Source organism: Electrona antarctica, assembly GCF_951216825.1.
Source record: "Electrona antarctica genome assembly, chromosome: 5".
NCBI classification, from domain to species: Eukaryota; Metazoa; Chordata; class Actinopteri; order Myctophiformes; family Myctophidae; genus Electrona; species Electrona antarctica.
In genome coordinates this window covers 46,056,557-46,115,841 of record NC_136810.1, presented here as the reverse complement: position 1 = coordinate 46,115,841, position 59,285 = coordinate 46,056,557, and the positions used below count along the sequence as shown (strand labels likewise).

General features: G+C 40.4%; 2 protein-coding genes across 4 annotated transcripts; both read left to right on the top strand.

Moving 5' to 3' along the window:
• Positions 1-22,833: 22,833 nt before the first annotated feature.
• On the top strand, positions 22,834-25,370 carry LOC306922690 (E3 ubiquitin-protein ligase TRIM21-like). 2 transcript variants are annotated; one of them, XM_079500468.1, is made up of 3 exons: positions 22,834-23,166; positions 23,397-24,700; positions 24,801-24,965. In XM_079500468.1, exons 2-3 carry the CDS (start codon positions 23,406-23,408, stop codon positions 24,814-24,816), a joined length of 1,311 nt encoding a protein of 436 aa, XP_079356594.1. In that variant the 5' UTR covers positions 22,834-23,166; positions 23,397-23,405; the 3' UTR covers positions 24,817-24,965. The 2 variants fall into 2 exon arrangements, with proteins under 2 accessions (XP_079356594.1, XP_079356593.1); XM_079500467.1 differs by having other exon boundaries at positions 23,397-25,370.
• A 2,140-nt stretch (positions 25,371-27,510) lies between these two features.
• aars1 (alanyl-tRNA synthetase 1) lies at positions 27,511-58,123 on the top strand. 2 transcript variants are annotated; one of them, XM_079501935.1, is made up of 20 exons: positions 27,511-27,631; positions 30,730-30,887; positions 31,881-32,069; positions 32,476-32,621; positions 33,202-33,396; positions 33,755-33,899; positions 36,191-36,336; positions 36,921-37,029; positions 37,279-37,429; positions 38,599-38,723; positions 41,119-41,263; positions 42,275-42,453; positions 43,215-43,328; positions 44,492-44,698; positions 47,571-47,755; positions 51,212-51,320; positions 52,133-52,246; positions 52,759-52,965; positions 55,180-55,293; positions 56,342-58,123. In XM_079501935.1, exons 2-20 carry the CDS (start codon positions 30,744-30,746, stop codon positions 56,519-56,521), a joined length of 2,904 nt encoding a protein of 967 aa, XP_079358061.1. In that variant the 5' UTR covers positions 27,511-27,631; positions 30,730-30,743; the 3' UTR covers positions 56,522-58,123. The 2 variants fall into 2 exon arrangements, with proteins under 2 accessions (XP_079358061.1, XP_079358062.1); XM_079501936.1 differs by having other exon boundaries at positions 27,532-27,631; positions 30,734-30,887.
• Positions 58,124-59,285: the final 1,162 nt, after the last annotated feature.

Genomic DNA, 59,285 nt, shown 5'->3' with positions numbered 1-59,285 from the left:
TTAGATCTCCATATATGGAGCTGACCTGTTCTGACATTCCATATGTTGATCTGATCTCATCAAACCCTGTACACTCAAGACACGCTCCATATATGGCCAGTGCACGCGACCTCGCCCCCAGGCGTCTTACTGGTAATAAAATTAATTATCGGCTAAAACTGATATACTGCATTTTAAGGCCAACATCAGTCGACAGTCGACACCGATGATGACAGATGAATTGCCCATCCCTAGTAGTAGGCCTACCAACAATTATTCTGGTTTGAACAAGACATAAACATGAATGAATTGTAGTCACAGTCACTGCTACTTGTCTTGGTTGAGTATGTTTACTTGAAGGGGTAACTGAGACCGATGTGGTTCTTCTTGTCGCGTATCGTTGGAGAGAACCATCAACAGAGGTGATGGATGTCAAGTGTGTCTGAATGAAGCTAATAGTCGACCGCTGTACTGCACCCTGTGATCCCTCAATATGTAATGTACAGTACCTGCTGCTGTAAACCAGTAGTGTCTCTTCTACTGTGAAGGGCCAATATGATGTACATTTTCAATCCAGCCTATGTCATTAATTAGTGCTCTTGCAACCCAAAAGCAGGGAAATAGTTGTTGCTCTCATCCCTCCGTGGCACGTGATGAGATGTGATGTACAGTAGAGATACAGTTAATAGTCTGGATGTATTTATTTATGTGAATAAATGTTTGGATCGACATTAAGAACAGCGTGTGAAAAGGAGGGGGCAGTAAGAAGGTTCCCGCCTGAGATTGTTGGTGAATCTGTCTCGCCATATAGCGCTGACTGTAAGACAACAAGAGAGTCTAATAAACAAATGATTGTTTATGCTTCCTGTATTTTTTTTTAACCACCGGCTCAGTCAACCGGCTTGTGAAACTCATCAACTGGCATCAATAAACAGCTTATGGCGTCCAAAAATGATACACTATAGTTCTATATTATTTTTTTATCCATTGATTTAAAAGGGAAAATGTTTAAGTTATTTGCATACTTTATTATTTTTTTTGAGTGGTGTAAACCACTCCTACAACTGGCTTTGTTAGTTTGTCTGTCTGTCTGTTCGGAAAAAAAATGAGCATGGTTGCTATGGTCACCCAGTTCATACGGGTGTGATTTCATTACGTCAGACAAAAGACACTCCTTTGCCTAAAAATGCCCATAGTCATCATCACAAATGTGATGAGGTCAGCACATTTGGGCAAGTGGCTATGGCCGAATTTAGCCCAAGGAGTGTTTTTCGTGCAAAACTAATGCTTGGAATGGATTCAGCATCATGAAAACCCCCTAGTTTGACATGTCACATTGTGGTAAAGACAGATTGACTTTCCCACTTATGTCTTTGTACCCCCAGTATTTTATGTTTCAGTACAATCACCTTATGCATTACAAATGGACAAACTCAGTTGAAATATATATTTATTGATTTAAAGAAAAAGCTCATTGCTCAACCAAACTTACTCCCTGTTTTTGGGTTGATCATCCAAAACAGTCACAGCTGATTCTGGGGATCCTTTTATATGCTGATGGAGGAACCTAATTGGGATTTACCACTTATGGGGGTGTGTGTGTGTGTATTTGTATACCGGTATGTAACTTTATATAATGAATGAAGAGTTGTTTGCTAAAACATATAGTTACCTTGTGGATTATGATGTCTGTAAGGTTTGGGGAAATGTTTCCTTTTGTGTTTATTTTGGCTAGAGAGGTTGGTGAAACTATAGTCTTCAACCAGAGCTCAAGACTGTTGGTTTGACCCAACAATTGAAAAGCCCAGATTGTGGGTGGGGAAGGGGTTCCAGTTTCAGGTAGTAGAGGGAGGAGAAGGGCACAATGCTGGATAGCTCTGCCCTTATAGAGAACAGTCAGTAGCTCAGAGTATAGCTAGACTGTCGTGTTGTTTAAAACACACCCTCAGTGAAAGGTTCAGCTTTAAACTTAGGCTTGATTAGAGGTCTGTAAGTTTTTTGTTTCCTTTTTCGTGAACTACCTTTTGTGTGAAACCCTATTCGGAAGAATGATTTTTGAACATTATTTTTGAACAGCTTGCAAAAGAAGAATAAAAGTACATTTTCTAAATCTCTGGAGTGTCATTTCTGTTCACCTAGCCCTCATCCAAACGGACTTATTTACAAATGGTGGCAGTGGTGGGATGAGTGGCAGTCAAGGGTGACAGAAACAGGCATGGCAACCAGATCCAAAGTACGTCAAGATGGTGGCAACCAGACCTCGTTTGCAGACGAGGTTGAAGAGGAACCCATTCTAGAGGAGGAGGGAGGAACCACCGGTGGTGGACCACCAGAGACGGTGGACAGTCTGAACAGAACCTTCCAAGCCTTCCTCCAGAATCAACCAGAGATGAACAAAGGCAGCGCCAACAGCAGACACAGGAGCTCCGGCTACGAAACCTCCAGCACCAGTTTGGCCAGCTACAGCAACAAAGTCCAGCTGGACCGACTGGAGCGAAGGTCGCTGGGAGCACAGTCAACGGAAGACACTACAGCGGCCCTCCTGTTGACCTCAGGGTACTGCAACATTCCAGAAGGGCTGGTTCTCCTGAGGTTCCTGATATCCAGAGGGCGGAGACTTCATCGGACCACGCATCTACAACACCACTGTGCTGGAAAGAATATGGTGGCCGATTTCCTGTCCCATAAAGGATGGTGAGGGACAGGTCTTAAAGGGGGGGATGTGTGGTAAAGACAGATTGACTTTCCCACTTATGTCTTTGTACCCCCAGTATTTTATGTTTCAGTACAATCACCTTATGCATTACAAATGGACAAACTCAGTTGAAATATATATTTATTGATTTAAAGAAAAAGCTCATTGCTCAACCAAACTTACTCCCTGTTTTTGGGTTGATCATCCAAAACAGTCACAGCTGATTCTGGGGATCCTTTTATATGCTGGTGGAGGAACCTAATTGGGATTTACCACTTATGGGGGTGTGTGTGTGTATTTGTATACCGGTATGTAACTTTATATAATGAATGAAGAGTTGTTTGCTAAAACATATAGTTACCTTGTGGATTATGATGTCTGTAAGGTTTGTGGAAATGTTTCCTTTTGTGTTTATTTTGGCTAGAGAGGTTGGTGAAACTATAGTCTTCAACCAGAGCTCAAGACTGTTGGTTTGACCCAACAATTGAAAAGCCCAGATTGTGGGTGGGGAAGGGGTTCCAGTTTCAGGTAGTAGAGGGAGGAGAAGGGCACAATGCTGGATAGCTCTGCCCTTATAGAGAACAGTCAGTAGCTCAGAGTATAGCTAGACTGTCGTGTTGTTTAAAACACACCCTCAGTGAAAGGTTCAGCTTTAAACTTAGGCTTGATTAGAGGTCTGTAAGTTTTTTGTTTCCTTTTTCGTGAACTACCTTTTGTGTGAAACCCTATTCGGAAGAATGATTTTTGAACATTATTTTTGAACAGCTTGCAAAAGAAGAATAAAAGTAAATTTTCTAAATCTCTGGAGTGTCATTTCAGTTACATAGGGAAGTGGGTAACATATTCTTTTGTTCTATATATCTTTTGTTCTATTGTGTGTAATTATTAGACATAATGGACATAATTTCTATAGATTTCTATACATGCTTTGTGTGCTGTTGTCTATAGTATGTACAAAAGAAATCTATTCAGACTCATGTATAAACAAGACTCTTTAGAAAAAGGGGCTTCCTTTTGTGTGTATTTGTGTGGTTGTTGTACACTGTTCACTGTGCATGTTTTTATGGTGTACACTTTCTGTTAATGTGTGACCGTGTCCTGCAGAGAGTGGGATGCTAGAACCGTCTCATGCCTTTTTGTCTCTATTGACAAAAGGCACTCATTAGGATGTCATTGAATTGTAATGTCTGTCTGGCTGAGTGAGTGAGTGAGTGATCCTTTGGAAAGAGGGGCTTTTCTTTTGTGTTATTATTGTGTACACTTTCTGTTAAAGTGTAACCATGGCATGCCTTTTTTGGCTCTATTGACAAAAGCAACTCATTTGGACTTGTGACGACTCAAAGCCCATTGAATGGTAATGTCTGTCTGGCTGAGTGAGTGAGTGTGCGTGCGTGCGTGCATTAATTGCATGGACTGTTCCCCATGGATTCAGTCTGTCTGTCTGTGTGTGAGAGATGTAAAGGAGCCATAAGCCTTTGGAAGTAGGGTCTTTCTTTTGTGTTATTAGCAATAATACCCAAGTACAGGTTTTTGTGTTCACTTTCTGTTACACTTTAACAGTCCCGTGCCTTTTTGTCTCTATTGACAAAAAAGCCACTCATTTGGACTTGTGACGACGCAAAGCCATTTAATTGTAATGGATAGGTCTGGCTGACTGAGTGTGCGTGCTTGCGTGCATGCATTAATTGTAAGGACTGATCCCACTTTACGGCTCAGTCTGTTTGTCTGTCTCTCTCATGAAACCTTTGGGTACTGTGTGTGAGAGATGTAAAGGCCAATCTATAGAAAAAGGGGGCTTTCATTGTAATTCATGAACAAAAGCCTTTTGTTATGGATTGGTGACTGCTTAGAACTAATGGACCCTAAATGTGTTAGATCTCTCTCTCTCTCTCTCTGTGAGCATGTGTTGCGTGCGTGCATGCATGTTTTAGGGTGGTTGGTTTATCCAGTAACTTTAGAAATATAATATATATAATATAATATTATATATTTATTCCATGGTTAGGCAACAGTGTTAAAACGGTGTTCACCCCATAACTCTGAGACATCCTGTGACATAACAGCTGTAACTAAAGTACTAAAAGTAAAACATTTTCGTAAAATACATGCCGGTATAGGGCATGCATGTTTAAAAGTATAATTGACATGATTATGGGCATGTCTTTTAGACCACTAGATTTAGTTAAACAGAACTGTCAAACATTCATGTTTTGACAGACTGCAAATAATTACAGTAACTGATGGTCTGCTAACATTTACACATTTTAACCAAATACATGCGTACATACATTTACACATTTTAACCAAATACATGCATACATGCGTACGTACATACATACGTGCATACGTACATACATACATGCATACATACACGTGTATGCTATTATTATGCTTTTTGCTTGATTTTATATGACTGGACATGACTATATTCTATACCAAGCACCAACATGATGTTTGTTACATTTATTCAGTACATAAGTCTAACCATTAATCACTGATACCATTTTTTATTGTGTTTTAAAGTTACTAACGTATGTAGAAGTATGAAGAAAATGTGTTAGACACACTTTTAAAAATTATACGAAAGTATCAGATCTACAATCTCCCATTGCATCACAATTCACTGCCATTGTTTTATAGAATGCAATGGCAAATTATATTGAATACACACCATACAATTGCAACACCTAGGTCATTCTGCATTATGATGTATTCTACAGCAATAAGCATGAGCAGAGACCTCTAGTTCTCTAGTTTCTCAGCGACTTGCAAGAGTCACCGAGTCAAGTTTTTAAAACTGTAGTGTTTATGATAAGTTTATGATATAAATATGCTCACGTAAACAAGTTGAATCAGCATACAACTTGAATCATTATACAACTTGTAGTAGTTATCTTGTATGCTCTAATTAGCATCTTATGATGTATAACATCAGTTATGTTTTATCTAACACATTTTGTAAGCCTATGCATACATGCAAATCTACAGTATCATACATATTTTATTCTTACATGTCCCCCGTAGTCCATACTCATACTCCATACACCATACAAACTTAGCTGTAACATTATTCCATGTCTTAATATCTGACAATGTTCATTTCAAATTAAATTAATTTGAAAAATCTATATCCATTATGACAAACCATTAGTATATATATATTTAGGCTATTGTATGATCTGTCAGTGGTCAGGGATGGATTAACCCAAGCATTATATGTGAACGGTGTGCAACAGGTCCTACAGTAATTAGGCAACTACTGCTAGAAAAGCCATATGCTAGATATGTTCTCACAATGATTAGTGTTATGATTAGGCCTAATGATCCAATCCTTGTAGGTAGATCGGTAGCGAGACAAGTTTTATGCCTCCTGGTAAAAGTTATACTCCCATTGTAAAGAAACTGTGATACGCACACATGCTATGGTAGAATATCAGCATGTGAATGCTCTTGCATAAGATGGTTAATTACTAAACTAGTGTTTTTTCTAGGACATTACAGTAGACCTAACTAATTTCACTTGTAGAAATTCATGAAGAATAAGCCTATAGCCTTTTACTAAAGAACAGGCAATATTTTGAAATAAGGCCTCATTATGTCCATGGCAAGGCATATGACTCAACAAGTTACATTTAGACAGTTTATGCTCAACATTATGATATTGTGTCATAGGCACAGTAGGCATGGTGAATATTACCGGTTGTCTGTATCGTTGAACAGAGGTATTATACCTGCAAGTATAGCATGACTACCAGTTATTCAATGCAACCTATTTTTTCCTCTAACTATAGTGTTTTTTAGATGGATGCTAGTCCACATCCATGAACCTCTGCAACAAATTAACTCACAATACCAACTACAAAACCATTAAAAACATCTATACCATACACCCTACATTACGAGAATGCAAAACATGAAACAAAAACATGCAAATACAGAACAGAATGTTCTGTTACAGCCATTGTAATATCAAAAGAAATTGATACAGATCCTATACATATCCTAGAAAAAACAAAACTGCAATCAACACAATGGACCAATACCAGATCACCGAAACATAAGTTCATCACAAATGTATAGTGACACCTATAGTATCATCAATAAGGCACTAAAATCAACACCACACAAAACAACACAACACCGCAAAATCAAACGTAACATGAAACATGCATAGTTCAACAACAACTCTTAAGCCAATGCCTCCAATACACATCCATTATCAAAAGGCATCGTTATCAAAAACGTAATATTTTGAATAGTATGATATAGGCTGCAAAGGCAGCAATATGTATGAATATATATATATGTATTATAGCATAGAGGTCCATACTACAATCATATAATACACAAAAACAACTATTGCATATTATTCAGAACCAATACACACCACTACCCAACAGCATAAACACTGTACATCACCAATCAATAATAGCTGAACATCTACACATCATTATGACTAATGAAGTGCTCAATATACTAGTTCAACACAGCTTAATAACAAAGTATGTAAATATCTGAATACTTTGCCTTGGCAACGTAACTGTATATGATTTCTCATATAAAACTCATTTGAATTTACCGGACTATTTAATTTTAGGTGAACACATTATGGTGCTGAAGATAGATAGTAGTAGATATTGTTGGTTATAGGTAATGATGAATCATTATGTCCATAGGGGATGAAGAGGAGTAAGTAAGTAATAGGTAACGATGACTATAGGTTATATTGATTGCATGATATTTGATTGATTGACATTTGATAGTTAGATAGACTATAGTCTAGACTATAGGGGTATAAACTATGCTGCTATAGGCATACAAGGATGTATTTGCAGTATATTACAGTATATTTTCAATCCAAAAACTGTAGATAGGGTATGCACACAAAACACACTGTTTTGTGTTGACAATAACTATTGACAACAACAACCCAACATACTAGTATATATGCAATAGTATCAAGCATATATATATATATATTTTTTTTAAATAAAATACTCTGTACTGTGTATGTGTAGAATAATAAGATATGCTTGAACGGTTCAACTACGTGCTAATATATATATATTTTTATAACCTCCTAGAAAAAACTGTATGGGGCATACAAAACACATTAACATCAGTATGTCTGATGGTGCAGTGTGTAAATGTAACAAAGACCATTATAACAGGTTATGTACACTATGCTTATATATATGGTAATATGGTTTTCCAAGAATTCAGAAACTACAGTTTAGAAAAACGTGTACACCTAAACCTGCACAAAAACCATATGGTATGAGTGACATCCTATAGTGTTTATCGTTTCAACGTTCAGATTATTGATATTCCATGCATTTGATGCATTACCTCGGGGTTCCTTGCTAACTGTAAATCGGTCAGAATTAAGAGTACACCATATTGTTCAAGATTGTTCAAAATACTATATGTATAATAATGAACAAATATTGATGCATGTTCAGATATAATCATGTACTAGTTATGTTGACTTAATTAGTTTAAGAATAGCGTTAAAGTGTCAGAGAATAGTTGTGCTGTAACCAGGGCAGGAATTTCACGGCGGCCACGGCGGCCATGGCCGTCGTTGCCCCTCTCTTTGGCCTTGTGCCCCTCGAAAAAGTATATGCCCAGACGGCCACAGTGGCCGCGGTGCCCATGTGCCCCGACCGGCGCCCACAGCAGTTCATTTTACCATTTTTCCTCTGCGCAATTTTCCAGTCATTACGGTAACCTTCCCCAAACGTCTCGCGCAGACTTGTATTGTCTGTAGGCTATTTTAGTTGTGTTGCCATTTGCCAAGTGGTTTGATTCTTTTGCGTTACTTTGCCTCCTCCCTCCTCCTCCGCTCCATGCACGCATACACGCACTGACAGCTCTCACTCACACTGACACTCAGCGCTTCAGGATTATTATCACACAGAGCCCGTGTGTTAAGACCAACGTGACTCGTCTTCATGGACATATAAACTCACAAAACAACACCACGCAACAGCATAGACTGCAGGACTCCTCCACCATTTACCACGCTATCGTCTGCTACGTTAGTTGACAGAGTAAATTGTTTAAACAGCCAACGCTGGCCACTACACGGCTAATATCGCTAGCCAAACGCTAGTAGCCAAGCACCAGAGCGCGCTCACTGTACACCACGCGTCGCTCGCTTAATAATCATTCATTTCTGTATCAATGCGGACATAACGTGGTAAATGTTCATAAGCACACAATTGTACAAAATGCTTTTTACACTTGACTTATCTCCAGAGTCCTCAGTCCTGCAGCCCCACAATGCCATATGCCAGTCTAGCCTTAAAATCTACATTTATATGTTATTCAATATATTACTTTAGCACAAAATATAGGCTTTTCTAAACCAAGCCCTCATTCAAAAGTTACTTAAGTAATTAAGTAAATGTTATTTATAAAGCACCTTTTGAAACAAAGTTAGAAGGTGCTGAACAATTTGCACAGTATAAACAATAGAAGAAAATTAAAAACAAGGAACATATCACACAGTTGTGACTATAGCAGAAGAAAAACAAACAAGGCAGAACAGAAACATAGGGATATACAAATGAATGTAGCCTATTTAAGAAGAACTATTCTGAACCAATGTTCGCCTTTAAATTAAAAAAAATGTAATCATCCTTAACCTTTAAGCTAAAATAATGATGACCGGGGACTTAAAATCATTGTTTTAATTGATGGCCTTCATGCCCTGGCACTTGGCCTTGTGCCCTCAAAAAGTTGACCACACTAAAGGCCAAGTGGCCTTGCCCCTAAAAGGATGAAATTCCAGGCCTGGCTGTAACTGTAATTGTAACTTTAAAACCATATGGATTATAATCATATGGATAATAAACTTAGGCTAAAGGATTACTTGGGGGCAAAAGCTGTCCACTTCAATTATTATTATTATGTATTATATATATAACCTGTAGGCTACTGTCTCTACATTTTCTGTAAGAATCCATGTAATGTACCATCTAGTAAAACTAGACTCATGTTTACACTCATGTTTACACTCATGTTTATGGGTTATATGTTATATGTTGTTCGTACATTCTTCTAGACACTTAAAACTACTATGAGTGTATGATAGTGTTGTTTGACAAGAAAGTATGTGCATGATCATTTAGTTTACGCAGATATGCTATGCATAACGACTGAATGTTACAATTATCCACCAATGGTGGTTGTTAGTTACAGAATATATCTAATATTGAAAAACATAGATATTTCAAATCCGTACACTACCGTACAATCCCTAACCCAGGCATATATTATCTACATCTAGACATCTACTATATGTCTACGCTACTCTATGACCCCATAAATGATTCTAAATGTTAGGACTACTTAAAGTAGTTTCATGTCCAGTGTATGCTACATGCTTAAATTATAAATAGTACACAATATTGTTCAAAATCATATATGTCTAATAATGAACAAATATTGATACATGTACATATAGAAACCTGCACTATTTAGCGATAACTTTGTTTGAAAATGCTGTTGCATCTTGAATTGTGACATTGTAAATGTACGTATGTAAACAATGAATTGAATAATCAATGAGAGGGTGTGGTGTTTGAGTCAGCTCCCTATTTAAAAGGGTGGTCACAGATCTGCAGTCCTGTAGAGAAAAGACATCTAACGTTATATGCAGCAGATAAGTTAGGAGATAATTCCTCAAGAAACAACTTTTTTTCTTACATTTTTATTCCTATAATCAACTTTGTCATGGAGCCTATGGGTAAAGCACGTACCCCTAATGAATCAGGGGAACACCAACCGTTATTGCCTACTGAAACAACCGATGGCAATAAACCTACGATACCTAGGTACAGATCATACAAACCTCTCAAAGTATGGGGGTATAATCCGCCAGAGGACAGCTTTGTCTATACCCCTGATTTCGAATTATATGAAGAGAGAGCGGAGGACGAGGTTATGACCAGTGAACTGTTAAGCATCCATATGCCAAGAATTGATGAGGAGGACCTGGTGGACTCTGATCTGGTGGACTTAATAATCGATACGGATGACGAGTATTCTGACCAGAGAGAGCCGTTAGATTTGACTACAAGCAAGAAAACTCCTGGACTTTCCGAAAATGCACAACTAACTACCCATCACAATCCCATCATCCCCAGCACCGAACTTTGAAACACAGAACTATTCCAAATCACTGCCATCCCCTGCAAACTCTGGTGATGAGGATGCAACACTCTAGCTGCATCCAAGGCCTGGATCTCGGAGTCTGCTTTACCTACAGTCAAAAATAACTGGTTGAAACCCAAATCTAGCGGGATGAAACCCAAAACTAACTGGATGAACAGAATGGATTACATTCTTCAGGTCCCCACATACGGAATGGGTCGCATGAATGTTAAAGATATAAAGATTGCATTAAAGTTATGGGATATCGAAAATGAGCAGAAAAACAGAGATTCACATGAAGGGACATAGGGAATAATAGATATTAATGTAATAGACTTAGTGTAAAAACTACTAAAAGTCATTGATTTGTAAAATAATGAGGTAATATTGAACTGTGTACTACATGATTTAATATGGATATCTGTGTCTATTAAATGTTTCTTGCTAAATAAAAAATATCAAATACTGTTTGTATAATGGTAAATGACTTATATGATATACTGTACTGTAAAAGTAGTACTGTAAAAGTAGTACTATACCATAATATTGAAAAACATAGATATTTCAAATCCGTACACTACCGTACAACCCTAACCCCAGGTATATATTATCTACATCTAGACATCTACTCTATGTATGCACACCATGTATGTAGTAAAAATGATAACAAAATATACATTTTTATGATTACATATTTATTATCATTATCATTGATTCAATACTGATGAACTGATTCTGATTTATACTATCACCCAGTATGACCTCAAAGGTAATAACCATGAATAACAAAGCAGTTATTCTTAGAAGGCTCCGCCTCTCTGAGACGTGCTGTTAAATACTGCGGGGACATGCCCCCAGCATGAGTGAGTAAGCCTAGGCACGAGCTGCCCCAAAGAAAGAAATAAAGAAAAAGATGTGTTCTACCGGATTGAGCTACGAGGAAGAGGATAGAAAAGTCTGGGCGTTATCGGACAGGCGGAAAATACGGTTGTCTTTTTTTCATTTCAAGAATTATCCATATATTGAACTCTATACATTGGACTCAGGGGACAGTATCTTTGAAGACAGATTGCCATACATACGAGTCTATGAATCAGAATTTGAGAGTTTGGTAAATGGTATTTTGGACTTCTGCAATTATCTGCAGTTGGAGCAGAAGCTAAACCCTACCTATGTCAAACCATCTCGAAGGGTGCGCGTGGATGATACAATACCTGCGCGTAGTGATGATGAGGGCTTCATCGTTGACTGTTCTAGGACAAATACATGGCTGTTAGTGAGATACAAATCTCAAGGCCATACTCTTTTTGAAATTCCTAAATCTATAATGGAGAAAGAAAAATACTTTCCAATCCAACTAGCCGTTGGTTTGGATGACTTAGGGATTCTAAGACATGTGTTAAGGGAAGCTACTGTTTTTTTCAAAGCAACTAAAGAGCCGAAAGATAACTTTGATGGAAGAACGGATTAGATGCCTCAATCGTATAGATTCAGGGTATTCGGGGGATTGTCCGCGTGTAAAACAGAGGCGTGTGGATTGCAGCGCATGTACTAGACCTAGAGGCCGTACAGGGTTTTCATTCGGTGATTATATACCTAATAGGCATACTGGTATCGATCTCGCAAAACCTGAGGGAGCTACACTATTCTCAATGCCTGATGACAGCCTGGAAAATGACACACCAACATATGCAACTACTACTACGCCCACCCCAACTACACTATAGGTAAAAAGGCTCACTCCGCAACCTCTACCTTATACTCTGTGTATAATTGTGATATCACCATTCACCATGGAGGACTCTACTTTTTCAGTGGGCGAATCCAGCTCAAGTGGAGGAGACAAAGCTTGGTGGATGGACCCTCGGCGGGTTGTGTATGAGGCACCATCATGGTGGAATCCCACCAGTATTGGGGATACGGACGAAGACGCTGAATATGATGATACGGTTATTGTTGTGTTACACTGTATGTATTGTTTCACTTGTTTGTTGTGGACCCCAGGAAGAGTAGCTGCTACTTTGGTGGCTGCTAATCCATGATCATCATGACAATGATACATATGAATAATAATAATGAATGCTGTGTTCAGTATTGAATATGTAATGATAATAAATATGTAATCATAAAAATGTATATTTTGTTATCATTTTTACTACATACATGGTGTGCATACATAGAGTAGATGTCTAGATGTAGATAATATATACCTGGGGTTAGGGTTGTACGGTAGTGTACGGATTTGAAATATCTATGTTTTTCAATATTATGGTATAGTACTACTTTTACAGTACTACTTTTACAGTACAGTATATCATATAAGTCATTTACCATTATACAAACAGTATTTGATATTTTTTATTTAGCAAGAAACATTTAATAGACACAGATATCCATATTAAATCATGTAGTACACAGTTCAATATTACCTCATTATTTTACAAATCAATGACTTTTAGTAGTTTTTACACTAAGTCTATTACATTAATATCTATTATTCCCTATGTCCCTTCATGTGAATCTCTGTTTTTCTGCTCATTTTCGATATCCCATAACTTTAATGCAATCTTTATATCTTTAACATTCATGCGACCCATTCCGTATGTGGGGACCTGAAGAATGTAATCCATTCTGTTCATCCAGTTAGTTTTGGGTTTCATCCCGCTAGATTTGGGTTTCAACCAGTTATTTTTGACTGTAGGTAAAGCAGACTCCGAGATCCAGGCCTTGGATGCAGCTAGAGTGTTGCATCCTCATCACCAGAGTTTGCAGGGGATGGCAGTGATTTGGAATAGTTCTGTGTTTCAAAGTTCGGTGCTGGGGATGATGGGATTGTGATGGGTAGTTAGTTGTGCATTTTCGGAAAGTCCAGGAGTTTTCTTGCTTGTAGTCAAATCTAACGGCTCTCTCTGGTCAGAATACTCGTCATCCGTATCGATTATTAAGTCCACCAGATCAGAGTCCACCAGGTCCTCCTCATCAATTCTTGGCATATGGATGCTTAACAGTTCACTGGTCATAACCTCGTCCTCCGCTCTCTCTTCATATAATTCGAAATCAGGGGTATAGACAAAGCTGTCCTCTGGCGGATTATACCCCCATACTTTGAGAGGTTTGTATGATCTGTACCTAGGTATCGTAGGTTTATTGCCATCGGTTGTTTCAGTAGGCAATAACGGTTGGTGTTCCCCTGATTCATTAGGGGTACGTGCTTTACCCATAGGCTCCATGACAAAGTTGATTATAGGAATAAAAATGTAAGAAAAAAAGTTGTTTCTTGAGGAATTATCTCCTAACTTATCTGCTGCATATAACGTTAGATGTCTTTTCTCTACAGGACTGCAGATCTGTGACCACCCTTTTAAATAGGGAGCTGACTCAAACACCACACCCTCTCATTGATTATTCAATTCATTGTTTACATACGTACATTTACAATGTCACAATTCAAGATGCAACAGCATTTTCAAACAAAGTTATCGCTAAATAGTGCAGGTTTCTATATGTACATGTATCAATATTTGTTCATTATTAGACATATATGATTTTGAACAATATTGTGTACTATTTATAATTTAAGCATGTAGCATACACTGGACATGAAACTACTTTAAGTAGTCCTAACATTTAGAATCATTTATGGGGTCATAGAGTAGCGTAGACATATAGTAGATGTCTAGATGTAGATAATATATGCCTGGGTTAGGGATTGTACGGTAGTGTACGGATTTGAAATATCTATGTTTTTCAATATTAGATATATTCTGTAACTAACAACCACCATTGGTGGATAATTGTAACATTCAGTCGTTATGCATAGCATATCTGCGTAAACTAAATGATCATGCACATACTTTCTTGTCAAACAACACTATCATACACTCATAGTAGTTTTAAGTGTCTAGAAGAATGTACGAACAACATATAACATATAACCCATAAACATGAGTGTAAACATGAGTGTAAACATGAGTCTAGTTTTACTAGATGGTACATTACATGGATTCTTACAGAAAATGTAGAGACAGTAGCCTACAGGTTATATATATAATACATAATAATAATAATTGAAGTGGACAGCTTTTGCCCCCAAGTAATCCTTTAGCCTAAGTTTATTATCCATATGATTATAATCCATATGGTTTTAAAGTTACAATTACAGTTACAGCACAACTATTCTCTGACACTTTAACGCTATTCTTAAACTAATTAAGTCAACATAACTAGTACATGATTATATCTGAACATGCATCAATATTTGTTCATTATTATACATATAGTATTTTGAACAATCTTGAACAATATGGTGTACTCTTAATTCTGACCGATTTACAGTTAGCAAGGAACCCCGAGGTAATGCATCAAATGCATGGAATATCAATAATCTGAACGTTGAAACGATAAACACTATAGGATGTCACTCATACCATATGGTTTTTGTGCAGGTTTAGGTGTACACGTTTTTCTAAACTGTAGTTTCTGAATTCTTGGAAAACCATATTACCATATATATAAGCATAGTGTACATAACCTGTTATAATGGTCTTTGTTACATTTACACACTGCACCATCAGACATACTGATGTTAATGTGTTTTGTATGCCCCATACAGTTTTTTCTAGGAGGTTATAAAAATATATATATATTAGCACGTAGTTGAACCGTTCAAGCATATCTTATTATTCTACACATACACAGTACAGAGTATTTTATTTAAAAAAAAAATATATATATATATGCTTGATACTATTGCATATATACTAGTATGTTGGGTTGTTGTTGTCAATAGTTATTGTCAACACAAAACAGTGTGTTTTGTGTGCATACCCTATCTACAGTTTTTGGATTGAAAATATACTGTAATATACTGCAAATACATCCTTGTATGCCTATAGCAGCATAGTTTATACCCCTATAGTCTAGACTATAGTCTATCTAACTATCAAATGTCAATCAATCAAATATCATGCAATCAATATAACCTATAGTCATCGTTACCTATTACTTACTTACTCCTCTTCATCCCCTATGGACATAATGATTCATCATTACCTATAACCAACAATATCTACTACTATCTATCTTCAGCACCATAATGTGTTCACCTAAAATTAAATAGTCCGGTAAATTCGTTTCAAATGAGTTTTATATGAGAAATCATATACAGTTACGTTGCCAAGGCAAAGTATTCAGATATTTACATACTTTGTTATTAAGCTGTGTTGAACTAGTATATTGAGCACTTCATTAGTCATAATGATGTGTAGATGTTCAGCTATTATTGATTGGTGATGTACAGTGTTTATGCTGTTGGGTAGTGGTGTGTATTGGTTCTGAATAATATGCAATAGTTGTTTTTGTGTATTATATGATTGTAGTATGTATAGACATGTAGTCTATGCTATAATACATATATATATATTCATACATATTGCTGCCTTTGCAGCCTATATCATACTATTCAAAATATTACGTTTTTGATAACGATGCCTTTTGATAATGGATGTGTATTGGAGGCATTGGCTTAAGAGTTGTTGTTGAACTATGCATGTTTCATGTTACGTTTGATTTTGCGGTGTTGTGTTGTTTTGTGTGGTGTTGATTTTAGTGCCTTATTGATGATACTATAGGTGTCACTATACATTTGTGATGAACTTATGTTTCGGTGATCTGGTATTGGTCCATTGTGTTGATTGCAGGTATAGTTTTGTTTTTTCTAGGATATGTATAGGATCTGTATCAATTTCTTTTGATATTACAATGGCTGTAACAGAACATTCTGTTCTGTATTTGCATGTTTTTGTTTCATGTTTTGCATTCTCGTAATGTAGGGTGTATGGTATAGATGTTTTTAATGGTTTTGTAGTTGGTATTGTGAGTTAATTTGTTGCAGAGGTTCATGGATGTGGACTAGCATCCATCTAAAAAACACTATAGTTAGAGGAAAAAATAGGTTGCATTGAATAACTGGTAGTCATGCTATACTTGCAGGTATAATACCTCTGTTCAACGATACAGACAACCGGTAATATTCACCATGCCTACTGTGCCTATGACACAATATCATAATGTTGAGCATAAACTGTCTAAATGTAACTTGTTGAGTCATATGCCTTGCCATGGACATAATGAGGCCTTATTTCAAAATATTGCCTGTTCTTTAGTAAAAGGCTATAGGCTTATTCTTCATGAATTTCTACAAGTGAAATTAGTTAGGTCTACTGTAATGTCCTAGAAAAAACACTAGTTTAGTAATTAACCATCTTATGCAAGAGCATTCACATGCTGATATTCTACCATAGCATGTGTGCGTATCACAGTTTCTTTACAATGGGAGTATAACTTTTACCAGGAGGCATAAAACTTGTCTCGCTACCGATCTACCTACAAGGATTGGATCATTAGGCCTAATCATAACACTAATCATTGTGAGAACATATCTAGCATATGGCTTTTCTAGCAGTAGTTGCCTAATTACTGTAGGACCTGTTGCACACCGTTCACATATAATGCTTGGGTTAATCCATCCCTGACCACTGACAGATCATACAATAGCCTAAATATATATATACTAATGGTTTGTCATAATGGATATAGATTTTTCAAATTAATTTAATTTGAAATGAACATTGTCAGATATTAAGACATGGAATAATGTTACAGCTAAGTTTGTATGGTGTATGGAGTATGAGTATGGACTACGGGGGACATGTAAGAATAAAATATGTATGATACTGTAGATTTGCATGTATGCATAGGCTTACAAAATGTGTTAGATAAAACATAACTGATGTTATACATCATAAGATGCTAATTAGAGCATACAAGATAACTACTACAAGTTGTATAATGATTCAAGTTGTATGCTGATTCAACTTGTTTACGTGAGCATATTTATATCATAAACTTATCATAAACACTACAGTTTTAAAAACTTGACTCGGTGACTCTTGCAAGTCGCTGAGAAACTAGAGAACTAGAGGTCTCTGCTCATGCTTATTGCTGTAGAATACATCATAATGCAGAATGACCTAGGTGTTGCAATTGTATGGTGTGTATTCAATATAATTTGCCATTGCATTCTATAAAACAATGGCAGTGAATTGTGATGCAATGGGAGATTGTAGATCTGATACTTTCGTATAATTTTTAAAAGTGTGTCTAACACATTTTCTTCATACTTCTACATACGTTAGTAACTTTAAAACACAATAAAAAATGGTATCAGTGATTAATGGTTAGACTTATGTACTGAATAAATGTAACAAACATCATGTTGGTGCTTGGTATAGAATATAGTCATGTCCAGTCATATAAAATCAAGCAAAAAGCATAATAATAGCATACACGTGTATGTATGCATGTATGTATGTACGTATGCACGTATGTATGTACGTACGCATGTATGCATGTATTTGGTTAAAATGTGTAAATGTATGTACGCATGTATTTGGTTAAAATGTGTAAATGTTAGCAGACCATCAGTTACTGTAATTATTTGCAGTCTGTCAAAACATGAATGTTTGACAGTTCTGTTTAACTAAATCTAGTGGTCTAAAAGACATGCCCATAATCATGTCAATTATACTTTTAAACATGCATGCCCTATACCGGCATGTATTTTACGAAAATGTTTTACTTTTAGTACTTTAGTTACAGCTGTTATGTCACAGGATGTCTCAGAGTTATGGGGTGAACACCGTTTTAACACTGTTGCCTAACCATGGAATAAATATATAATATTATATTATATATATTATATTTCTAAAGTTACTGGATAAACCAACCACCCTAAAACATGCATGCACGCACGCAACACATGCTCACAGAGAGAGAGAGAGAGAGATCTAACACATTTAGGGTCCATTAGTTCTAAGCAGTCACCAATCCATAACAAAAGGCTTTTGTTCATGAATTACAATGAAAGCCCCCTTTTTCTATAGATTGGCCTTTACATCTCTCACACACAGTACCCAAAGGTTTCATGAGAGAGACAGACAAACAGACTGAGCCGTAAAGTGGGATCAGTCCTTACAATTAATGCATGCACGCAAGCACGCACACTCAGTCAGCCAGACCTATCCATTACAATTAAATGGCTTTGCGTCGTCACAAGTCCAAATGAGTGGCTTTTTTGTCAATAGAGACAAAAAGGCACGGGACTGTTAAAGTGTAACAGAAAGTGAACACAAAAACCTGTACTTGGGTATTATTGCTAATAACACAAAAGAAAGACCCTACTTCCAAAGGCTTATGGCTCCTTTACATCTCTCACACACAGACAGACAGACTGAATCCATGGGGAACAGTCCATGCAATTAATGCACGCACGCACGCACACTCACTCACTCACTCAGCCAGACAGACATTACCATTCAATGGGCTTTGAGTCGTCACAAGTCCAAATGAGTTGCTTTTGTCAATAGAGCCAAAAAAGGCATGCCATGGTTACACTTTAACAGAAAGTGTACACAATAATAACACAAAAGAAAAGCCCCTCTTTCCAAAGGATCACTCACTCACTCACTCACTCAGCCAGACAGACATTACAATTCAATGACATCCTAATGAGTGCCTTTTGTCAATAGAGACAAAAAGGCATGAGACGGTTCTAGCATCCCACTCTCTGCAGGACACGGTCACACATTAACAGAAAGTGTACACCATAAAAACATGCACAGTGAACAGTGTACAACAACCACACAAATACACACAAAAGGAAGCCCCTTTTTCTAAAGAGTCTTGTTTATACATGAGTCTGAATAGATTTCTTTTGTACATACTATAGACAACAGCACACAAAGCATGTATAGAAATCTATAGAAATTATGTCCATTATGTCTAATAATTACACACAATAGAACAAAAGATATATAGAACAAAAGAATATGTTACCCACTTCCCTATGTAACTACTCACCTAGCCCTCATCCAAACGGACTTATTTACACACATGCTACTTAAAGTATAGTGAAATTTGGAATTCTTTGCCTTATATTGGTTGATAATGGTACCCCAACTTTCAGCAGCTGTCACAAAGTTTCCCAAGGGAGTTGGGTTGTAGTACAGCGGATTACCAAAAAATTGTGCACTTTTTCAAAAAAGCATGAAACTTTTACCATAGTTAGATGATACCATGAGGTGTATTTTCAGATGTGGAGTCAAGTCAGATTTGACCCCTGAGGCCCGGTAGAGCATAATATGTGACCAATACCCATAACATCCTATATAAGGCAAAAAAGTCCAAATTTCATCATTCTTTAAGTAGCATGTGACATATGAAACTAGGGTGATTTCATGATGCTGAATCCATTCCAAGCATTAGTTTTGCAAAAAAACACTCATTGGGCTAAAAACGGCCAATGCCGTCATCACAAATTGATGATGCCAGCACATTTGGGCAAGTGGGCATGGCCGTTTTAAGCCCAATGAGTGTTTTTTTTGCAAAACTAATGCTTGGAATGGATTCAGAATCATGCAAACACCCTAGTTTCATATGTCACATGCTACTTAAAGAATGATGAAATTTGGACTTTTTTGCCTTATATAGGATGTTATGGGTATTGGTCACATATTATGCTCTACCGGGCCTCAGGGGTCAAATCTGACTTGACTCCACATCTGAAAATACACCTCATGATATCATCTAACTATGGTAGAAGTTTCATGCTTTTTTGAAAAAGTGCACAATACCTCTTGTATTGGGGTATAAGCCGCTGTACTATTGGAACAATTTTTTCTGTGATAGTAGACACCTTTATGAACACATCTGTGAAGAAAGCTAGTGGTAAGCAATTTTTTTTGCAGATTTGCCACAACTTAAGCTAACTTTACCTAACTATAGGCCTATGGGAGGCTTTAGGAGCATCAGATCAGACCGTCCAACTCCAACTAGGCCAACTACTACACCCATAAACTGCACTGCAGTGACTGCACTACCCTTCAAACAACATACCCTGCCTGAACATTAGAAATTAGGACACTGTACTGGACTGTAATTTCACATATGTCCTAATTTTATTTTAATAATTTAATTTACCTTGGCATGAAGAAACTGTCCGCCCTGTTCACATCAACCATTATGTCAACATAATCCTGGACATGGGCAATTGGCGGCCTGGGGGCCACATGCAGCCCCCACCATCCCTTGGGTGCAGGCAACAGTTGCCTGCAAGTTAATATCAGAATACTCATTTATTATTGCAAACATGCAAACATGACCCGCTTTAATTACTTCAGTCTATATATGTAACTTAGCCTAGTATTACAATTTGTATTGTCTTTTTTTTATGTCCAATGTATTTGCAAATAAAAAGGTTACTTTTCAGGATTCAAAAATAGGAAAACAAATCTGGATTTGAATTAACATAGGCTATAGCAAAAATAGCTGATCTACAAGCTCAAAATGCGTTGCACTGCAAAGCGTTTTGAGCTTGTAGATCGCCTATTATTTGCTATGACAGAATTATGCAATATGGCCCTCTGGAGTCTGGATTGAGCGTGGAAATATAGTGGCACTCTCCATCTTCAAAGTTGCCCACCCCTGATCATGCATGATATGTGCTGCTATCTCAGAACAGGCTTTCTTGAAACTAAGTACTAACTGTCCAGAAGAGGGTGCCACAGCCCTCAGGTCGACTTAGACCATGAATACAATTGGTGTCATTCTGGATTTCTGTCTCCACCAGGCCGAAGGCATGGGGAGAGAGTATGTTTTGCACTCCGTCCGTGTGTGTGTGTGTGTGTGTCCTTCCTTCCGTCCTTCCGTCCGTCCGTTATCAGCTAATCTCTGGTACCGTTGGCCCGATCCATGCCAAACTTTGCACACACACTCCATGGATGCCAACGATGAACCTCTGCCCCAAATATTCCTCAACGGCCTGTTATAGCGCCACCATGAGGCCGATTTAGGCACATTTCTGTAGATTACTCGTACACATTTTATCCATACATCACACAATTCGGTATACACTATCTCCATAGTCATGTGATCAACACAGATCTGCACAATTTCCCATCTTCCATCCTGATTGGCTAATATTGGCTTCCAAAGCTCACATGATTGGTCCGTTTCGAACAAAATGCCACAAATCACAAACACAGTGTGCAATTTCCGTGAAATTATACACGCACATTTCCACTAGGCCGAGGACGACATGCCACTCATTCTTTTCCAAATCAGCCTCATGGTGGCGCTATAACAGGCCAATTCCTGTTTTTAGCTATAACTGCATCAATCTGTATACAACTTATGTATGCGCACTCCCTAGAGGCCATGGAAAAACATTGTCCCTGCATCCCTCCACATCTGCCGGTTATAGCGCCACCATGAGGCCGATTTCTGCTAAACACATTGCTTATGTTAGTCGCACAGATTTCATCCAAATCTCACGCAAATCGGTACACATGATCTCTGTAGTCATGTGATCAAGACGAGTCTGTTGGATTTATCAGATTCTACACTGATTGCCTTCTAAAGTTTTCAGGAGTGGCCCGTTTCGTTCAAAATCCTGCTCATCCACAATTCTATCCTCAGAGATTCTATGAGTGATCTGGCTCTGCATTTCCTCAACAAAATGAAGAAAATTGTTGCAAAAAACAAACAAACAAAAAAACATGTTTATATTACTCCTAAACATTTTTGCCAAACATCACACACACTCCTATCCTCCTGGTGGAGACCTGTGCCCAGAAGGGCACTTTTTCTAGTTGTGTCTGACTCTGACTCAGACATGGATGTTTTAAAATGTAAATTATTTGAAACTCTGCCTTGTGTTTTCTTCACTGCAGTTCTGTTAATATCTACAGAAGTGCTTGTGTTTATAATTCCATAACGGTATGTAACAAATTAAGGTAATGTATACTGTCCGGTTTCAGCCCCTCCTACCAAAATGACAGGAATCATTCACCAGCAGGCTATCCTTCAGCTGATTAGACCAGGCTCAGCTGGCACCCACAGGTGAGTCCACTCAGGCTGGGCAATCAGGGAAGGGAACCAGGGACACAAATCCACAGAGGGGTGCCCGGGCCGCGGCCATTTCTGAGGTGTATAACATTAACTGATTAGTTACACATTGCCTACAGGAAACTAATGCATGGAGCAGCAGTGCCCTGTAGGCCAGGTGGAGCAGGACTTGAATGGAATGAGAAAGAGATGCAAGACAGAGAAGAATGGAGGATGTGAAGGGTTAACAACTACAGCACAGGGAGTGGTTTCTCATGTGACGCAAATCTAGTGAAATGAAAGTTAAACAGGGAAACTAGTTCGGAGGCAGCATACACTCTACAAACACTGACTGAACACGACTTTTATGAACATACTGTAGTGAAAAGGTGAGTACAACAGATAAGGACTTAATGATTCAGTAACTGAGAATTGTGTTGTAACTGTATCCAGACTTCTCATATTTACGTATTCCTTTAAATTCCCCTGTTTAATATTTGTATGGTTTCCAGGAAGTACAGCCTGAGGTATATCGTCAACATTAGAGTGTTCGACTCCCGTTGCCGATCTGATTCATAACTATTCAGCTGTGAGAAGTTATTTTTTTTTTTCCTTTCAGGGTGTAAACATGGCTTCTGTCAGCGTTCTTCTGTCTGAAGAGCAGTTCCTGTGTTCCATCTGTCTGGATGTGTTCACTGATCCAGTCAGCACTCCATGTGGACACAGCTACTGCAACACATGCATCACACATTACTGGGACAGTAATGATGTGTGTCTGTGTCCACTATGTCAAACAATCTTCTGTACGAGACCAGACATCCTTGTCAACACTTTCATTTCTGAGATGGCTGATCAGTTCAGGAAATCCAAGCAGCTGAACAAAACCTCCATCACAAACCAAGACCCTGCTGAACCAGATGAAGTATCCTGTGACGTCTGTACTGAGACCAAGCTCAAAGCCTTTAAATCCTGCCTGGTGTGTCTGACCTCCTACTGTGAGACTCACCTGGAGCCTCATCAGAGAGTCACACCGTTAAAACGACACAAACTAATCAAACCTGTAAAGAACCTGGAAGATTTTATTTGTAAGGAACATGACAAACCTCTGGAGCTGTTCTGTAAGACCGACCACATGTGTGTTTGTCAGATCTGCACAAAGTCAGACCACAAGCTACATAAAATTGTATCTCTGGAAGAGGCATATGACGGAAAGAAGGCTGAGCTGGGAAAGACAGAGGCTGAAGTTCAGCAGATGATCCAGGAGAGACGAGAGAAGATTCAGGAGGTCACACACTCAGTAGAACTCAGTAAGAAAGATGCAGACAGAGAGATGGCATACAGTGTTCAGGTCTTCACTGCTCTGATCAGCTGTATTCAGAGAAGCCAGGCTGAGCTCATTGATGAGATTGAAGAGAAGCAGAAAACAACAGAGAAACAAGCCGAAGGATTCATCAAAGATCTGCAACAAGAAATCACTGAGTTAAAGAAGAGAAGCTCTGAGCTGAAGCAGCTCTCACACACTGAAGATCACCTTCATTTCCTCCAGAACTTCCCATCCACCAACACCCCTCCACCCACCCAGGTCAATGTCCATAAGTCTTCATATGTGGAGACTGTGAGGACCGCTTTGAAGACACTCAGTCAAGAGATGGAGAAGAAGCTACGTGATGCAGAGCTGAGGAGGATCCAACAATATGCAGTAGATGTGACTTTGGACCCTGATACAGCATCTCCCTACCTTATACTGTCTGAGGATGGAAAACAAGTTGGTTGTGGAACCGTAATGAAGAATCTCCCAAACAACACAAAGATATTCTCAGAATGTACACGTGTCTTAGGAAAACAAAGCTTCTCGTCAGGAAGGTTTTACTATGAGGTTCAGGTTAAAGGGAAGACTAGTTGGGCTATAGGAGTGGCCAGGGAGTCAATCAATAGGAAACAAGTCATACTGAGTCCCAACCAGGGTTTCTGGACTATAGGGTTTATTAATGGAAATTATTACAAGGCTCTCCCTGTAAAACAGAAGGTCCAGACAGTAGGAGTGTTTGTGGATTATGAGGAGGGTCTGGTCTCCTTTTATGATGTGGAGGCCAGAGTTCATCTCTACTCTTTCACTGACTGCACCTTCACTGAGAAACTCTATCCAATTGTTAATCCTAATCCCATTGATGGTGGTAAAAACTCTGCTCCTCTGATTATCTCTCCCATCAATCACACAGATTAGACTAATTTAACCCGCAGTCTGTTTTCAATTATAACAAATGTGTATATTAAAAGTTCAATTCAACTGTCATTTCAATGAAAAACAAGAAACTATTGTACATGTGTTAATTAGAACTACAGACTAATTATGTCTACATGTGAATTGCATGTGCAATACTGTGGCTGTCTTGGTTTTCTTTCCTTTTTGCTTTCTTTTCTTTTTGTTTTGTTTTTTTATGGTATGGCATGGATGATGGCGTAGATGAACTGGAGGAACCCCCTCGTCCCCCGTCCCACTGTTTTTTGTTTTATTTGTTTTATCTGTTGGTCAGTTTTGTAAAGTATGTCTTTTGTAAAGTATGTGCAAATTAAAATATATATAAAAAAAGAACTACAGACTAATATACTAAATGAGCTCTCCATTGAAACATGTATTTAGATGAACCAGTTAAGATCCAAAAGGTCACAACGTTGTAGAGGTTGTAGAGTTTTGTACTTTAATGTATTCACTAAGAATGCAATGATTTTGATATGAATTATTGGTTATTTTATGTAGCTGCAAGTTATAAATTATAGAAGATGAAAATGTGATTAATAGAAATCTCTAGTTGTAATTATGTGCAAATGCCTGTGAACTGCTTTAATTTAAAAATGTTAATTTTAATGAATGACAACACTTTTTTATCCCCTTAGGTGTAGTATGGAAATGTATAACTTAACGTGTGGTCTGACTGAAGCAATGATTCCCACTCTTTCTCATGATCCAAAAGAGAAATGTTATGTCTATAGCGCACATATAGTTTGTTTCCTGAGAGGTAAACAGTAGGGGTGGGGGTTATGCCTGTAAAATGTTTTTTACGAATAAAACAAATGAAGTCAGAACAACTGGCCAGCAGAGTTTACAGCAGCATCATGAAAAGTAATCTAATTTGATCATTTTGAACATGTAAAAGATATATGTCTTAGATATTTGACAATTTGGCCAATGTTTGACTTTTATAGTATAGTTAGTATAGTATAGTTTTATTTAAAAAATGTCTTAGTTAAAATTCCTTAAATTGCTACTTTAGAAATATGCAGATACCCCTACAAAAGGCCTACAAAACATACAGTATGATGTATTTTATTACATTTCCATAGGGACATTTCCTCACCAACATAGAATGATATCAGTAATAATAGTAGCCTATACACAGCACGCAATAATGATATTCAAACTTTCTTTAATAGATAGATTGGCCCGTTTTGAACAAACAGCCTCAAATCATGAAACGCCACCAACAGGTGGATTTTTGCAAAACACATTTTTGGAACAAAATACCTCAAATCATCCAATTCCCATCCAAGTAAGAAGAAATGGCAGCCTTTTCACATTGGCCTATTATAGCGCCACTAGGAGGCCACAACATGACCTGCCCTGGTGGAGACCTGTGCCCCGAGGGGCACTTTATCTAGTTATATATATTGTGCTGTACATTTTATAATTTTTGCTGGTATCATTTTTTAGATATTTTAATGTTTATGAACTTTGCTGAGCCTTGCACCGCCCATTTTGTGGGTCTAAATTCAATAAAACTAGGTACAACACTATGGAAATATTACCAGTCAGAGAATCCTGTTATAACAGAGAGTTGCATAAAGGAAATGCATATAGGCTAGCCGCTAACAGGTTCACATGCATGCCAACATAATATTCAGAATGTAGCCTAATATCTGAATGATGAAAGGCAGAAAGCACCGATCTATGGTACAGTCAGAGTCAGAGTCAGAGCATAGTCCTACCTATTTACACGCACCTCGACAGTGGGTGCAGGGCCATTGGCCAATAAGGCAATTATGGAAGGAGGTAGGGCCCGCACACCATTATTTTGGTAAATAATTACTTTATTGAATAAATAACAACGTTTCGATCTTGACAGATCTTCGTCAGGTCAGTATTACTGACCACTGACCTGTCAGCATACCTATTATTACTTCCATATGCATCGACCTCAAATATTTTATATATTTTTTGCCTCTCTGACCAAAACGAACTTTGATTGATTGATTGATTGATTGAAATATGTATTAACAGTTTGCAGAATTACAGTACATTTCAAGCACAAACTCAATACAAAGACAATTAAGCATTACACTTGTTTACAAGAGGGTCCACCGTCCAACTTGCTGATGCAACTACCTCAGAGGACAAAAGCAAACATAAGATGTCCTTGTTACAGACCAGACTTCACTTATTTATTTTATTTGTTTCCCCTTTATTCTTTTTCTTTTTTTGCATTGAATGTTGGATTTTCTGCTGTTAAACTTTAATTAGTAAATCCATTCATCATCATCTGACTCATTCTCGTATCAAGGAGTCAAAAACACAAATACATACATTGTCATGGGCTTTCTTTTTCATTGCATCAGCCACAACACGGTGCACTGGCGGGGCGTAGCTTAGATCGACAGTAGGTTTGAACCAATCAGGGTGGCCATCGAGTGCCGTGCCGGTACTGGAAGACCAATAGTCGATGACTATAGTCTGAGCCCGCCCTCTCTGTCTGAAGCGCTTCCCCTGTCATTGCAGCAGCGTGGAGTAAGCACTGTGTGTGTGTGAAGCAGTGCCAGCACAGCAGTGACTGAACCATTCTGCAACATTCTGTAACTTCTGTGAGTATTATTATTTGTTAGAGTGCCATTGGGTCGAATAAGAGTTTATCTTACTGCTGGGCAGAGGCGGTGCTTTGAGCAATATGCTCAAATGTATCTCCCCTGAAGCAGAAACACCGGGCTAACGGTCGTTAGCCTACGTGTGCTGCTAGCTCACATAAACCAATATGCCACTTCATCACAATAGCAATTTTAAAATCACAATCGGTCTTGTTGTCAGTAGTGTACTGTAGACAATATGCCTGTTTGAAGATGTAATTTATTTATAATTTCATAATACATCTCAGTGATTTCATTTGCGGTAGGTCGATTCCTAAGTGACATTACATAATAATATAATAATAATAATAATAATAATAATAATACCCATATAAACCGTTTACTACAATACGATTGTGTACTGTTTAGTTGTTGGCAGAGTTGAAAAGGTGGAAATTGACATGACAGCTACTACTCTAGCCCTGGTCCAGTGCTTACAGACTCGCTGTAAGCACTGGACCAGGGCTACTACTACTCCACACCATCCCATGTTCATAAAGTCAAGATATAAAGATGAAAGCTTTCACAGTCAAAGGTGACTGACACTAGACCAGACGATGACATACAGTGAGTAGTCTAGGCTACCCAGCTGTCATAATTGGGGTATGGGGTCCTGAAAACCAGAAGCACTGTAAGAAGCACTCGCATTCTTTACTCAAGTAAAAGTATCAATACTGCAATATAAGAAAAAAATATAAGAAAAAAAGTCTGGAATTCAAAATGCACTGGAGTAAAAAGTACAAAAGTATTGGTATCAAAATGTACTTAAAGTACCAAAAGTAGAAAGTGTGCCCTTTATGCAGAAGGTCCCATTTCCCAAGTTTTCAAATGTATAACATATACAACAATATTTTGAAAATAGCTGATTGTGAGCTTGTAGATCGTCTATTTTCAAATAGCCAAAATGTATGTAGGGCTGAAGTGGTTAATGTGTGTTTTGTAATAATAATCAAGATCTACAAAGTAACTAGTAACTAAAGTTTGTAGTGGAGTAAAAGTACAATATTTGCCTCTGAGAGAGAGGTAGTGGAGTAGAAGTAAAAGTACTGAAAATTGAAACTACTACTACTTTACACCACTGCTGAAAACGGTAATAACGTGCGTTTTACGATAGGGTGAATTTCCCCTTATCTGGGTGGTATGGTGGACTTGGAACGTCGCCGTCTCACCCTGTCTGTCTGTCTGTCTTAACACCTGTGTGCTGTGGTTGCTATCAGGGTGGGTGGTAGTCAGGAGTGGGACAGGGGCTGTTTACATCCCGGCTTGCTGTCTCCAGCGAGCTCAGTGGCATCAGCTCTGGGGTTTCCAATGTGACATCTAGATTTCCAACCATGCCACCACTGGGAATAGGTGGCCACTGCCTTTTAATTATCACTGTGACAGTGACACACTGTTCCTTTATTCTCTCTGACATACATACACTATACAGTATATGTGTACATTGTAAACTGTTTTTTTATCAACACTTGTATGTAAACAGAAAATACCTACTACTACAGCCAAAATGTTTAGTTATTGACTAAGCCAAGTGAAGTTATTGCTTGGGATATATTATATTAATAATAATATAATCTCAAACTTATATAGCGCTTTTCTGAGTACCCAAAGACGCTTTACATGGGGGGGGGCTTTACAGAGGTAACGACAAAATAAAAACAACAATATTGATTGTGTTCTAGGCTAGCGGCTTTTAAAAACACATTTTATTATTGGTGTGGTTGCTAACTTGCTATAGGCAAAGTATTTGTTTCATAAAAATCCACCGTAGACATGTTATGAGCTACTTCCTGTCAAGAAATTCCTTGCAGAGTGTCAGAATTTGGAAGCACTCATTATCAGTAAAGCAAGCAAGCAACCTCCTGCTGCCTCCTGCATTATGTGCACATTCAAAACAGGTGGTACGCATGGGCCGTTGAGCGATCTTCAACGAGCACTTCCAAACTCCAACACTTAGGAAAATAAATCACCTGCAATGACTTTCTGGACAGGAAGTAGCTCATAACATGCAGTGATATAGGTTTTTGGGATGCAAAATGCACCCTATTTTAATCTCTGACATGTCTACAGTGGATTTTTATGAAGCTGGCAAGATGGCAGCAGTGTGCATAAGGTCAATGGCACTGATCATCAATCAGATGGAATGAATTGAGTTGGAAGCTGATTTGCTAGTCTGGGGTAGTTGAGGGTATTTTGTTTCCCCCTAACAGGTTATGACATGTCATGATGATAAAACTAGCGTCAAAGCCTGAGGGAAAACTGTCGGACAGAGCTGACAAAAATTCTTAAGCTAGTTTAACTGGTCGTAGTTGGGTCTCAAGACTCTTAGGCCTTAAGGCCTTTTGCTTGACAATAGAGGTAATTATTGGTTTCCGAATATGTGCTATACTTTCGGTCGCGTTCTGTGTTCCATGATGCACACTGGTGTGTTTTTTCTCTGTGTTTTGCGGATCCGAAAATGTCACCGGCACCCCACTAGAAGACCCCACTAGACAGACAGCTGCGGAAAACAGATAAAATCCGGAAAAACATTAAACGGACGAAATATTCGGTGGCAGCGTGCATTGTGTGCAAACGTGATTGACATAAAAGTGGGATATATAATTTTTTACGTCCTCCGGTATTCGCCTTTTAGCATGTTGTTTACTCTGCCTTGTGCTTTAATTGTGGAGCAAAATCAGCTATCCAAAAAATAATAATTGCACCTGTAGCTTATTTGTATAATTAAAACACCTGCTGCCCTTGAACCACTTCCTGATTAATTAAAAATCCTTTAATGAAGGATGTGTGTGTGTGTGTGTGTAGGCCTGTCACAATTATTACATAATAACCTAATCGCAATTATTTGAGATAATCGCAATTATGTTTGTATAATTGTCAATGGTTTCCACTTTGTGATGTGTTGTAAGCTTGCAGAACAACTATTTCTGCTATTTTATCATTTAAAAAAAAGAAACAATATGTCAGTCAGTGATTTCTTTGTATATTTAAGTTGTACAATTTGACAATTTATCGTCCACTTAAATTTGTAATCATGTGTGCGTGTGCGTGCTCCCGTCTAGACAGCTAATCCAGAATGGATGCATCGATGACTGCAGCTCAAATCCGGAAGAAGTTCATCAATTACTTCCATCGCCATGAGCACCAATATGTCCACTCCTCGGCGACCATCCCGCTGGACGACCCCACGCTGCTTTTTGCAAATGCTGGAATGAATCAGGTCAGTCATGTGTCATGTGACGGGTCAAACTAGGGGGTTTTCATGATTCTGAATCCATTGCAAGCATTTGTTTTGCATGAAATACAGTCCTTAGGCTAAAATCTCTATCTCTTTCCCTAACAAATGGGTATAGTGAAGTTATGCACTGGTTAGTTTGTTGCTGAGTCAGCATCCGTACTAACATTAGCCTAGTAGATTTGGGAAAAAGTGGTTTAAAAAAAACTAAAATTACTTATGGCTCGAAAATCTGGTTCAATCATGACCCGAAGTCAAACACTAAAATGTTGTGCAAAAAGTGCACCAAAGAAATGGACTTCGCTGGGTGGTTGGTAGGTTGCAAAGACCATATTTTCATTGAGCGTGTGAAATAAAGCATAAATTGCCTAAAAATATCTCTCCAGCATGGGAGAGGCAGTGTTGGTCAGCCATCTGCAAAAACATGTAGGTCTCGCTGCCAGTGATTTAAGATCACTGCTGGTGATCAAAAGGTCAAGATTCCAAACAAAAATGTACACTACAAAAAGTAGAGGTCTTTAAAAAAAGAATCCCTTTGGAAAAACGCTGTATTGGTATGTATTTACAATGCTAATAAGATGTTAAGAACCCTATTTTCACTTTGCTTTATATCCCAGTTTACTAAAGTCATTTCACTTGTATTGTGAGTTAAATGTAACTTTATAGCTCCTTGTTACAACCTAGCATTTTTTAGACATCAGGTGACCCGGGCGGCTAGTGTAGCGGTCCGGGCACCTAGGCCGCTAAGCCAGCCTGACGGCGTGTCACGGGTTCGACTCCCGATCCCGACGACCTTTGCTGTGTGTCACCCCCCATCTCTCTCTCCCCATTTCCTGTCACCACTGTACTCTATCCAATAAAGGCAGAAAAACCCAAAAATATATCTAAAAAAAAAAAAAAAAATCTGCCTCAGGTCTAAATGGGTTAAACCAAAATTAAAGTGTATATCTTGTCAACCTTCCCCTTCGTCCCCTCCAGTTCAAACCCATCTTCCTCAACACCATCGACCCGTCCCACCCCATGGCCCGGCTGCGTCGTGCCGCCAACACACAGAAGTGTATCCGCGCCGGTGGAAAGCACAATGATCTGGACGACGTGGGCAAAGATGTGTACCACCACACCTTCTTTGAGATGCTGGGGTCCTGGTCCTTTGGGGACTACTTCAAGGTAGGGTGTGTGTGTGTGTGTGTGTGTCCGCTTAAACCCCATATGGTTGACCGGGTAATGCAAGTATGATGATGTCACATGAGCATACCCTCTATTGTAACCATTTTGCCAAATCACAGTTCTTTACATGCATTTTGTTGTAGGATAATAATGAAGCATTATTGCCTAATTTGTTACATTTCTGCTGCATTTTAAACAGGATTTGAATATTATATGAATGGATACTCCTGTATACAGTAGATGGCCTGGTAATTGTCTCTTGCTTTTAAATCACAATCGGCTCATTCGGCTGCAGCCCATTAAACTCAGTCGCCGGCCGTGGATCAATCTGTTCTCCTCAGTCTCTCGCCCTTCTCTCTCTCTCTTGGTAATTTCTCCCTACTCTCATGTCTTCCCTCCTCTGCAGCATTTGGCCTGTGAGATGGCCCTGGAGCTGCTGACCCAGGAGTTTGGCATCCCCATCGAGCGTCTGTATGTCACCTACTTTGGGGGCCATGCTGAGGCAGGCCTGGAGCCTGACCTCGAGTGCAAGCAGATCTGGATGGACCTGGGGTGAGTCCAGATCTTCTACAGCTAATGCTGCATTGACGGCAAACAGTGACTGAAAGAGTGAACATTTATTCTCGACCTGTCCTGTCATGACCTGCCATGTTGTAATTATGCCCATGAGTGACGGGGATGGGAATCGATATCGTTAACGAGAATCAACATCCGAGCGTATCAATTCCTTTTGATCAATGCCGGCATGTTTTTCCGGACATTTGCTCTTTGCAAAACAATGATGCCGTGTGTGTGCACTGCTGAAAAGATAAGAGGAATTGTAATTTATATTGTAACATGTGTAAATCATATTGTATTGACCATAGGTGGGATCTAGACCGGATCTGAGCGCTGAGCAGTTAACAGTTCCACAGTCAGTGTTGCGGAAAGCCTGGTGGTGACGCAAGGTTAACTTATCTGTGGATTGTTTTAATCAATACATAATCAAATGGCACTTTCGCATTGCATAGAGTCCGTTTCCCACAGCAGATAGAAAGTCAGGATCCCTGTAGCTGGTCGTAGCTAGCGACATTGTTAAAGTTAGATGGTGGCTTCAAATGAAGACATCTCCTTCACTCCGTCCCACCTTCAGAATGGATGAGGCCCGTATTCTGCCTGGCAGCATGAAGGACAACTTCTGGGAGATGGGGGACACGGGTCCCTGTGGCCCCTGCAGTGAGATCCACTACGACCGCATAGGAGGAGGGAGAGACGCTTCTCACCTGGTCAACATGGACGATCCCAACGTGCTAGAGATCTGGAACCTGGTGTTTATTCAGTTCAACAGGTAACACACTCAACATGCACAACAGGATCATTTATTATGAGGTGGGGGGGGGGGGGGGGGGGGGGGGGTGGGGGGGTGCAAATAAAAAGGACAAAATATATATAATGATTAGTGCAGGCTACAAATACACAGCTGGTGTGTTTTTCAGTCAAAGTGGTTTTGGCCCTGAATGAATGAGACAAACCCTCCATGTTATCAGAGCAAACCTTTCATTTATTTTAAAAGGTTCCTCCTCATATACTGTACATATACAGTACACAATGTAAAGGTTACGCCCGCGCGCACACACACTCCTGCTTGACCAGAAATGATATCTGACTGAACCCATATCCGTCTCTCTTCTCTGTGCGACCTTTAGGGAGTCTGAAACGGAGCTCAAGCCACTGCCTCAGAAAAGCATTGACACAGGCATGGGTTTGGAGCGCCTGGTGTCCATACTGCAGAACAAGATGTCCAACTATGACACTGACCTCTTCGTCCCTTACTTTGAAGCCATTCAGAAGGTAAAGACATGGAACTGCTGTGACTGTGTGTAAGAGAAATCTATGAAAATCTGAGAACTAAATCGTTACCAAGAAATTTCTTTACCAATGTGTTTCTAAAGGTGTCTAATAACATGTACTAAAAGTTTGAAATTCAACTCCCGTGGGAAATTGAGTTATTAGCATAATATGTGACCATACCCATAACATCCTATATAAGGCAAAAAAGTCCAAATTTCATTATTCTTTAAGTAGCATGTGACATATGAAACTAGGGTGATTTCATGATTCTGAATCCATTCCAAGCATTAGTTTTGCACAAAAAACACTCCTTGGGAGGAAAACGGCCACACAAACGTGATGAGGTCAGCACATTTGGTCAAGTGGATATGGCCTAATTTAGCCCAAGGAGGGTTTTTTGTGCAAAACTAATGCTTGGAATGGATTCAGAATCATGAAATCACCCTAGTTTCATATGTCACATGCTACTTAAAGAATGATGAAATTTGGACTTTTTTGCCTTATATAGGATGTTAAGGGTATGGTCACATATTATGCTAATAACTCAATTTCCCACGGGAGTTGAATTTCAAACTTTTAGTACATGTTATTAGACACCTTTAGAAACACATTGGTAAAGAAATTTCTTGGTAACGATTTAGTTCCCAGATTGGTCAAATACCTGATAAAATGCCCTTACTTATGTGTGTAACTGAAGGCTTTTGAAGTTGAGCATGAATGGGGGTGAGTTCTGTACAGGCCAGTCCAGACGACCAATGCAACTCGACATGTCACCATCTGCCACTCTCCAGTTTAGGGTATGCGCATGCATAAACTCAGTGGCAAAGTGAGTTTAACGTTGTTTAATGCAATCAGATTCTGATTTGTATGTGTCGGCTGTCGAGGCCAGAAAGTAGTATTTTTTTTCTTCCCCCACAAAGTTCCTGCATAACTTCCAGGTATGATGATGATGTCGCGCACGCTGACGCGCATACTCTCTATTGCTGTGGAAGCGCCTGAATGTGCACCGTCAAGTTGCAAATCACAGTTTTCGGATTCTTTTGCATGTTGTTGAATAATATTTGGTCTGGATTGGACTGGGATTAAGGAATTAAAGTCGGCAATAAGAAATGAATGTTGCCTGGCCTTCCTTCACAGGTTTTGTGTATTTTACAAATGATCTCAGTGATGTAAATTGTAGTGCTACACTTAACGAGAGCTAATTATGTTGCAACAATGTATTATATGACTCAATTTCTATGTATGTACCTAATATGTAGTTGCATTGTATTGGGGGATTGGTAATACTATCCCCATACTTAAACTGCATTTATGTGTTCACAATATTGGCTGATATTGTAGCTAAAGGCAGACTGTGTATATTTCAGTATTAGCTGATATCCGGACCTAGCTAAAGGCAGACTGTGTATATTTCAGTATTGGCTGATATTCTAGTAAAGGCAGACTGTGTATATTTCAGTATTAGCTGATATCCTAGCTAAAGGCAGACTCTGTGTATATTTCAGTATTAGCTGATATCCTAGTAAAGGCAGACTGTGTATATTTCAGTATTAGCTGATATCCTAGCTAAAGGCAGACTGTGTATATTTCAGTATTAGCTGATATCCTAGTAAAGGCAGACTGTGTATATTTCAGTATTAGCTGATATCCGGACCTAGCTAAAGGCAGACTGTGTATATTTCAGTATTGGCTGATATTCTAGTAAAGGCAGACTGTGTATATTTCAGTATTAGCTGATATCCTAGCTAAAGGCAGACTCTGTGTATATTTCAGTATTAGCTGATATCCTAGTAAAGGCAGACTGTGTATATTTCAGTATTAGCTGATATCCTAGCTAAAGGCAGACTGTGTATATTTCAGTATTAGCTGATATCCTAGTAAAGGCAGACTGTGTATATTTCAGTATTAGCTGATATCCTAGTAAAGGCAGACTGTATATTTAAGTATTGGCTAATATTCTAGTAAAGGCAGACTGTGTATATTTCAGTATTAGCTGATATCCTAGCTAAAGGCAGACTGTGTATATTTCAGTATTAGCTGATATCCTAGTAAAGGCAGACTGTGTATATTTAAGTATTGGCTAATATTCTAGTAAAGGCAGACTGTGTATATTTAAGTATTGGCTAATATTCTAGTAAAGGCAGACTGTGTATATTTCAGTATTAGCTGATATCCTAGTAAAGGCAGACTGTGTATATTTCAGTATTAGCTGATATCCTAGCTAAAGGCAGACTGTGTATATTTCAGTATTCGCTGATATCCTAGCTAAAGGCAGACTCTGTATATTTCAGGGTACTAACGCCAGGCCCTACACGGGTATGGTAGGTTCTGAGGACACTGACGGCATCGACATGGCCTACCGTGTCCTGGCTGACCACGCTCGCACCATCACCATCGCCCTCTCGGACGGAGGACGGCCCGACAACACGGGACGCGGGTGAGATATAAAACATTTCCTGATTAAATGCAGGGACATGATGACTGTCACTACGCTACCTCTGAATAATGACTCATTACACCTCTTTAAGTCTTTAGTTCCTAGTCCTACCGTAAAATGTACAGCGTTTTACAATGACTTACATTTGTCTGTGTGTACAGAAAATGCGGGCTAAAACCCTTGATTTTTAGGAAGGTGCTTTATCCGATTTCCAATTAAGGAGGGTCTAATTGGGAGGCAAATGCCAAAGAATTTGCTTGCGGAGATGTGACTGTACAGCTTGGGGGAATTATTCCAAAATTGGTGGTGTGGAAAGAAGGGGTTATTACTGTTCCACACATATGAGAGAATACATGTGGCCTAATGAGGCTGGGGTCTGGCCACATCTTGGATATGTGCCTTTTTTGAAAATGATTTAATCCTGCATAATATGCGCCTGAATATTGTCTGATTATGCAGTAATTTATCCGATCGCATAATCACACTTTTCTGGAGGGTGTATAAAAAGGGAGGGCCAGTACGTGTGTTTGTGTGTGTGTGTGTGTGTGTACAGTAAAATTATGTTTCCCTTCCGCTCCGTGTAGCTATGTGTTGAGGAGGATCCTGCGTCGCGCTGTGCGTTACTCCCATGAGAAGCTGGGAGCTAAAAAGGAGTTCTTTGCCTCTCTGGTGGACGTGGTGGTCCAGTCCCTGGTGAGATGTTCTTTGCCAGTCAGCAACTCTGTGATTCATTGTTTCCCTCAGTTCCTGGTAGGGGGGGATCATTAATACTAGCCTCTCCCATTGCTGTCCTTTCTCCACCTCCAACTAATCCTCATCCCTTTTTGTTCTCTGTGTCCTCTCTCTCTCCCTCTCTCCCCCCCTCTCTACTGTATCTCTCTCTCTCTCTATCCCCCCCCCCCCCTCTCTCTCCCTCTCAACCCCCCCCCCCCCCCCCTCCAGGGCGATGCATTCCCAGAGCTGAGAAAGGACCCAGAGATGGTGAAGGAAATTATAAATGAAGAGGAGGAGCAGTTCCTCAAAACGCTCAAGAGGGGGCGCCACATCCTCGACAGGAAGATCCAGAGCCTGGGATGCAGCAAGACCATTCCAGGTGAGATGAACGCCTACACACACACACACACACACACACACACACACACACACACACACACACACACACACACACACACAATACAATAACAATTTCACAATGTTATTCTTAGTGGCTGTGTTTGCATGGGTCCTACATCTATCCGTCTTCCGGTCTATGTCACGGCTGTCACGATTACACATTTAATTTGACCATTAATTGTCGCACAAAATAATTGCGATTTAACGATTTAATTGTGTTTTTGGCATTGAACATTGGAACATATACTGTATGCATACAACTTAAAGTTTGTTTTTTAGGCTTCATAATCAAATTCTACAGGGTAGATAATATGACAAATAACTTAAATTACTGACCCATTTAATAATATTATACTTTAAATCCGCAATATATACAGGATCTACAAGCTTATGTTATCTTGTAGCTCTGCTATTTCTGCTATTTCTGGAAAATCTTTGAAAATGTATGAACATTTTTCTACATGGAAACGCTTATGACGATTATGCAAGTTAATTGCGATTAGGCGATTATGTAACAATTGTGACAGGCCTTGAGCCGAATACTGTGGAACATAGAAAGTGTTTTCTTCTTCTGTCTGTGGTTCCATGTGCCACAGCGTGGCTGTGGCACATGTTAGAAGAACGTGGTCCTCTAATGCAGGGGTTCTCAACCCGTGGGTCGCGACCCCTCGGGGGGTCGCCAAATTATTTTAGGGGGTCCCCAAATTATTTTCCAAAAAAAAAAAAAAGGTTTTTTTTTAAATTTTATTTTCACGATTTTTCAAAAATAGTCGGGAGGGGGCGGGGCGGGGGTCCCGAGACATTGCCAAAGCATTTCCGGGGGTCCCCGGCCAAAAATGTTGAGAACCCCTGCTCTAATGTCTGTGGTTCCAGGTGACACAGCGTGGCTGTGGCACATGTTAGAAGAACGTGGTCCTCTAATGTCTCTGTCTGTGGTTCCAGGTGACACAGCGTGGCTGTGTCACATGTTAGAAGAACGTGGTCCTCTAATGTCTCTGTCTGTGGTTCCAGGTGACACAGCGTGCTTGTGGAACATGTTAGAAGAACGTGGTCCTCTAATGTCTCTGTCTGTGGTTCCAGGTGACACAGCGTGGCTGTGGCACATGTTAGAAGAACGTGGTCCTCTAATGTCTCTGTCTGTGGTTCCAGGTGACACAGCGTGGCTGCTGTACGACACCTACGGTTTCCCTCTGGACCTGACGGCTCTCATCGCCGAGGAGAGAGGCATGGGCGTCGACATGGCCAGCTTCGAGGAAGAGAAGAAAGCAGCACAGGTGAGGGAAGGAGAGAGATAATGGGCGGGGTGTAAAATGGATGGGATTAGTGCATTTGACCCATTTAGGCCTGACGTCGAAATAAAAAAAACGTTCGCTCTGAAAGAATATATATTCAAAGATTTGTGCCTCATTTTCACGATATTTCAAAAATAGCAGACCTACAAGCTCGTAGCGCGCCACTCGGTGGCGCGCTATGAGCTTGTAGATCTGCTATTTTTCAATAGCTAAAGTATAACATAATGCTTAGTTAAAACACCAAAAGGGGTTCCCGCCCAAAATGGGTTAAGGATGGGGGGGGAAAGAAACGGTGCGAGTGAAGAGTAGTGTAAAGTGATGGACATGGCGATTTACAATTTAGGCATTTAGTAGATGCTCTTAATCCAGAATGATTTACAGTAAGCAAGAACAACACATGGTAATGCATCATCTAGGCCTGGGGTCATAAGTAAACTTACTAACATCCGTCTAACGGTACAATATCTGTACCGTGAAACTATAAGTATACTACACTATACAATGCTATCTCCACATAATATGCTATCTAAATGACATATTTTAGACTTTGCATACGCCTGCATGGTCGTCGAAGCTAGGGATAACCACATAACCGAAAGTCAGTGGACATCATTTCAAATTGGTGTCTCTGATAAGTCTTCTTTGTTCAAATGAACGGAAATATTCATGCTACTGCTACGATGGCATTCTAGACGATGTGTGCTTCCAATTTGTGTCAAATGTTTGAGGAAGGCCGTTTCCTCATTTCAGAATGGCAATCCCCCAGTGCCTCCATGCTCCCCCTTTTACAGAAGGACTGGCGTGCACAGAGCCCTGGCTATAAACCTACTGTACCAAGAAGACAGAATGACGGAATCAAACTCCTTTGGAATTTAATGGAACGCCAAATGTGAGACGGGTATCTCGGCATCACTTTCGGATCTCATTAATGGTCTTGTGGTAAAATGGAAGTGCAATTGCTGCAATTACAACATTCTCCATTATTCTGAGAAGTTTGCTTTTTCACTAGTTGGGGAAGTTGCTGCTGCAATGTGCGTCCATTCAGCCACAAGAGCATTGGTGAGGTCAGACATGTCATATTAATCAGGCCTAACGTCGAAATTAATGTTTTCTAAATCATGACAATTTTTCTAAAATAGCAGACCTACAAGTTCATAGCGCGCCACTCGGTGGCGTGCTATGAGCTTGTAGGTCTGCTATTTTTCAATAGCTAAATTATAAAGTAATGTTTAAAACACCATAATAATAATAACCAGAATGGGTTAAGTCTGATTAAGCCAGCCAAGTCATGTTAAGCCAGTCTTAAGTCCTTTAAATCTGGCTCGCATTTGGCATTCCGATACTTTCCAAAGGTGTTTGCTAAGGTTTACGGTCAGGGTTCTGTGCAGTGTGCAGGCCAGTCAAGTTCTTCCTCACTTACAGTATCTCCACAAAAGGAATCTGTATGATGTACTGTTGGGATTGTCAAGACCGATTTACACTTATGCCGGTGTCACGTGTCGAAAATAGCCTACCTACAAATTCCCCACGGCGCGCTTCTAGGTCTGCTATTTCTGCAAACTGTGCTCACAAAATTGGAAGCGCACTTGTGTATAATTTCATTGTGACTGTAACATTAAGATGTTCAGTCACTGGAACAAAAGGCACGAATTAGAAACGCTAATTAGAAAGGTTTGTCCACTGACTTGATGGACACGGTGGAATGAGTAGGAGCATTCATTGAGGTGGAGATTGAGAGATGAGAGAGGTTGGATTTGAAGTGAGAGAAAGATGCATGTTATTTTCTTCTTTCTCCATGGGATTTTGAAATACTGTTAACCGTTAATGGTGGATGTGCTTGGTGGAAGCCCGTGTGACACCAGTACCGTAAAGAGCGCAGAAATGCCACAACTCTTTGAGTTTCCCTACCTGAACAGTCAAGAACTAGTCCTTAATGGTAAAAAAAACACATTGAGGGAAACCTTCCAAACTGACAATACCAAGGGGCCAGCGAGGCTATTCAACGTTGAAGCTCTCCTCCCTAGTGGTAGGAGGAGGGACTACAGGCGGACCCGTGGATTCATGACCGGGAAACCCCGTGCAGCTGGGCTTTAACATTGAGCGCTCGGTTGCACTTCCGCATTTGACCACCAAAATTTGGTGGTCAAATGCGGAAGTAGACGTTCTGAGACGGTACTTCCGGCAGTCTTCCGGGTGCTTCAAAACGCCACTGAGCAACTTCCACTGACATGAATAGCTGGGGGGGCGGAGCTTCGCGCCAGTTCAGTCTCTATCCTTTATATACTCTATGGACAATACTTGGTGGGTCATAACCAAAACCATGGTTGGTTTTGTAAATCACATGAGATTAATCAGCCCAGCAATGTGTGTCCATTAGCTGAGGTCCCAGGGGAAGGGTGCTGGCTGTGCAGACCACATCATGCTGGACATCTACGCCATTGAAGAACTGAGAAACAAGAGTGTACCCGCCACCGACGACTCCCCCAAATACGACTACAAGTTAAACGACACTGGCGAATATGGTGAGGACTGTTCTCTGACACACAATAATACGTGACATGTGTTTTGGATACGGCATGAAAACAATACTATCAGTGCCTAGAACAGGGGTTCTCAACCCGTGGGTCGCGACCCCTCGGGGGGGTCGCCAAATTATTTTAGGGGGTCCCCAAATTATAATAATAATTTCATTTTCACGATTTTTCAAATAGCTTCAATAGCTAAATTATAACAATGCTTAAAACACCAAAAGGGGTTCCCGCCCAAAATGGTTTAAGGTTATTGTAGCAGTCAATTTATATTGGGGGTCGGGAGGGGTGGGGCGGGGGTCCCGAGACATTGCCAAAGCATTTCCGGGGGTCCCCGGCCAAAAACGTTGAGAACCCCTGGCCTAGAACAATAAAGAGTGGGGCAGAAGGCTCAGTTAATTTATTTGAGATGTATTTATTTAGATATTCTTTACCCCATGAAGTGAACCCCATGCTCCGGTGAACATTAGCAGAAGACGTTTCAATGCGACGCGTTTTGAGCTTTTAGATTGGATGTTTTCGACGAAGAGATTTGGTGTAGAGATTGAAAAAGGAGCATACTACATTTTGATCCAATTCCAACGTTCCGAGATTTCTTTAAAATGACTGCACCGAGCCCGAGTGGACCCGTGACAATTTCGGCAGATTCTGAGCCATTCCGACTTTACTTCTTTACTTATGGACCCGATTTGTACCGAGATCACATGGGGCTTAAAGTTCTCCGTCCTGGGGACGGATTTCTATCCTGAAGATTTCATAGGGACCATTTTTTTAGATCAGTGTAGATCCGCAAAAAATATATTTTTGGGGGTAGGGGCTATGTGTACAGTGTAGCGATGGCCGCGTGGTGTGAATGACATGACCGAAGCAGTCACAACGCAGCATGCTTGCTATGCTAGTCAAAGTGATCTGAGGGGGGCAACAAAACAGACAGCTGACTGTCGATGCTGTCTGTTCTAAACGGACTGAGACATGAAGATATTCCACCTTTTTCACTCGCTCCAGTTTTTAAGACGCCCACGTCCACGGTCGTGGCCCTGCGCCGTGAGCGGGCCTTCTGTGAAGAGGTGACCACGGGCCAGGAGTGTGGAGTGGTGCTGGACCAAACGTCCTTCTACGCCGAGCAGGGAGGTCAGACCTTTGACGAGGGCTACATGCAGAGGGGTGACGACAATGCGGAAGACGTGAGTGGAAAAACTCAATTACACTTCAGCTCATTATGACATTTTACTTTGACGATTAATTGTCACTCAAATAATTGCGATTAGCGATTTAATTGTTTCATTATGAATCAAAATCACATTTCTGTTTGGCTTTTAGCCTTTGTAAAACTAAAGTTGCACAGGGCAGATATGACAAATAAATAACACATATTATTTTATGACCATACTGCTTAAAAATAGGTACAACAGGTTGTAGATCTGCTATTTCCACTATTTATGGCATTGCGCATGCGTGAAATACAAGGAGACAGGTTTGTTTTTTCAAGGAAAAGGACCCTAAGATGTCCCCAGACGTCCTGGGCGCCCTTGGGTGTAATTATAAAGAGGTCTTCTTGGGCACTGAATGTGTTGTGACAGGCCTACAAATGCAATGAACCAAAGCCCCGTTATTGTTGCTGTTCCTCATTGAAACCCCAGACAAATTAATTAGCTAGCGCTAATCATTAGTTACTTACAATTAGGAATGCAGGAGCTGTATTAATTCTCTCTCTCTCTCTCTCTCTCTCTCTCTCTCTCTCTCTCTCTCTCTCTCTCTCTCTCCCCCCCCCTCTCTCCCCCTCTCTCTCTATCTCTATCTCTCCCCCCCCCCCCCCCCCCCCCTCTCTCTCTCTCTCTCTCTCTCTCTCTCTCTCTCTATCTCTCTATCCCCCCCCCCCCCCCTCTCTCTCTCTCTCTCTCTCTCTCTCTCTCTCTCTCTCTCTCTCCCCCCCCTCCCTCTCCAGAGGATGGAGTTTACAGTGAAGAACACACAGGTCAGAGGAGGCTATGTTCTCCACGTGGGGACAGTCTATGGAACGCTGAAGGTCGGAGACCTGGTCACCTTGCGCGTAGATGAGGTGAGACACACACACACACACACACACACACACACACACACACACACACACACACACACACACACACACACACACACACACACACACACACACACAAGCATGCACAAGTGAGCCCTGCCTGTGATGGTTCAGGCAGGGCTGAACTGAGTGTCCTGACTGAACTGTAGATTTCTTTGAGTATATGAAGTCAACAGATGTTTGTGGAAATGTCCAGTACGACAGTATGGAAAAGCTGACTATAAATCCTTAGATTGCTCTACTACTTTGTTTCACCTTTATATAGTGCTGGAAAATAAACTAACAAACCAACCCAACAATCTAGCATTTCAATGCTTGCTCCACTAACACAGAGGTTATCAACCTCGAGTTGAGTTGAGGCGTTTAGTTTGACTCGGCTCCACAAATAAATATTGTGAAACTATTTTCAAAATGTTTGCCTCTTTATTTGACCAGTTTTATAGTATAGTTTGTTCATTACTATTGATGCAGTATCTTTTATTTTATTTTTTATTTATTTTTAGGTTTTTTAGGTATTTTATTAAAACTCTTAAAAGTCCTTTAAATTGTCACTTCAGTGTCATTTGGGGAGCCCCCAAAATCATGTGGGGACCCCCTAGGGGTCCCTCCATACACACAGGTTAAGAACCATGCTGCACTAAGCACAATTAAAATAGCAGACATTGCACAAAATGTACTGATAGTAGTATAATTCACAATTTAGGCATGTAGCGGACGCTCTTTCTTAAACTAAACTGTGTTGTATGGAACATAACCTACTGTGAAGCTGTTCACAAAAAAAAGTTTACCTAACTTTGCTACTACAGGGAAAACATGCACATGTACATATGTGACTATTTCTCTACTCCTTGATTGCTCTTTCTTGCACTCTTTATTCTGTCCCTTAGTTTACTGTGCTTGCTGTGTTTTTTTTGTTGTTTTGAATGTTATGCTATCTACTGTATCCTGCTGCATTGTCTGTAAGGAAGCCAAACAAAAATAAGTTTCACTTTACCTGTACACAAGATGTAACATAGTCCAACCTTGAACAGTAATCCAGAGCGATTTACAGTAACCTACATTGAAACTATAAACACTAGTATAGAATGACTAATATATATTATATACTGTATAACATGTAACGAGCGACATCCTCCTGCTTCCAGGCTCGTCGAAAGCCCATCATGAAGAACCACACGGCCACCCACATCCTGAACTTCGCCCTGCGAGGGGTCCTGGGAGAGGCCGACCAGAGGGGGTCCCTGGTCGCCGCCGACCGCCTGCGCTTCGACTTCACCGCCAAGGGCGCTCTGAGCACCGGAGAAGTCCGCCGCACGGAGGAGATCGCGTGTGCCTTGATTCGAGATGCAAAGGTGTGTGTGACTGTGTGTGTGTGTGTGTGTGTGTGTGTGTGGCCAATGGTCAATGCATGTCGTTTTAGGAACCAGTTCTGTAAGCTTAAAATTATGGGCGGATTCAAACTAGCACTGGAAACCGACGCCGTCTCCCCTCCCCTCCCCCTCTTCCTCCCCTCCCTGGTAGAACACAGCGGAGAACAGTGATGTCACCACATTTGGAGCGACGCCCCTCTGCACTGTTATTGGTTAGGGAAATGCAAGGTTAACTCCCACTTCCTTCTCTGATGGAAGTGACATTTAATGGGACGCTACCCCTGATAGCAGAGATTGGCGACAGTGACAACATTTGAATGAGGAACAAAACAAATATACTGGATGTGTGTTTTAGTTGTTGAGTGCATTGAATGTACTATGTTACGTACATACTGTACATGTATGGCCACCAATGTCACTGTGTCCATAATTAATTCCACCAGAGGGTGCCATTGAGGGTCTTCTCCTACCAGTGTTGATTTTGACAGGACATTTAGTTTTAGTCTTTTGAAAGAAATGTAATTTAGTTTTTGTCATATTTTAGTCACCTGAAATGTTTTGGTGTTAGTCTAGTTTTAATCAACTAAATATCATACGATTTTAGTCGACTAAATCTACAGTTGATTTTTGGCGACCAAAATGCTTTTTGGCGGCGGGCCTTGGTGGCGTCGTATTTGCAGATTTTACACTTGGTTGCATGCTGAAAATTGGGGATGTCCCGATACACTTATTTCGCTTCCGATTCGATTCCGATACCACAATTTCTGTGTTAGCCCATACCGAATACCGATACCAGAGAATAATATTTAGAATAATAAAAAAATAAAAAAGATCTTATTTTGAAGTCCACCAACCGGGAATAGTGTGTGTATAGCTATCTAGCTATATATATCATGTTGGGTTTATAGCAGACTCCTCACTCAAATGTGCACTTGCAGTTTGGGCAACTCGAAAGCAAACTCCACATGTCCCAACATTTTTTTTTTACCTGCCATAGTGTCAACCCCGTACCCTTGTGTCGGATCGGTGGTTAGATTGGCATATTCGCCGATACCGATATGACCAAATAAGGGCCGATCCGATACTTTTCAGATACCGATACAGTACCGGGACATCTCTACTGAAAATAGCCGATCTACAAGCTTGTGAGCTTGTAGGCAGGGCTCGACGCTTAGCATTTTTCCAAGTAGCACGTGTGCGACTAAGTTGAAAAATCTAGTAGCACACAAATTATTTTAGGAGCACGATGAAAAGTTATCAAATAATGTGTTTTTGAGGGGCGCTAGCCCCTCCTATATACAGCTGTAGTCCCCACACGTCTCAATATCTTGACAATGAAAGGAGAAATTAGGTCAAAATTCCGCTAAATATGACGTAAATTAAACATCAAAACATTAAACGCCATTGACATTGAAAGGACAATGTATGTCATATGTAAACGAGCAAATCCGCTAACCAATCACAGGCAACAGGCATTCTGATTGGCCAATATGAGATGATTCATGATGATGTATGATGATAAGAGCGCCCCTCACTTAACACAGGTGTGATTTTTCTTTAATACAGTGATATGAGGTAGGGGGCGGGCAATATGAAAAATCTTTCAGAAATGATCACAATATTGATATTCATCTGGATTTGTTTGTTTTTATATAATCTATATAATCAATTTGTTTTTATGCTGATAGTCTATTAGTTTTTTATGCAAATAGATAGAGGGATAGATGGATAATCAATTAATTTTATGTTGCTCATGTATGGATGGATGGACAGACAGAAAGACTTTCTATCCGTTTTTATCCTGCTGTTCTATCGTGTGAGATTCGGTGCAGGGCGCAGGCTACTCGATGGTACTATTAGTATTGTAACATTCTCCTTGGCTTTGACTGCTTCAGTTCAGACCATCGTACATATACACCTCGGCGTGGTGGAAGGAGGTAGTGGGGGGATCTTTGCCTTTTTTCCGTCGCTCGTTATGCAGGCTACTGACTAATATGTACCCAGCCAAGTCGGTCATTCGTATTTTGTAACCGAGGTGCTGAGCGATGGTTGTTTTGGTAGAATCCGTGCACACGTGCACTCTTTGCGTGCACGGCCGCACGCTGTTTCACCCACGTTTGGTTAAAAGTTATCGAGTGATGCTTGAACATTAAACTTTCCAAATAACTTTAGTATTCAACGTGTCGGGGTCCTAGCAACTCCTTCTGTGCTATCATGCTATCGTTCGCTGCTGACAGGGAAGAGAAGTACTGAGCAGCAACACATGGAGGGACGGGGCGGTGGGAGCAAAAGGGACAGATCTTCAAATGAACGCCGCATTGAGTCTCGACACGTTGTTAGCTTGTAGATCTGCTCTTTTTGGCGAACGACACCGCCGTACTATATAAATATAAATGTAGGTATAGAACCGCGACTATAGACTGTGCACTTGCTGTAGAGCCTTGTCTTTATCACGATTGAACGGTCAAATTCTGTAGTCGCACGGGTGCTACAAAGTGAATTTGACAACTCGCACGGTGATATTTTAACTCGCAAATGCGAGTACCTAGTCGCACTGTCGAGCCCTGCTTGTAGGTCGGCTATTTTCAGAGCACAACACCCGATGGCAACCAAACACAACATGATCTCTTCTCCACTAGTCCCTCCCTAACATTTGTGTCTAGTTTTTATTTGTTGACAAAATTGTCAGTATAGCCATAGTTTTAGTTGTCGTGACTTTGCTTTTATTTAGTTTTTGTCTGTGACAAAAGGAAGTCGGCGAACGAACATTTTCCATCATAGTTTTAGTGGACGGAATGGACGCCGTCTGTAGGAACAGACGAGTTACCGTCCATGTCTCTGTGCCTTCCTGCAGCCTGTGTACTACAAGGACACCCCTCTGGCTGAAGCCAAAGCCATCCAGGGTCTGCGCGCCGTGTTCGACGAGACCTACCCCGACCCGGTGAGGGTCGTCTCCATCGGCATCCCCGTGGAAGAGCTGCTGGCTGACCCCAACAGCGCTGCCGGATCACTCACCTCCATAGAGTTCTGCGGAGGAACGTAAGGATGCTCATGCTCCCTGTTTATGGTCATCTTCTGTTCGTTCAACCAGGCAGATCAGCAAGTCTGATAGGTGGTACGCTGGCAGTTCAATCTGTGACAGTGGCCCCGACGCGCAGGCTGGTCACCGCGGGGCCCCAAATTCTATTTGGTTAAAAACCTCAGATCAAATGCCTGGCTATGGTGTGTAGTACCGGCATTTTAATCTGAGAGGGGTAAAAATGTCTCTCTCTATTGGCCCCTGGTCGTGGAACGATCTGCAGACCAGACTCAAATTTGCCTTGAAAGTTCCGCTGAGAAGTTTCAAAAGGATCATCTCAGATGTACACTCTGCACATGTTCGGACGTGTACTAGCCTCTGTATAGGCCTACATATTCATTATTTCTGTACATATTGTATTTTCTCTATGCAGAGCGTTGTGCCCTGTCACTTAAAGTGTATCACTTTGGAGATTTTTGTGTTATATTTTCTCAATGTGTATACTGGTTAAATATAGGTTGAATCATCGGCGCACTGTACAATAGTTGTGAAAGTACCTGCCGTGATTGTGGTCTGCTCGGTAATACCCAAGACGTCTGTGGACGTCTTGGGTATTACCGCACGTGCATAGCCCAAGATGTCTGTGGACGTCTTTGAAAAAATATATATATATATATTTTTTATTTCTTTTATTCAAAAAAATCTAAACAATGATTATTATTTTTTTACTTATATTAACACATTTTACTTAACAAAATGTGTTAAGTATCTCGGGGTGTTGTTCACGAGTGAGGGGAGGACGGAGGAGGAGATAAGCAGGGGTGGTATTGCAGTCACTTTACCGCACTGTTGTGACAAAAAGAGAGCTGAGCCAGAAGGCAAAGCTGTCAGTCTACCGAGCAATCTTCGTTCCTACTCTCACCTATGGTCATGACCGAAAGAATAAGGTCGAGAATACAAGTGGCCGGAACGAGTTTTCTCAGACTGGTGGCTGGTATCTCCCTTAGAGATGGGGTGAGAAGTTCAGTCACGCGAGAGAGACTCGGAGTAGAGTCGCTGCTTCATCGCCTGGAAAGGAGCCAACTTAGGTGGTTCAGGCATCTGGTTAGGATGCCTCTCGAGCATCTCCCTAGGGAGGTCCTCGATGCACGTCCCACTGGGAGGAGACCCCGGGGCAGACCAAGGCGCAGATGGAGGGACTACATCGACACACTGGCCTTGGAACGCCTCGGGATCCCCCAGGAGGAAATTATTAATGTTGCTCTGGAGAGGGAAGTTTGGAGCTCTCTGGTGGAGCTGTTGCCCTCGCGACCCGACTACGGATAAGCGGTTGAAAATGGATGGACAGACTTTTTAGACAGCCAAAGACTTTTTTGCAGCCAAAGAGCCTCATTCTTCAGTGTGCGAGACCTTTTTTTTGGCTTATGGGTTCGGTAAATAAGACAGGAAATTGAGAACGTCACTGCGGTACATGCCACCGTAGTGGCCAATTCATACATAAGTTAGGTATGAATATGTATTATGTAACATAACCACTCTGACATAGAAAGGTTTTGGGGCGTCTGTATCTCGTGAGGGGGCAAGCTTCTGTGAGTGACGCACGCGGAAAGCTTGCCAAGCTTCCGCGTGCGTCACATAAGTCCCGGAAAGGGGCCAGTGGCAGCGTGCCTTCCACAGTTCCACCGCACTTCCGACCCTCTCGTGCGATACAGGTCACGCCAATGAACTGCAGCGGCCAATGAGGCCAACAAGGCATCTATGCCTCTGCCTTTTTTAATGACTGTCCATCTGTGTGTCTGCTTTATTATACTACTCCCTTGTTTCCTCATTTCCAGCACAGCTGTCAGTGATTACTTGGCATCTCCCTCCAATGTCTGAATGCAGTTGAACGTGCAGGACTGCAGGTGCATTGTGCTCGTCACGATGGCTTGTTTAATGTTTCCAGTGAAAGTGCTGTTGCCAGCTGGTTGCCCATCTATTTGGTGCTTGAACTAGCAATAAGCTTAGTAAGGGATCACAGTCCCACAGCTGTGGCTCTCTGCGTCATGTGTGGACAGTGGGAAATGGGTTTCTGGAGCACAATTATTTAGTAAGCTGTGTGTGTGTGTGTGTGTGTGTGTGTGTGTGTGTGTGTGTGTGTGTGTGTGTGTGTGTGTGTGTGTGTGTGTGTGTGTGTGTGTGTGTGTGTGTGTGTGTGTGTGTGTGTGTGTGTGTGTGTGTGTGTGTGTGTGTGTGTGTGTGTGTGTGTGTGTGTGTGTGTGTGTGTGTGTGTGTTCAATCAAGAGGAGTATTGGCCTCAAGTCTTATGGAATGTATTGTAATTAGAAATAAGAGCAAACAAAAAAGGCAGCTTGTTCAGCTGTCATTTTCATATTAGTAGTTGTAATGTATATTGCGATAGAAAGCCTATCAATTAGTAGATGAAAATATTTCCAATGTCAAATTGCAGGAGCTAAGCAGAGTTCTACATATTTTACTACAGGGCTTTTTTTTATAAGGGAAGAGCAACATCCTTTTTTATAGGTGGCTTTGATGAAAATATTTTTCATTATGGAGGAGCCACATCTGCATAAGTAGTTTCCTTTCTGCGAGTCTCACCAGTATTCTCCAGACCCTCTTGTCTGTTCCAGACATTAGAGCAAGCCATTCCTCATACACTAGACAAGGTTCACGTGGCAATTCTGCTGTCTGTGTGTGCTTGATTTCTATGTGCAATGTTACATTGTAGATCAGTGGTTTTCAACCCTTTTCATATCAAGATCCATTATTTTATTTGTCATTTGAGCCACGGACCACCATTTTATGAGATTTTGCCTCACAACTATTCCATGCTGTACTGATGTTGGTACCATAGCAGAGACAATTGGCAAACGTCAAAATAACAATCCGTCTACATTCTCTAATTATGTAGACTTCTGGCTGACTCCAACAGCGATGCTAAAAGGTCGGCACTTTCATATATGGAGTATACGGTTGTCTACGAACATACGCGTAGATAGCACCAGTAGGTACCGTTAGCCTAGCTAAATTTATGAATGTAGATGGCAGAGAAAAAGTTAAGAACAAATACAGTACTTATTGATGATTCATTTAAATATATATATTAATAATTTAGCTAAAATCTTGCTGGCCTCACCTTTTTTTCCCTCATCAACTGGACTTAATGTGGTCTGACGGTCTATATAAATCAACACGGAAATAAATGCTATTATTTTTGCAAGAAAGTCTTGCAGATCTAAATAAATCGTCGAATCGTCGTATTGAACGGCCGAATCATATTCAACTAAAAAGATATGTACAGTATCTGTATTCTGTACGTACACATTGTGCTTTCACAACACTCTTTGCTGTCTGATCTTGAGCAACGTCAAGAAGTCTGTATACTTCAGCACAGGTATCTTTTACACTTGGCGAGTAAAATGTACACTCTGTATCTTACTGCCTTCTCCTCCTCTCCCATCTGCTCCCCCCGGCAGCCACCTGCTGAACTCCAGTCACGCTGCACCTTTTGTCATCGTCTCCGAGGAGGCCATCGCTAAGGGCATCAGGCGCATCGTTGCTGTGACAGGAGACGAGGCCAAGAAGGTCAGAAACACACCAGACACAGATAGGGGCTGTCACCGTTACGCATTTAAGCCCACGATGAATTGTCACACAAATTCTCAATCAAATCAATTATTTGAATGGATTAAATTGATTTGTTTGATTAACCGCTGCATCCATAAACGTTACAGATGAGGATGCGTTACAACCTTGAACTGTATTATGCCCTGCGTTGCATATTCTGTCATGATCTGTAGGAGTGTTTATGATGCTGTGTCTAATGTTCAGCATTCAGAGAGTGTCCGTGGCTGTGCAGCCTCCCTTTCTGGCTGCCGTGTGAGGCAGGTCTGTGCTGGAGATAAGGAGTGCCCCTTATCTCCAGCACAGACCTGCCTCACACGGCAGCCATACTCGGTGACCTTGTATGTTCGATCGATGCTGATATTGTCCATATCACCCAGCCAGGGTGATGCCCAGTTCAAATACTGGTTGCCTTTTTTTTGTCAGCATATCTGGCGTACAGTATTAAATTTGACACTGAATTTGGGTTTTAGTTCATCCCTGTGCCATGTTAATGGCACAGGGATGAGGGATGCCTAAATGGAGTTTCCAAGAATCTACTTATCCAAGCTGCCGTGAAACACAATTCAACTTGTATTTTCTAATCTGCAGCTGCATTGTTATTGTAACTTTTCACTGCTTCCCAATCTGTTTCTCCTCAACCTCCCCCTCCCTGTCTTTCTCTCTCACCTCTAATCTACCCCATCATCTGTCCCCCCCCCCCCCTCTCTCTCCCCCTCCACCATCCCTCTCTCTCTCTCTCTCTCTCTCTCTCTCTCTCTCTCTCTCTTCAGGCCCAGAGGAAAGCTGACGCCTTGCGTCAGTCTTTGTCGTTGCTAGGTGAAAAGGTGAAGGCTCAGACGTCTCCAAACAAGGACGTCCAGAAAGAGATAGCTGACATGACAGAAGTGAGACTTTTGTGATTGTGTTGCGTCAGGTGGTGTCCCAAGAGGATGTTTTGACTTTGGTGTGTGTGTGTGTGTGTGTGTGTGTGTGTGCGTGCGTTATATAGCCTACAATAGCCAGGTCCTGAATTTAGGATAACAATTATTTTCTGAAAGGAAGGACGTGAAGGTTTTCGAGGTTATTATTAACGGAAACAAAATAAAAAAATAACACTAACTTAAACTGAAACTGTATTGTGTTGACAAAAGTGACTAAAACAAATATATATATTTTTAAATGGTATCTATTGAGTTTTTATTACACAATAGGCCTACTTACTCTGACCTTTCTGAATCCTGCACCTGACAAGTCTTTATGTAAACTAATAAAAACTAGCAAACCTGCTCTTAAAAACGAATTAAAACTAACTGAATTAGACAATAAATTGTCAAAACTAACTACAACTAAACTATAAATGAAGAATCCCAAACTATTCTACCCTTATGTCTGATATTAATACATCTATAACCCACAGTCCCTAGGCACGGCAGTGATCTCCCAGTGGCAGAAAGACGAGATGAGGGAAGCTCTGAAGGGCCAGAAGAAGACCATGGACGACCTGGACCGCGCCAGCAAGGCCGAGGTCCAGAAGAGAGTCCTGGACAAGACCAAGGAGGTGATTGACAGCAGCCCCAACCAACCGCTGCTCGTCATGGCCATGGAGAGTGGCGCCTCCGCCAAGGTGGGTGTCGTCACCATTTCACGTTTCAGTTGACGATTAATTGTCACACTGATAATTGTGATTAACTCATTTTGGGCGGGAACCCCTTTTGGTGTTAGCATTATGTTATGCTTTAGCTATTGATCTGCTATTTTAGAAAAATCAAAGAACGACTGACATAGAAACATAGCTTTTTCAGGAAGTAGAAGACATTTTTAGAATCTGATCTCAGGTCAAAATGGGTTAAAGATTTAATTGTGTTTTTGGCATTGAAATACATACATGAATGAAAAAAGAATTGCTTTGGTGTTGCTGCTGTCTCTCTGGGGAGACAATGTGAATTTTGTATTGTGAACATAATGATGCCATATTATGTATAATTATAAATGTAGTTTACCCCGACAATGACAATAAAAACAATAAGTTGAAAAAATATATATATATTCTGTTTGCCTAGTTATCAAGAAATGCACAGGGCAGATATGACCAATGGCTGAATTATTCAAATAAATTACTGACATTTATTAATCTTATACTATAAAAATGTAAGCTTGTAGATCAGCAATTTTTCGCTTTAACAGGGAGACGATTATGACGATTATAACAAAATAATTGTGATTACCTCAGTGTGATTGTGATTGGAAGATTATGTAATAGTTGTGACAGGCCTAGTGTCACAATAAGATGTGTACAATCATATACAAAGGAAGCAGGAGGGATGGGTGGGGATTGCATCAACAGACCTTAATAAAAGGTTTGTAATGGTTTGTGTATGCAATGCCCTGTTCAGTCAGTGTAAACCGTGATGGATCTCTACACCGTAAAATACCCTCACAACAACTGCTGGCTAGATCACCTATTTTCGTATTCATTGTTAGACGCTATAAAATAGTTACTGTTGCTATAAACGACATTAAAAGCACTCTTGATGATCCACAGAATTAATTGGTGATTAAATGAATTATAGCAGTGTAATGACCATGACACAGCACAGCTCCCTGGACCCACACTGAAGTCGTCTCGCCCTGCCATTTGATTGGCCAGTCCGCTGATGGAGAGTGCGTGTCCCCAGACTGCCATCTGATTAGTCTGCTGATGAGACTCTGAGAATCGTGTGTGAACTCAGAAATAGATCATTTTAGCGTGTCGCATCACAACGTGGAGCTCTAATTTGTGCGTGTCATATATCACACAACGTAGAGCTCTAATTTGTGCGTGTCATATATCACACAACGTGGAGCTCTAATTCTTGTGTCATATATCACACAACGTAGAGCTCTAATTTTTGCGTGTCATATCACACAACGTAGAGCTCTAATTTGTGTCATATATCACACAACGTAGAGCTCTAATTTTTGCGTGTCATCACACAACGTAGAGCTCTAATTTTTGCGTGTCATCACACAACGTAGAGCTCTAATTTTTGCGTGTCATATCACACAACGTAGAGCTCTAATTTGTGTCATATATCACACAACGTAGAGCTCTAATTTGTGTCATATATCACACAACGTAGAGCTCTAATTTTTGCGTGTCATCACACAACGTAGAGCTCTAATTTTTGCGTGTCATCACACAACGTAGAGCTCTAATTTTTGCGTGTCATATATCACACAACGTAGAGCTCTAATTTTTGCGTGTCATCACACAACGTAGAGCTCTAATTTTTGCGTGTCATATATCACACAACGTAGAGCTCTAATTTTTGTGTCATATATCACACAACGTAGAGCTCTAATTTTTGCGTGTCATATATCACACAACGTAGAGCTCTAATTTTTGCGTGTCATATATTACACAACGTAGAGCTCTAATTTGTGCGTGTCATCACACAACGTGGAGCTCTAAAGTCACAGCAGGAGCTGAGCAACGTTGTATTGATCCCACAACATGTTCAGTCCCAAAACAGACACTCCCCCTTCCTCCAATCATTCTCTCATGTGTCTTCTCACTCTTGACAACTATGATGGGTAACGCAGAACCTTCCAATTACCTGAAACTTAAAAAATAAAATAAAATACAAAACGTAGAAACTTATAAAACTCTAGTATACCTCCGGAGCAGGGCCCAAATGAGGTTCGGAGAACCTTATCCGAGACGAGAAGAAAACCACTTGCTCAGTGCAATGCGGTTCACTTAGTTCTCATGGGTGAATGGAGACCATTCGTCAGTGCATTCCCAACCTGTCTGCTAATGTTCACTTCACCTTTCTCCTCCTTCCCTCGTCTCTCTCAGGCTCTGAACGAGTCACTGAAGCTGCTGAAGGCTCAGTCTCCACAGACGGCTGCCATGCTCTTCACTGTAGACCAGGATGCTGGCAAGATCATCTGTTTATGCCAAGTCCCACAGGTAACTCACTCACTCACAGGGCTGAGGGCTGGCACAGTTGCATATTTAAAGGACAACTTTAGTTTTTTTCAACCCAGGTTCATGTTTTAGGTTGTTATTAGAGAAAGTAAAAGATGAGTGTTCATTTATTTTTTCATTTGCTGCTTTCTTTCGTTTTAGGGATTTTAGCTGTTTTTGACAGGGGGGCGGGGGCATTTGAGCATGGGGCAAAAATAAATTACATCTGGCCACAAAAGATCACGAGATCTACTGAATGTGTCAAACTGACATATTGAGCCTATGACACACAGTAGGGCAGCCCCCAAGTAGGCCTCCTTCACATTCAGTAGATCCTGTGATCTTCTGTGGCCAGATGTAATTTCCTGGGGTAAAATACATATTTAGCCCCCTTTTCGAATGCCCCCGCCCCCCTGTCAAAAACGGCTAAAATCCCTAAAACGAAAGAAAGCAGCAAATGAAAAAAGTTTAACACTCATCTTTTACGTTCTCTAATAACAACCCAAAACATGAACCTTGGTTGAAAAAACCTACAGTTGTCCTTTAAGTTAGACGATTAATTGTCACATAACAAACATTAAGAATATAAATTACAATTCTGTTTGGCTTTTAGGCTTCGTAATTAAAAACAAAGTGCACAGTGCAGACATGACCAATAACTGAAATTATTGGCATTTTATACTGTAAAAAAATGTGCGTAAATAGCTGAGCTTACAACGCGCCATGAAGTGACACGTAAGCTTGTACAGTAGATCTGCTATTTCTACTTGTGCATTTTTCAACATGGACAAAATTATGACAATTATGGCAAAATATTTGTGATTACCCCAACAAATTTCGATCAGACTATTATGTAACAATTGTGACAACCCTACTCACTCACTCACAAACAGCATTATACAATCAATGCAGCTTCTTCAATTTCACTCACTCTTCACTATTTTTTTCCCACCCTTTTTTATGATTTCTCTCTGTTCTGGATTTCCCTCTCAATCTTCCTTCCTCTCTCTCTTCGTCTATTTGTAATCTCTCTCCCCGTCGTCGTCGCCAGGACGTGGCCAACCGCGGCCTGAAGGCCAACGAGTGGGTTAACGAGCTCTCCGACGTGCTGGACGGCAAAGGTGGCGGCAAGGACATGTCGGCCCAGGCCACCGGCAGGAACACGCACAACCTGCAGGTGGCGCTACAGATGGCCAACGAGTTTGCGCGGCTCAAGCTGGGAGAGAACTAGGGAGGTGTGGAGTACGAGGAGGGGGGGGGTGGAGCAGACTGGGTGTGAGAGTCGGAATTAGGGATGGGACGATATTTTTTATCGTGATTAAAAAAACACTCCCAATAATAAGTATTGTGGAGATTTTAATGTATCGTGAAATTGTCCAACATCATACACTAGGAATTGGCTTTTGTTGAGCTGCAAATTCACCACCACTTAAACACTAAACTTGATGAAGCAGACCTGAAAAGAGCACATATGGTATGCTCTTATTTCACGCTACACAAATCAATTTGCCAAAAATAGCAGAACTACAAGCACACAACTTGTTGTAACGCAGCTTGTAGATTGGCTATTTTTGGCGATCGTTCTCCTCAGAACTGGGAGGCTAGCAATACCATTAATTGCTACTATTTGTGCCACAATTATCGTGGCATGTAATTTTCATATCGTCCCATCTCTAGTCTGAATGGAGAGGGGGTGACGTCCATTTATTATTCTTTTTATATTCCCTTCTCCCTTCCAGCATTCTGGTTTTGCTTCCATTTAAGTTATCAGTGATACTGTGGTTTGGTGGTACCGGAAGGAGATTGTGGCTTTCCCCTCCGTGGCCTGTTGAAATATGACCGCTGACGCTGTGCCTAATGCTAAACAGATGCACCATGACAGATTTACTGGAGAAGGAAGACCATTGAGACTCATTACATTGAAATGGTCCTCTCTCTGGGAACTCAAGATTCAAACGGTTTAAAAAAAAATCACACCCGTGTGAACTGAGTGGTGCAAGGTCTTATATAGCCTGATCAGCTGTGGTCTGTCGTAATGTCAGTGACCATAGTAACCATGCTCACCTGTGCACGGACACGTACACAGGTGCACGGACACGTACACAGGTACACAAACATACAGACAAAGCTGGTTGTTGGAGTGGTTTGCACCACTCAAAAAAAGGGAAACTACAACATAGACAGTTAATTTTAGGGAATGGTAACCTAGTGTCTCATATTAATGGATGCATGTAGCTTAATTTTGTTTTGGTCTAAGACGGCTATAAAAGCTAATGATGTTCAGTAGCACCCATCCTAATGGGGAAGTGATAGGGTGGTGGTCACAAAATTAAATTGGAAGCTTTTGTCCATTTTGCCTCTCTGTCTTTTTACTTGTCTGTTTCTCACCTCAAACAACTCCCTGGAACGTTTGCCATTGGCGCTTTTGTTGAATTGTAAAAAGTATTTGTATGCCTCCTTTGCTCGGCTTCTGCTCACAAAGCTAGCGAGTTCCAAGAACAATATAAATTGGACATATTTAATGCTGAAAGGACTGGAATGGTCGGGTGTACCAATGTAATTAATTATTTGACCGATACTGTACCTTCAACGATCAACAAAAGCATCATTGGCTTACAAGTGGAAACAACTTGGGTGTGGATGAGAGGCGTTGTCTGTGAAAGCCTGTGTTCTCTCCTGTGAATGGTTGCCCAGCGACAGTTAGAAGTCAATCGGTGCTGCGTTCTTGTTAGTGACTGAGCCACTAGATGTTTCATAGTCTCATTGTTCAGACATCAAGCCATTATCTGTCATGTTATTCAGTAAATGGTTATCCATTAATAAATACATATATTAACACAAACTTGTAATTATTATTTGGAAAGTCTTTGTCCTGACACTGAAACGACTTGTTTTCTCATTGTAGCTGTTCCATGTCTGAAGTTCATATGAACACAGAATTAATTCTGATAAATGTCAAATATGCAAAAAGATCTTCTGTTTTCCAAACAATTACTCTTCAATGTCTACTCTACAGTATGTGTAGAGACGGCTTCAATAACATTTACTTATTAAGTGGGAACTCTTTCAATATATATATTAGAGCTGGGACTCGATTAAAATTTTTAATCTAATTAATCAGAGGCTTTGTAGTTAATTAATCTCGATTAATCGCATTTTAATCGCATATCATTATTTGACCCGAGAACAGTGAGAAAGCTATTTTTTTTAAATGGATTTTGGTATACTAGTGAATCAATGAATAGTGAATACATAAGTTTAAGCAATAAAACATTGTTTTTGTAGTAATAATAGGGGTAATAAATTATAATATCTCAAATTTAATAATTTATATAGAGCTTTTCTGAGTACCCAAAAATGCTTTACAAGGGGGACATGATAAATCAAAACCAACTTTATTAGAGGAAAAACACTAAGGAATTAAATAGATGAAATAGCTGGGGAAAGCAATATTGAAGGTTTGGATGGTGGGGTCATGTTTCTGAGAGTTTGGGGAATGCATTCCACAGGGTTGGGGGGGGCTTGGTGCAGCAAATATGTGACATGACCATAAGAAAGCACCTCTGTGTTTCTTCCGTGGACATACAGTAACAGCCATTCACAGATTTTACATTTTATTTGGCCATAACCGTTTAGTTAGAAACCATGTAATCTGGTCGGGTCCTTGAATTGCTACTGGTAGTTGGAATAACGTTAGCTCTGATCCATAGTGTTAGAAGGAGGAAAGTAGGCTTTCACATATTTTTTTGTGCTAAAAACGAGGGGCTGCACAGCCTGCACTTCCGTGGGTGTGAGGGGAAAGGATCAAATTAAGTACCATAGAACTCCTCCTGAGTCCTAACTACGCTAAGGACCAGAGCTACTGTTGTTGACGTTAGCTTCCAGGCTAGGCAACATGCAACATGTTTCGCATCGAGCCGATACTGGAGGCTTGACGAGGTGCGGTCTTCGGTGATATGCGAATTCTTTATTGAATAATTGCACACAACTGTGCT

Bases quoted from the DNA above. Each gene is read 5' to 3' on its own strand.
- LOC306922690 (XM_079500467.1), top strand. From the start codon at position 23,406: ATGGCTTCTGTCAGCGTTCTTCTGTCTGAAGAGCAGTTCCTGTGTTCC.
- aars1 (XM_079501935.1), top strand. From the start codon at position 30,744: ATGGATGCATCGATGACTGCAGCTCAAATCCGGAAGAAGTTCATCAAT. The intron at 30,888-31,880 runs GTCAGTCATGTG...CGTCCCCTCCAG, and splicing joins CAAATGCTGGAATGAATCAG to TTCAAACCCATCTTCCTCAA. The intron at 55,294-56,341 runs GTAACTCACTCA...CGTCGTCGCCAG, and splicing joins GTTTATGCCAAGTCCCACAG to GACGTGGCCAACCGCGGCCT.